Here is a 72,089-nt window from a genome sequence, read left to right on the forward strand (position 1 = left end):
CTTTGATAGGCATTTGGGTTGGTTCCAAGTCTTTGCTATGGTGAAGAGTGCTGCAGTAAACAAACGTGTGCATGTGTCTTTATAACAGAATGATTTATAGTCCTTTGAGTGTATACCCAGTAATGGGGTTGCTGGGTCAAATGGTATTTCTATTTCTAGATCCTTGAGGAATTGCCACACTGTCTTCCACAATGGTTGAACTAATTCACACTTCTACCAACAGTGTAAAAGTGTTTCTCCACTTCCTCTCCAGCATACGTTGTCTCCTGATTTTTTAATGATCGCCATTCTAACTGGAGTGAGATGGTATCCAAATGTTGTTTTAATTTGCATTTCTCTAATGACCAGTGATGAGGAGCTTTTTTCATATGTTTGTTGGCTGCATAAATGTCAGCTTATGAAAAGTGTCTGTTCATATTCTTTGCCCACTTTTTGATGTGGTTGTTTTGTTTTGTAAATTTGTTTAAGTTCTTTGTAGATTCTGGATGTTAGCCCTTTGTCAGATGGGTAGATTGCAAAAATTTTTACCCATTCTGTTGGTTGCCAGTTGACTCTAATGATTGTTTCTTTTGCTGTGCAGAAGCTCTTTAGTTTAATTAGATCCCATTTATCTATTTTGGCTTTCATTGCCATTGCTTTTTGTGTTTTAGTCATGAAGTCTTTGCCTATGCGTATGTCCTGAATGATACTGCCTAGGTTTTCTTCTAGGGTTTTTATGGTGTTAGGTCTTATGTTTAAATCTTTAATCCATCTGGAGTTACTTTTTGTATAAGGTTTAAGGAAGGGGTCCAGTTTCAGCTTTCTGCATATAGCTAGTCAGTTTTCCCAACACCATTTATTAAATAAGAATTCTTTCCCCATTGCTTGTTTTTGTCCGGTTTGTCAAAGATCAGATGGTTATAGATGTTTGGTGTTATTTCTGAGGCCTCTATTCTGTTCCATTGGTCCAGATCTCTTTTTTGGTACCAGTGTCATGCTGTTTTGATTACTATAGGCTTGTGGTATATTTTGAAGTCAGGTAATATGATGTCTCCAGCTTTTTTTTTTTTTTTTTGGCTTATGATTGTCTTGGCTGTGGGCTTTTTTTTTGGTTCCATATGAAATTCAAGGTGTTTTATTTAGAATTCTGTGAAGGAAGTCAATGATATTTTGATGGGAATAGCATTGAATCTATAAATTACCTTAAAAACCTTGATTTCTAAATGATTTTAGTCTTGAAAACTCCCAATTGACTCCAACTCTAATGTTCTGGGGGATCAATATGTGTATAATTAATTGTACACTAGGATTTTTGCCTGGATTAGCAACAGAGAGGGAAGGCCAGAAATCCAACTGGTTCTGGATCTAAAAGCTTCTATTTAAGAACTAAGAGAAAAACTATTTATTTTCTTTCAAAGTTTGCACTGTCTCTCTCTAGTGAATAGATTTCAGATTCAGAAGTAATTTAATATCACTTTTAATTTCTTAAATTTGCAGACAGAATACAAGTCACCTCTCAGAAGTCACAAAGAACAATGTGGTGACATATGACATTTAAACTTTAAAACAGGAGCAACAGAAAGAGTTCGAAGGGAATATAGGAAGCTAATTTTCTTTAAGATTAATGCATGACCTTAGTCTTAAGTCTGGATAAAAATTGGAATAGAAGCAGTATATGCAGATTATGTGGACAGGACTATTTAATAGCTATCTTTGTAAAATTTTAAAATAAAAGCATAATTTTTAGGCAAAAATCATGCATAGGAATAGATAAGAAAACCAAGAAGCAAATTTCTTTTCAACAAAGACCTCTCAGGAGAAGCTGATAGGAACAGATAGAGGATTTCTAAGCAAAAAAATTTTTAGGATACTTAGGATGGGTCTTTCTTTTCTTTCTTTTTTCTTTCTTTTCCTTCTGGACTAAATGAGGAAAAGAAAGGGAGTATTTTGTGAAAAATATTCAGGGGAAAGAAGAAAGATGGAAACTCACATACGAACATCTGCTCTGCAAAGCATCTTGAAAAATAACTGAGTATTAATGTGGAAGAAAATGTGCTCAGCATGAAACTAACCACAAGTAATGTAGTAGCAGGGAGGCAGGAAGAGTGACATATGGAACTGGCGCCCTACAGAGCGTAACTTCTGACTGTCCGAGTCCAAGTCACCCCCTCAGCTAATCGGAGGGGAAGTAGGGGCAGGCATTATCCAGGCAAATTGCCCGTGAAGTGGCACAGTTGCAATTGAATCAAGATCTAGAGATTCAAAAGCCATATCAGAACAAATGAGATTACAAATTAAAGCTTGGGTTTCTTTTTTTTTTCCCTTTACACAACAGATACGTTTATAACATTGAGATAGATTTTAAAAAAAAATAATTTCTCCTTTTAAATTAGAGGGATATTTTATGAATATGCAATTTTGAAAGTACAATGTAAAACTATGTCTTATTCTTGAACTTCTCTTTATATGAAATTCACATATTTCTGAGTCACTTTTAACTATTGAAAAGTACAATCAAATGTTTTAAATTTCCTACAATTCTAAAAATAATTGATTTTTGTATTAGGAATAAGAATATGCCTAAAGTTTGCTATTATTCCCAAAAGAGACATAATTGGAAAGCACTGATTTTCAAAGAAATTTCACAATCTCTTTTAATTCGAGACAGTTTTAAAACATCTTTTCTATATTTAGTTTCATCTTTTAAGGAAATAGGAAAGAATTTATAGCCTAGTTACTTTCACAAACGTAGTACCTTTTAAACAAAAATGGCTGGATACAGCAGCTCACGCCTGTAATCCCAGCACTTTGGGAAGCCGAAGTGAGCAGATCATGAGATCAGGAGATTGAGACCATCCTGGCAAACATGGTGAAACCTCATCTCTACTAAAAATACAAAAAAAAAAAAAAAAAAAATAGCTGGGCATGAGCATGCACCTATAGTCCCAGATACTTGGGAGGCTGAGGCAGGAGAATTGCTTGAACCCGGGAGGTGGAGGTTACAGTGAGCCAAGATCAAGCCAGTGCACTCCAGCCTGGTCACAGAGTGAGACTGTGTCTCAAAAACAAAATGAAATAAAACAAAACAAAACCAACCTCTTTCAAGTTGACACGTTGTGCACTCTAATCTGTGACAAATTTCTCTACAAAATAAAAAGGTCTCAAAGGAAAGAAGTGCTTCTACTTAAGGTCACCTGTAGTAGTATTATACTAGTATTTTTCATATTCAGGCTACCAGATTTCAGTGTTTATTTTCCTTGCCTTAAATGTGTTGTCTGCACTAGTATATTCTCAGGAATTACTGGTACTTGTTTTGTTTTTGAAGCTAAGTGGTGAGTTAATAAGTATTTACATTTTTATCAAGCTTTGAATTATGCATATACGTTGTATGAAGAGTATTATATATGATTTAGCTAAGAGTAAGCATTTTTTAAAAGTGATGCCTCTTCTCATCTCTAACGTTGTCTTGTAGCTACTGATCTCTCTTCCTCTTTCCTTCTCTGTATCCCCTGTCCCCTACATTTAAAGACCTTTAAAACAACATAATTTAAAATGTGAGAACTAGGCCAGTGTAGGCCTCATTCACACTCTTATATTCCCAATAATCTTTTCTTAACGTGCTTGCATTGATAGCACCTAAAGACAACAACAGTAAAATCTATATTATAATTTTACTTCGTAAGTAAACTGTCAAAACCCAATGCAGCTGATTTCTTCTAAGTTAGATGAATCCCATACATGACAAAGTAAGTTTATGGATTTCATTGCACTGAAAGAAAAAGAAAATTTACAAAGCAGCGAGTCTGTGTTAATGGAGGATATAAAAGCAGAAACACTGCTATTATTACAGATTCCTTATTGGCTATTGGGATTCTGGTTATATTCAACTGCTATTTTAATAGATTTTACTGAGCAAGCCACTGCTGTGCTTGTGTTCTTTAGGAAAGCAGACTTGAGGCAAAGTCATATGTGTGAGGCCTTTCCTGAAGAGGGAGGGCCAGTGGGAGCAATCTAGGGAGTGTCAAAGCCGAATCAATAATGAGGGAACCGGCCCGGCAACACTGAAGGCAACTGGCTTCTCTACAATGCGGAACTTTCCAAGCCATCTTGTGAACTATGTTTCAGGACCATCTCTCTGTTCAAGGAAGGGGAATGCATTTGCTCTGCAAGTCATATGCAGAGTAAGTCATAAGTCATTTTGACAAACAGGTTTCTTCTGAATCTTATATTCATTCCTCAACAATGAAGTCCACAGACAGGAGTTGAAAGGCACAAATGCAATCTGGATGCCACCAGGCTGCCCAACCTGAGGCTGACTGGAACTCTTACAGAAATGATCACTACTTTGCAAAATAGTTGCTTTATGAAAGACAGAAGAAGGTTGGGGGATCTAAAGTGGTGCATGAGAGATGTTCAAAGCAGTAAGCTTTAATGTAAACTTAGAAGCAGTCTACATAATGTCCCTAAAAGAGAGACAAAAAGACAAACAAATGAAAAACAAAGAAGGTTGCACATAAGCAGAGATAACAGACAGGAAATAGAATACTTTTAGAAGATAAATTCGGAATACTTCATAACTGTTATAGAAAATCAAAAGTTAAAAATTACTAAATCAATTTGATAACAGGGAAAATATTTAGATTCTAACGATAAATTATCTGTCCTTCAACAAATTTTTATTTAATTCCTAGTAGGCACCAGATAATATGTTACATATTGGAATACAGTGGTGGTCCACAAGGCAAAATTTGTCTGACATCTCTTATGAATATTGAATCCACTGGGAAGATATACACTAAACAGACCATGCATCTACAACTATTTATTAAAGTATACAAGAAATGTTACTAGGAAAAATGAAAGGCACAATGTTAATATTTTTAGGGGGGACATAATTGGTCCTGTAGCCCAGTTATGTTTATGCAGAGACCTAAGAGGAGGAGGCGAAGGCAGTGTTGCTGTATTCCACACAGCTGGGATGGCTGCATCATTCTTTCATTTCTGTGTACTTTAAACCTTTTGTTTTAATTATATATATATATATATATATATATATATATATATATATATATATACACACACATTCTTTCATTTCTGTGTACTTTAAACCTTTTGTTTTAATTATATATATATATATGTATATATACACACACACACACACACACACGCACACACACATTTTAGGTTCTGGGGTACATGTGCAGAACATGCAGGATTGTTTCCTAAGTACATATGTGGCAATGTGGTTTGCTGCCTCTATCCTCCCGTCACCTATATCTGGCATTTCTCCCCATGTTATTCCTTCCCAACCTCCCTACCCTACGCCATCCCTCCCCTAACCTCCCCAACAGACCCCAGTGTGTGATGCGTCCCTCCCTGTGTCCATGTGTTCTCATTGTTCAACGCCTGCCTGTGAGTGAAAACATGCAGTGTTTGATGTTCTGTTCTTGTGTCAGTGTACTGAGAATGATGGTTTCCAGATTGATCCATGTCCCTACAAAGGACATGAACTCATCGTTTTTTATGGCTGCATAGTATTCCATGGTGTATATGTGCTACATTTTCCTTGTCCAGTCTATCATCGATGGGCATTTGTGTTGGTTCCAGGTCTTTGCTATTGTAAACAGAGCTGCAATGAACATACATGTGCATGTGTCTTTATAATAGAACAGTGTATAATCCTTTGGGAATATACCTAGTAATGGTATTGCTGGGTCAAATGGTATTTATTTCTAGATCCTTGAGGAAGCACCACACTGTGTTCCACAGTGGTTGAACTAATTTACATTCTCACCAACAGTGTAAAAGTGTTCCTATTTCTCCACATCCTCTCCGGTATCTGTTATCTCCAGATTTTTTTAATGATTGCCCTTCTAACTGGTGTGAGATGGTATCTCAATGTGGTTTTGATTTGCATTTCTCTAGTGACCAGTGATGAGCATTTTTTTATGTTTGTTGGCCTCATATATGTCTTCTTTTGAAAAGTGTCTGTTCATGTCCTTTGCCCACTTTTGAATGGATTGTTTGTTTTTTTCTTGTAAATCTGTTTTAGTGCTTTGTAGATTCTGGATATTAGCCTTTTGTCAGATGGGTAGATTGCAAATTATTTTTCCCATTCTGTTGGTTGCTGCTTCACTCTAATGATTGTTTCTTTTGCTGTACAGAAGCTCTGGAGTTAAATTAGATCCTGTTTGTCTATTTTGGCTTTTGCCAATGCTTTTGGTGTTTTAGTCATGAAGCCCTTGCCTATGCCTATGTCCCGAATGGTTTTGCCTAGGTTTTCTTCTAGGATTTATATAGTGTTAGGTCTTATGTTTAAGTCTTTACTCCATCTGGAGTTAATTTTAGTGTAAGGTGTCAGGAAGGGGTCCAGTTTCTGCTTTCTGCACATGGCTAGCCAGTTATCCCAACACCATTTATTAAACAAGGAATCCTTTCCACATTGCTTGTTTTTGTCAGGTTTGTCAAAGATCAGATGGCTGTAGATGTGTGGCCTTGCCTCCGAGGCCTCTGTTCTGTTCCATTGGTGTATATCTCTGTTTTGATATCAGTACCATGCTGTTTTGATTAGTGTAGCCTTGTAGAATAGTTTGAAGTCACGTAGCATGATGTCTCCACCTTTGTTCATTTTGCTTAGGATTGTCTTGCCAATGTGGGCTCTCTTTTGGTTCCATGTGAAGTTTAAGGTGCTTTATGCCAGTTCTGTGAAGAGTGTCATAGGTAGCTTGATGGGGATAGTGTTGAATCTATAAATTACTTTGGGCAGTGTGGCCATTTTCACAATTTTGATTCTTCCTAACCATGAGCATGGAATGTTTTTCCATCTGTTTGTGTCCTCTCTTATTTCCTTGAGCAGTGGTTTGTAGTTCTTGAAGAAGATCCTTTACATCCTTTGTTAGTTGTATTCCTAGGTATTTTATTCTCTTTGTAGCAATTGTGAATGGCAATTCGTTCTTGATTTGGCTCTCTTTTAGTCTATTATTGGTGTATAGGAATGCTTGTCATTTCTGCAGATTGATTTTGTATGCTGAGACTTTGCTGAAGTTGCTTATGAGTTTAAGGAGATTTTGGGCTGATATAATGGGGTCTTCTAAATATACAATCATATTGTCTGCTAATAGAGACAATTTTGACTTCCTCCTTTCCTAATTGAATACTCTTTATTTCTTTTTCTTGCCTGATTGCTTTGGCTAGAACTTCCAACACTATATTGAATAGGAGTGGTGAGAGAGGGCACCCTTGTCTAGTGCCAGATTTCAAAGGGAATGCTTCCAGTTTTTGCCGATTCAGTATGATATTGGCTGTGGGTTTGTCAAAAATAGCTTTTATTATTTTGAGATACATTCCATTGAAACCTAGTTTATTGAGAGTTTTTAGCATAAAGGGCTGTTGAATTTTTTTGAAGACCTTTTCTGCATCTATTGAGATAATCATGTGGTTTTTTTCTTTGGTTCTATTTATGTGGTGGATTATGTTTGTACACTCGTGTATGTTGAACCAGCCTTGCATCCTCGGGATGAAGCCTACTTGATCGTGATGGATAAGCTTTTTGATGTTCTGTTGAAATTGGTTTGCCAGTATTTTATTGGAGATTTTTGCATCTATATTCATCATGGATATTGGCCTGAAGTTTTTGTTGTTGTTGTTGAGTCTCTACCGGGTTTTGGTATTGGAATGATATCGGTCTCATAAAATGATTTGAGAAGGATTCACTCTGTTTGTATTGTTTGGAATAGTTTCAGAAGGAGTTGTACCAGCTCTTCTTTGTATATTTGGTAGAATTCAGCTGTGAACTTATCTGGACCTGGGCTGTTTTTGGTTGGTAGGCTATTAATTGCTGCCTCAACTTCAGCCTTTGTTATTGGTCTGTTCAGGGTTTCAACTTCTTCCTGGTTTAGGGTTGGGAGGGTGCAAGTGTCCAGGAATTTATCCATTTCTTCTAGGTTTACTGGTTTGTGTGCATAGAGTTGTTTGTAGTAATCTCTGATGGTAGTTTGTATTTCTGTGGAATCAGTGGTGATATCCCATTTATCAGTTTTTATTGCATCTATTTGATTCATCTCTCTTTTCTTTTTTGTTAATCTGACTAGTGGTCTATTTTGTTGATCTTTTCAAAAGACCAGCTCCTGGATTTATTGATTTTTTTGAAGAGTTTTTTGTGCCTCTGTCTCCTTCAGTTCTTCTCTAATCTTAGTTATTTCTTGTCTTCTGCTAGCTTTTGAGGTTTTTTTTTTGATCTTGCTCCTCTAGCTCTTTCATTTTTGATGATAGGTTGTGCATTTTAGATCTTTCCTTGCTTCTCATGTGGACATTTATTGCTATAAATTTTTCTCTAGACACTGCTTTAAATGTGTCCCAGAGATTCTGGTACATTGTGTCTTCATTCTCCCTGGTTTCAAAGAACATCTTTGTTTCTGCCTTCATTTCCTTGTTTATCCAGTCAGCATTCAAAAGCCAGTTGTTCGGTTTCCATGAATTTGTATGATTCTGAGTTACTTTCCTAATCCTGAGCTCTAATTTGATGGCACAGTGGTCTGAGAGACTGTTCGTTATGATTTCCATTCTTTTGCGTTTGCTGAGGAGTGATTTACTTCCAATTATGTGGACAATTTTAGAGTAGGTGGGATGTTGTGCTGAGAAGAATGTATATCCTGTGGATTTGGGTGGAGAGTTCTGTAGATGTCTATTAGGTTTGCTTGGTAGATCTGAGTTCACGTCCTGGATATCCTTGTTAATGTTCTGTCTTGTTGATCTGTCTAATATTGATGGTGGAGTGTTAAAGTCTCCCACTATTATTGTGTGGGAGTCTAAGTCTCTTTGTAGGTCATTGAGAACTTGCTTTATGGATCTGAGTGCTCCTGTATTGGGTGCGTGTATATTTAGGATCATTAGCTCTTCTTGTTGCATTGATCATTTTACCATTATGTAAATGTCCTTTGTTGTCTCTTTTGATCTTTGTTGTTTTAAAGTCTGTTTTATCAGAGACTAGGATTGCAACTCCTACTTTTTTGCTCTCCATTTGCTTGGTAACTCTTCCTCCATCCCTTTATTTTGAGCCTATGTGTGTCCTTGCATGTGAGATGGGTTTCCTGGATACAGCACACCGATGGGTTTTGACTTTTTATCCAATTTGCCAGTCTGTGTCTTTTGACTAGGTCATGTAGCCTATTTACATTTAAGGTTAATATTGTTATGTGTGAATTTGATCCTGCCATTTTGATGCTAGCTGGTTGTTTTGCCCATTTGTTGATGCTATTTCTTCATTGTGTCAGTGTTCTTTACCATTTGGCATATTTTTGGTGTGGCTAGTACTGGTTGTTCCTTTCTGTGCTGAGTGCTTCTTTCAGGAGCTCTTGTAAGGCAGACCTGGTGGTGACAAAATCTCTCAGCAATTGATTGTTCATAAAGAATTTTATTTCTCCTTCACTTATGAAGCTTAGGTTGGCTGGATATGAAATTCTACGTTGAAATTTCTTTTCTTTAAGGATGTTGAATATTGGCCCCCACTCTCTTCTGGCTTGTAGGGTTTCTGCTGAGAGGTCCCCTGTGCGTCTGATGGGCTTCCCTTTGTGGGTAAACCAACCTTTCTCTCTGGCTGCCCTTAGCATTTTTTCCTTCATTTCAACCCTAGTGAATCTGACGATTATTTGCCTTGGGGTTGCTCTTGTTGAGGAATAGCTTTGTGCTGTTCTCTGTATTTTCTGGACTTGAATATTGGCCTGCCCTGCTAGGTTGAGGAAGTTCTCCTGGATAATATCCTGAAGAGTGTTTTCCAAGTTGAATTCATTCTGTTCGTCACATTTAGGTACACCTATCAAACATAGGTTAGGTCTTTTCATATAATCCCATATATCTTGGAGGCTTTGTTCATTTATTTTCACTCTTTCTTTCTCTAATCTTGCCTTCTCATTTTATTTCATTGAGTTGATCTTCAGTCTCTGATATCCTTTCTTCTGCTTGGTTGATTTGGCTTTTGAAACTTTTGTGTGCTTTGCAAGTTTCTTGTGTTGTGTTTTTCAGCTCCATCAGGTCATTTATATTCTTCTCTAAGCTGTTTTTTCTGAAGGAATGAAAGTCTAACATATGCAGTATTCTGTAAAAGGTATAAAGTGAACTTTGTTATCTATATTAAATTAAGAATATCTGAGTAATATTGTCTTTTATCTGAAATCTCATCATCAATAAAAATTTAAATTTCTGATGATAAAATTACTATTTTAAACAATAACAATAATTACAGGCACAGTGCTTCCACACTACAGTGCTCATAGAATAAAATATTTTATGACTGTAAAGGAGGTAATTTTAATTGAAGCATCATATAAAAGAAAAGGTGATTGAACAAAATTAGTAAAGTTAGAAGTTATTGTTTTTATGTTAATCTTTAGATTTTCTGAGGTACAAGAACATGTTGTAATACCTTATTCTTCAAGTTCACTGCAGAATCTTTTCCATGAAGATATTGTTTATAAAGTTAAGCTAAGTGTCTTTATTTAAATTAAGCCAAGTGTCTTAAATTAATCCACAGTCTATGTTTTTAAAATTTTGGTATTTTTACTTCTTGAGCTGAGCCTTATATGTGTTGCATTATCTGACTGATTTTATACATGTCAGTCCACTTTTTTTCCAGAAACACAAACTCTGTCCTTAAGAATTTCCAAGTTTCTAAGTACAGAGAAGTTAGTTGATAGTTTCCATATTTTTTTTAAGAAAAATATTTTATTTTCATTTTTTCCATCTCTCAAGCTCCTTCTTTTATATGCACATCACGATTTCTGACCTATATTATTATTCTTCTTTCCAAAGAATTTTTACCTTTCTTGCAAATGATGTTTATGGGTGACAAATTCTCCAATTTTTTGTGTGAGGAAATTTTTTTCGCTATACTTTTGAAGGATAATTTTGCTGCATATAGAATTTTAGGTTGATAAGTTTTTTTTTTGTTGTTGTTTTTTGTACTTTATATTCTGGGTTATATGTGCAGATCATGCAATATGGTTGCATAGGTACATTAATGGCAAGATGGTTTGCTGCCTCCATCCCCCCATCACCTATACCTGACATTTCTCCCCATGTTATTCCTCCCGACCCTCCATCCCACTATCCCTCCTCTAGCTGCCCACAACAGACCCCAGTGTATGATGCTCCCCTCTCTGTGTCCACATGTTCTCATTGTTCAACACCCGCCTATGAGTGAGAACATGTGGTGTTTGATTTTCTGTTCTTGTGTCAGTTTGCTGAGAATGATGATTTCCAGGTTCATCCATGTCCCTACAAAGGACACTAACCCACTGTTTTTTTATGGCTGCATAGTATTCCATGGTGTATATGTGCCACAATTTCTTTGTCTAGTCTATCATCGATGGGCATTTGGGTTGGTTCCAGGTCTTTACTATTGTAAAGAGTACCGCGATGAACCTGGGTGTGCCTGTATCTTTATAATAGAACGATTTATAGTCCTTTGGATATATACCCAGTAATGGGATTGCTGGGTCAAATGGAGTTTCTGTTTCTAGATCCTTGAGGAATCACCACATTGTCTTCCACAATGGTTGAACTAATTTATGCTCCTACCAATGGTGTAAAAGTGTTCCTATTTCTCCATATCCTCTCCAGCATCTGTTGTCTCCAGATTTTTTAATCATCACCATTCTAATTGGCATGAGATGAAACATTTACCCCGCCTCTTTTTCGTTCTAATTTTTTGTTTCTCTCTTCAGCTGCCATTCTTCTTTGCTGGAAAGTACCTGTGCAGGTTTCTTTTTTTTTTTTTTTCCCGGTTGTTTTGTCTCAGTACCTTTGGTCATTTTGTATTCAGTCTCTTAGGTGAGTTTTCTCTTCTTCCTCCTCCACTTCTCTTCCTCCTCTTTCTCATCCTCTCCTTCCTTCTCCCTCCTTCCTCCTCCCTCCTCTTTCTTCTTCCCTCCTCCTTCTTTTTCTGTGATACCATGTATTATCTAAGCAATATATTAAGATAACCCAGAGGAATTTTCCTGCTGTCATATTTTAGAAACTATAAAAAATTTTAACGATCATTATGGATGCAGAATAGTTGCACATATTTATGGGATACATGTGATATTTATAGATACAAACATATAGAATGTAATAACCAAATCAGTGTAATTGTGGGTATACATGACCTAAATAATTTACTTTTTCTTTGTATTAGGAACATCCTAATTCCACTCTGTTTTTTGAAAGGAAATGAATTATTATTAATTATAGTCATCCTGTTGTGTTTTTGAACACCAGATCTTATTCCTCTTATAACTGTACTTTTGTATACCTCAACACTCCCCTCTTTTTCTTCCTTCCTCACTACCCTTTCCAGCCTCAGGTAGCCATCTTCCGCTCTCTCCTTTCACATAAGAATGAGAATATGCAATATTTCTCCTTCTGTGTCTGGTTTATTTCAGTTAACATAATGTCCTCCGTTTCCATCCATGTTGTTGCAAATTACAAGCTTTCATTTTATTTTGTGACCAAATAATATTCTATTTTATATACACCATGTTTTCTTTATCAGTTCTTTTGCTAATAAACACTTAGGTTAACTCCATATCTTGGCTATTGTGAATAATGTTGTAATGAACATGAAAGTGCAGACGTCCCTGCTATATACGAATTTTCTTTCTTTTGAATATGTACCCTATCAGTGGGTTTACTGGATCAAATATGGTAGTTCTGTTTTTAGTCTTTTGAGAAACCTCTATACTGTTCTGCATGGTAGCTGTAGTAATATATATTCCTACCAACAATGTGTGAGGATTCCTTTTTCTCCACATCCTTGCCAGCATTTGTTATTGCCTGTCTTTGCATGAAAGCCATCATTGCTGAAATGATATTTGTATATAGGCATACCACAAATAATAATTACATCAGGGTAAATGGGATATCCATTACCTCAAGCATTTATCATTTATTCATTTTAAAAACATTCCTGTTTTTTAGTTATTTTCAAACATGCAATAAACTATTGTTGACTGTGTTCACTCTGTTCTGCTATGAAATACTAGATCTTCTTCATTGTATCTAAGTATACTTGTGTACCCATTAACCATTTCCACTGACTCCATCCCCTACTACCGTCTGGTAACCATTAGTCTACTTTCTGTCTCCCTGAGTTCAATTGTTATGTTTTTTAGATCCCACAAATGAATGAGAATATGTAAAGTTGTTCTTTCTGTGTCTGCCTGGTTTCAGTTATCATAATGTCCTCCAATTCCACTCATGTTGTTGCAAATGACAGGATCTCATTATTTTTATGACTGAATTTATGATGCCATTGTGTATATGTACCACATTTTTTTTATCCAGTCATCTGCTGATGGATACTTAGGTTGCTTTCAAATCTTGGCTATTGGGAATCATGTAGGCAGAAAGTTAATAAAGAAACAACAGACCTAATCTGTACATAGAGGAAATGGACCTAATAGATGTTTATAGAACATTTCATCCAACAACTACAACAGAGTACGTGTTCTTCTCTTTAGGTCATGCATGGAATAGTCTCAAAGACAGGTCACATGTTAGGATAAAAAACAAGTCTCCAATTTTTAAAAAATATTTAAATCGTATCAATTATTTTCCCCAACAACAAAGCAACAAAACTGGAATTCAGTAAGAGGGACTTTAAAAACTATACAAACACATGGATTTTAAACAATATTTTTCTGAATGACCACTGGGTCAATGAATAAATTACAATAGAGGATGGGTAACACAGGCACTGCTGTGGTCACTACAGTTGGCACTGCACAAGGTTGCACTTGAGGCCTTGCAGGCCAACACAGTACTGGAGTTTGCACAAGTCCTGTGTCCACTACTGCCTGACTACCACTGATACTAATTTAAAGCCCAAGAGCACTTTAATCAGTAGTGATGAATTCTTCCAGAACTATGTTCATCCCAGCAGGGCAGTGGATTCCCTTCTGATCCAAGGTGGACCTAGAAACACCATCAAGGAGCAAAGAAATCTGGGGCTTTCAGAATCTGCTTGGTGCTTTATTTTACTGTGGCTGAGCTGGTACCCAAGGTACAAAACACAGTTTTCTTTACTCTTCCTTCATCTTGCCCCCAGCAGAAGGAGTCTCTCCCGGAGTTACACTACCTCAAGTTGGGGGATAGGCAACACAGGTACTCCACTGGCTGCCACAACTAGTGTTGCATTGGGTAACAACCAAAGTCCACTGTCTCTGAGGTGAGTGCAGCACCAGGGCTTGCCTTAGGATTGCATTCTTTGTGACATGACTGTCATTCAAATTTACTCCATTTCCCAAGTCATTTTCATCAGCTGGTGGTAAAACCAACTCACACTTGAGTTCATCCATTTCAGGTGGGGAATGTCCCTCTGGCACAGGACTGGTGTAAATACTCCTTCCATGAGCATTGGCAGAATCCTACCCTCTGTGGTATTCCACTTTGACAGAGCAGCCCTGAATCCCAATGGAAAGTTTCACACTCGCTTCTATCCCCCTCTCCCAAAGCACATAGATTTTCTTTCTGCTGAGCTGCCTAAGGTTGAGAGAGGGGTAGTATAGGCAATATAAGACTGTCCATTGTACCTTCTGCAATTCTTCTTTCCCTGATAGCATGTTGAAGCCACGTACTGTAATATCTCACTTGATTTTTGGGGATCTGCAAAGGTACTTGCTTTCATGGATAGTTGTTTAAGACAATTGCTAAAGAGCTTTATTCTACCATTTTGTTCTACTTCCTTCTCCTGCAGAAATTTTGTCACCAGCGAATTCACTTGCCTTAAGTTTTCTTTAAAAAGTAGCTAAATAAAATAATAATAATAAATAAATAAAGTAGCATTTATGGCTGGGCACATGGCTCACACCTGTAATTCCAGCACTTTGGGAGGCCGAGGTGGGTGGATCACCTTAGATCAGAAGTTTTAGACTAGCCTGACCAACATGATGAAACCCCGTCTCTACTAAAAATACAAAAAATTACCCAGGCATGGGGGTGGGCACCTGTAATCTCAGCAACTCAGGAGGCTGAGGTGGGAGAGTCACTTGAACCCAGGAGATGAAGGTTGCAGTGATTAGAGATCCTGTCGTTGCACTCCAGCCAGATGACAAGAACGAAACACCACCTCAAAAAGTAAAGTTTAAAATAACATGTGAAAAGTAGCATTTATGTAATTTAATAAGAGATTTTTCATAAAAATTCAGTATCCCAGCCTAATAACATTACAGTTAACCTGTTGTTCAGAAAAGAAGTACCTTGGATTGTCTCAATACTTAGATGAAGAAAAATTTTATCTAGATACTTTCTCCATAGAAGACCAAAGTTATTAATGGCTGAATGTTTTCCTTTCCATCCACATATTTTGAAGTGTACACCAATAGTCAAAATCTTTCTTTTACTAGTTGAATTGTTATGTCAATAGCAGCAGGAGTACGCTTTGGTAGACTGTTCTCTTAAAATTGCTAAAATAGTTGATGGGCTATAAGCAGCTCATCATTAAGTCATGGATGAGTCACAAATGTCCTTTGTCCTATCTGAGTCACCAGTCAATTATCATATTTACTTCTGCCCAATTGGGTGGGAGTCTAGGTTTTAGTTGGAATTAAGAATTCAGTGCCTACATCATAAGGCTCATTATTTGAGTCTGAAACACCTGCTGCAAGAGAATAGAAGGCCGTCTTGTAACGGACCATTTAATAATTGAGTTAGGATAAAGCAAATGGTCTTTTGTTGGTTCTTGATGTCATCACTCATCTTTTGAAAGTGGCAGTGGGCACAGTAAGAATATAATTCTTATTAGATGGAGAAGTATCAAATTCAGTTTGATGTGGTTTTTTAGTAATTTGGTATTTTACCCTTAATACTTAAAACACAGGTTGCCCAGGTCCTGTTCAGACTTTCATGTTTTAATTTATTGTATGGTTTATGAGTAGCAGTGCTGATTTGTAGAGATCTTCAATACTCAATGCAAGTGTTAGACTGAAGTAAAACAGAGTGAATCCTGGTAGTTACCCATCAATAGCATTCGAAAGCATACAACCCAAATTCACATGTCCCTGGGGAACCCTGAAGCTTCACTAAACACAATTAATAGGTTTCTTTGAAATTCTCAGATGCAAAGGTAATTAGTTACCTCTGTGGTCCAAGTATAATATAGTGGTTACAAAGCTCTCCTTTTCTTTGAGCTATAATCTCTATCTAAAATCCTAGCTGACAACAAGCTCTGACAGTAAGCAAAAGAGGTACTATTGGCAAGTCAAAATTATGAATCAGGTTTCCGGATGATTGGGCCTCAAATGGCTTCCACAGTTAAGTCGTTTTGAGCTTAGTACAATTACACTACTGCCCAAATGTGGCTCAGTCCTGAGCTAAAAATCCTGTTATGTTGACACAGAACTCATGTTTACTAAGGAAAACTAGAAATAACAAGAGGATTTGAGTGTTGTGGAAGATTAATCTAAATTTTTTCAATGTGCAGAGTGGAAGAATAGGGTGATTTTATTAAGGAAAATGAGTGCAACAAAAACAAAATAAAACTTGATCTGTATTGGGAGAAGCATCATATTTACACCTAGGAGTGAATAAACCTACGTGCTGAATTGTCAAGAACTTACAGAAAATAGTTTATTCAGGTTCAGAAACTATATTTGATTAATATTAGTCTTTAAGCTAGATTTCCTTTGTAAATATTTTCTTTCTAAAAATACAGTTTTCGTCTGGCTATAAACGTAGTTAATATATTATTCTTGACAAAAATTCATGTAATATGGTATACAGATTAAGCATCCCTAATTAAAAAAATAACTGAAATCTGAAATGCACCCCAATCTAAAAATTTTTGATTGCAAACATGATGCCACAAGTAGAAAATCTCATACTTGATACATTCATTTTCTGATAGTTCAATGTACAGAAACTTTCATTCACAAAATTATTTCACGCACAAAATTATTTATTTAAAATATTATATAAAATTACCTTCAGGCTATGTATATAAGGTGAATATGGAATTATAAATGAATTATGTTTAGAGTTGGGCTCATCTTCAGGACATCTCATATATACATGTAAATATTCTAAAATCTGAAAAAGTCAGAAATATGAAACACTTCTTGTCCCAAGTATTTTGGATAAAATATGCTCAACTTGTATTAGTATAACTTAAGGACAGAGCCAGAACTTGTCCATCGGGATTGAGTTAAAAAATGGGCCCAAAAATATAGTTGGAGAGCAGGAATAAGATCTAGTATTCAATAGCACGGTAGGGCAACTATAGTTAACAATGGTTCATTTTGTATTTCAAAAAACTCAAAGAGTGGAATTGAAATGTTCCCAACCCAAAGAAATGATAAATGCTTGAGGTAATGTATATCCCAGTTATCCTGATTTGATCATTACACATTTCGCGCCTGTATCAAAGCATCACATGTACCACATAAATATGTACAACTATTATGCATTACAATAATTGTACAAACTCAGCCCTTAATGCTTCTAAATTGACATATGTGAAAAATTGACTGATGATATTAGCATAGCTCAGGAAAGATTTCAAAGAAATTCATCTGTGAGTGTGTTTGTTGACAGATGACTGATTAGTAAAAGAAAAATAGGGACAAAGGAAGCCAGAGAAACCATTGTGATGATTCCCCTGGAAGAACATGTTCATTCACAGCCTTGTTTCTTAAGGTCTTCCTCTCAGTTGCATTCCTCTTAGTGAGTGGGAAACAGTATGCTCCCAAAGTTAGCTGAGCTTGAGTAATTACATATTGAATCACAGAGCTACTCATTTTATTCTGACAGTAACTTTAGTCTCACCAAGCCACCTCATAATAAACAGGTTTCCTGCTTGTCTTAGAAGGAGAATCCACTAATTACACTAACACAAATGTTCAGTCCATTGACATTTTTATTTCTCTTGTAATATATAAATTAACATTGGCTTTAAGCATTTGTTTCTTAGAAATTTTGTGAATGTGAATCAACATCTGCCCTGAAACAACAGCAAAATCAAGTGTCAGGCTTGCTATGCTGAAAGCAAGACTTTTGATAACGCTTAAATTTTTGCTGCTCATTGGCCTCTTCCTGGATGGCAGTGGTCTGTAGCAATATACAGTTCTTCCCCTGCCCCATTAGAAATTGTGCAACAGCAACAAAAATATTTCAAGAAAAGAAAACTTTCCTGTAGATTTCGAGGGGCTTTTGAGAGATGTTTTTCATATATTTCATAGTTAAGACATTTCTAAATGTAAGTTGTTGCCATATTCATACAATAATTAACAAACTTGAAAGTCCATTACTTGTAAAAAACTGTTTATAATTTACCTGATGTGTACATTTAAATGGTGTCCACTTGAAAGCTGGTGTGCAGGATTTGTGAATTACATAAACAAACTGACTAAATGTCCAAAATTCGCATCTGTTTGTTTCTCTCTTCATTTTCCAGGGACTTTTATACATTTTTTATGTGAGAAAGATAACTGGCAACCATAGCAGCAAGACTGACAGCTAGTGTAGAAAGAGAAATTCAAAATATATATTTTATTTAAACTTTTTATGTAATAATCATTTTCCTATGTCATTAAAATTATTTTAGACAGATTTATATAAACTGATTTCTTTTTTTTAGTACATAGATGTACCATATCTATTTCAATACTTCCCTTAGTGGGGGATGTTTTGCTCATTTTTCACTCTTACTACTTTAATGAAGTCTCAGTGGATGTATTTACATGTAAAAAAAAATCTCTTAAGGTGCAAAAGACAATTTTCTTAAAATATCTGAAATGTTTTTGTTTGGGGAAGAAAGCTGTTATCAAGTTTCTGGAAATGTTCACCAGATTAGAGGCTGTGTTCTATAGTGTAGTCCGTGATGTTAAATTTGACTTGGCTTACAACCCTTTCAGAAGTAAATGCTGAGACTTCACTGTCCATCATAGTGAGCGACAGAAAATTCAGCACTATCAAAAGTCTTGCTTACAGCTTACCAAGCCTGGTGCTTGATTTTACTGGTGTTTCAGGGCAGATGTTGATTCACATTCACAAAATGTCTAAGAAACAAATGCTTAAAGCCAATGTCAGTTTATGTATTACAAGAAAAATAAAGATGCCAATGGATTAAATGTATTTGTTAGTGTAGCTAGTGGATTCTCCTTCTAAGACAAGCAGGAATCCTATTTACTATGAGGTGGCTTGGTGAGACAAGTTACTGAAGACTTGCAGATACTCTCAGCACTTTGAGACTCACCTAGAAATCTGTTATATCCAGGAGTAATAAACATATTATGAAAATATATGTGGCTTTCTTTTCATGATTTTAGACAAGACTACCATTCATTTCTCACTACTTGATAAAGAGAGTAGGTGAATTTTTACAAACATTCTTCGATGTTGAGTATGAACAATATTAATGTATTCTATCATTGGAGCCAGTCATGTGTGTAGTTCCAATTCTAATTCCTGAGATGTTTGTTTACCTTTCTTTTAAGATATGAAACTTTCCTAGTTAAAGCTTATTTTGCTTTATTTAGTAATCACAGTGCTTTTAATCTTGAATATGTATCTTAGGCTCTTTGCCAAGATGAATTTTCTCTCATTTAAAAAATTAGCATCTGGTGATAGTGATTGTGTATCTCTTTCAGCGACTATAGTGGACCAATATGTTGTATGATAGTGGAGGGATTTTAAAAATTACAAAGTACTTAATATACACTTTTTATTTTATTTGGAGTATGCAGTATCTTAACATCAGGGAAAGCATGTACACTTACACTTTCACTTATAGTCCTCTTCTTGAAATTAGCATCTTAATAAAATATCTTTCACATTTTATATGTTGCTTTTTGACAATGAATGAAAAGCACTTTTTATTGAACTGTTTTGTTATCTTCCATAAGTCATTTCTCTCTCTCTCTCTCTCTATATATAAATATACACACACACACATATATATACACACACATATATATATGTTGACATAGTTTTTGAAACCTAGAGAATATATAAAATATAGAAATATGCAATACTGAATATAGAAAACATATAAAAATATTTACTGTTTGACTTGTAATACACAAGATTGAATATTTTCCATTAAGTGGAGATTTCTTCTGGTCATAATTTTCCTCACTTTAGCATTGCATTTAAAAGCACAGATTCTGATACTAGCCAGCCTCAGTTTTATGAAGTATAAATTGTATGACCCTACAAGAATTATTGTTGTACTACAGTTTTCTCATCTACAAAATAGGGGAGAGTTGTAATAACCTCTTATGCAGCTATTGAGATGATCACAAGGATATGTAAATTAGTTAGCATGGTCTTAGTCAAACAGATTGATGAAAGAGCAAATATTTCTTTAATTATTGTTATATTTTCCAGGATTAGGCTTTATAAATAATGGAAAAGGAAATATGTCATTTCCTTTTTAACTTTCAGTATGTATAAATAGTTGTGATTAGGTGATTGAAAGTAGCATATTATAATTATTATTACTGTTATTATTTTAAGCATATACAAATGTTCTATGGTTTTGTGTTATGATGCCTTAATGAAATGTAAACGTGTTTTGAATTACAATATATTGTAGGTTTTCTTATTTCAAACTGGAATTTAAAAAATTTCTTAAAAGCCTAGCCCCAATTCTCTTCTCTAAATAGAGTTGCCACGTGACAGATTCACTTAAAGCTTTGGTTACCACTTAGAAACATGATTTGAATTGAGATTCTCTGTGTCATTTACTAGCCTAACTCATGCTTCTCATAGAATTATATCAATCAATACTAATTGAGGACTCAGAATGTTCATGGCTCTGGTTAAGCTATTTTAATTTAAAAGGTAGAAATGCATTAAATACCTGTGGCATTTAGCTTGAAGTAGTTTTTGATAATTAGACCTAATCAGAACAATTTCATTTTTCTTTTTATGTATTTGGTCAAATTTGCTTAATGATTTAGTCTTTCATTTTTTCCAAAAACTATTGTTAGTGCTATGATGAGTCAAGTACTGTGCGAATCCAGAGAGTGGAAAGATGATCTAATCACAGCCTTTCTCTTTGGATGCTCAAAATCACCTGGTGAATCTGTCAAGGAAACATATATGATACCCATGTGATAAGTGAACAAAGTACCTTTGGAACATGGAATAAAGATCTTTAACTGCCTGAAAGAGCCACTAAAAGCTTGCTAGATGAAGTACTTGAAGAAAAGTTAAATGACTTTATATTTCTAGCAATAATTAATACCATCAGAGAAATTTTCGTAAATGTAACTAAGCTAAGTGATTAAATTCAACTTTCAAGACCCCACTACTCAAAGGTAATTATTGCCAGCATATTGGTGATTGCACTTCTTGTCAGTGAAAATAATATATCTGTATGTGTATATACACACCCACGCAGACATGCCCATGCGCGCGCACGTGCGCACACACACACGTGTATATATATCTGTGGTTATATATACACATACATATATGTATACACACAAACACAATCACAGAAACATATACAATTATGTTCCAGTTAGTATTTAATACTTTGTATTTTTGCTTTGTAATTTTTCTTGATCATATTTGCGTGTAAAAATATCTACTTGATATGATTTTCTAATGAATGACTAGAATTCTATGACACAGAGGTACCATAAATTATTAACTAATCTTATTTTGTGGGACATTTAGATATGTAGATTTTTTCACTGTAACCTACTGTAATGATCAAACTTGCCGAATACATTTATTACACTGATTATTATTTTCATAAGTACTTAAAAATTGCGAAATAAAATAGTATCTGTATTTTAACCACAGTTAAGTATGGCCAACTAGCTTATTAAAAATGTAAGCCAGTTTTCAATTTCACTACTAGCTTACAAGTTTCCAAACACATTCATTTTTGTTTTTAAAACTTTTATTGTAGAAAAGAACTAAGGTTGTTTTAATTTTTATTTCTTAATTACTGTTGGAAAAAGCAATTTCCTTTCTTTAAACCTTGCTTTTACACATCTTAGTTTCTTTTTCTAAGGAAGTCTATTTCCCTATTGGTTTGTAAGGTCCGTCTGTGTATTAAAAGCCTAAGACTTTGCATATACTAGAGAAGCACTGTGTATCAAATAAATTAAGGAAATATGGATTTTTTTCAATGGATATTTATTCTGAAACTTTATGCTCTAAAAATGGATATAATGTTTTATACGACTGTAAGATAGGAATATTGTTAGGAGCATTTACCAAAACATATTTGATTATGGACACATTTATTTTCCTATTAACAATCTCAACACTGAAGATACTCTATCCAAAGTATTGAGTACTGTATATGTTTGTAACAAAGGTCAAAAATACCTCATTATAGTTTAATTAGCATGCTAAAAGACACACCCTAACATGCCATGGCACTGTCATGCCATGACAGTTTGCAAATGCTATGGCAACCTCCGGAAGTTACACTAGATGGTCTAAAAAGGGGAGGAATCCTCAGTTCTGGGAAATTCCTTTCCTGGAAAACTCATGAATAATACACTCCTTGTTTGGCATATGATCAAGATATAACTAAGTTGAGCAGTCCATGCCACTGCTCTGCCTATGGAGTAGCCATTCTTTAATCCTTTAGTTTCTTAACAAACTTGCTTTCACTAGAAAGTAAAAGAAACAGTATAAGCAAAGGAGTAGAGAAAGGAAAATGTGAGAAAATGAAGGAATTTTTGATCAAGATGCAAGATGCATGAATGGAGAGCTAATATAAATAGTATAGAGCTGGGTTTGGTCAAATGCGTATTTGAATCAAAATCAGTGTTCCCTGGGAAAGCAACAGGTTTCTGCATAAGGGATACACAATCAGAGAAAACAACAATAAAGTAAGAAAGAAAATGCATACTGATTTATGATGGCATCATAAGAGTCTTAAATTATGTGCATTTGAATGTGTTACACAGTAGTTTCTTCCCTTAGAGAGTTTACCTTTCATCAGAGAGAATCAAGGAAACCTTAAGAAACCATTTGAGAAATCTCACTTTTAAATGATCTGGCATTAAATTATATTAATGGTTTGTAAGTACAGTAAGATTACTGAAATAATTAGTTAGCATTATCACAGGAACTTTAGATTCCTTTCACTGAATTATAAAATTTCCTTAAGCTGAATAAGAACAAGGCAGAAACCATCTTCAGGATCGAGAAGCTTATAGGGTAGGAGAACTGCCGTTTAAAGTTGTTATGAGTATATTTCATATAAGCAAACGGTTTCAAAACTGTTCAAATATTTAGGATGAGATATTTGTTGTAATTGTCTCAAATATGAGGAAAATGTCTCTTTTTCCTAGTAGCTTTGGTTAAGTGGTAGTTAGAATCTCTGCATCTTCATTGAAATTTCTCGCTGACAAGGGAAGAATGTTGGCATCTTGACTTTCACTTTCCAAAAGCATGCTCAATGTTGTCTACAGATAGAAAGCCAGGCCTGAATTCTGGAATATCTAATCCTTATATGCTTTTATATATAATTCAAGTAACTCTGTGCAAGGATAATCTTGACTCCTGGATTTACTGCAGGTGGGTTTGGAAGGGAACTAATTTGGATCCAGGATTAGCTGGATATGTTAGAAACAACAATTTGCTAGATTGCTGATTCTGATGTTAATAACCCAGATGTTAGTAAAAGCTGCCAGCTGGGAACACAATGACCAAATTCCCTGTGTATGTACTCTAATGATAATGAGTGAGTCATTTGACCACAACTAGCATTCTTAGCTTAACTATTAAGGTTGTAATATCGTTGCCTCAGTTGAAGACTCAGTGTAGATATTTAACAATATGAATGCTATTAAAAATCCAGTCTGTTTGTATTTTTTGTATTATATTTTATATTCAAAATATAACCTGCTTTTATGTTTTGATTTTTTCATCCTTATGATGAATTATGCCTAAATCATGCATACAAAGTATAATTTTATTTCACTTCCACTCACTATTGGAAAGTACATAAATGTAGGGGAATTTACAGACATCAGTCCTCAACCATATCCCTACCCAGCTCTTAACAGCAATGCTTCAGGAAATCATTTGAATTAGATATAAAAGAGCCAGTATTTGAAATTATAGTAAATATTCTCTCTCGCCTTCATTACACGCTTACAAGGAATTAGAAAAGTTATGGATATGGTGAAAGAAAGCTTCATCAACAAGTAAAAATGAAGATAAAACAAAAGTGACATTAACTCTTACATTAGCATTGTTTCCATTAGTGGATGAATGAACCACGTCAATGGGAATTTAGCTCAGCATGTTGGTCATTACTGTACAGCTGATTCAATTGTATAGTATAGAGTCTAAAAGTATGTCTCTGTCGGATGTGGGTCTTTTTATTTTTCATGGTTCAAGACAATGCGATCTATAGCTGTGGTGCCCCATATTTTACTGCTAATACATTTTTTTCATATAGAAAAAATCATCTGGGAAGATATCTGAAATTAAACTACAAATATCTGTGTAGAATTCAAAATGAGACATGTAATAATGCATTTTTATTTTTCTTTTTGTTATGAAAGACAAAGGGAATCAATGTAATTAGAGTATTTTTTCAAGCTTAATTAAAATTATGTGAATACTTTTTTCAATTGCCCACCTATATCCTTCTGAGTAAAATGTGAGCTAAACACTAAGGAGATCGTCAACTTCCCAAGTCTATTGATTTACATATGGATGAAAATGGAGGACGTTTATAGTCAACTAGATTCTATAAACTCTCATCTTTGTGCACAGCATGAAAATGTTTCAGAGCTCCTCAGACTGATTAAGAGAAACGCCTCATTAAATAACATAGAACTTCATGCAGTATTATAAAAACAGCATGGAATGTGTTATAAAAAGTTATTTCTTACATCAAGCCAAGAGAAATATCTGTATAGAAACCAGAGAATTTTTGGAACCCAAAGAAAGAATAGCAAAACTATTAAGTTGAAGTGAATAAAATGATTTCTTTGTGCACACACAGTATTTCAATACATAAGCAAGTAATGAGTCAACAGGTGGTATGGAGTACAATATGGGAAATATATTCTTCCTCTTGAATGTAAAGAAAATACTTCAAGCATATTATGTTAAAATATGATGTTTACTCTGGGTTTTTATCATCAAACTACAGTTCCTTTCTGGTCTGTTTTTTCCTGAGATATTTTATTATTAATAATTAGAGATTTCTTGAATTCCTTAAAATAATTAAATTGGTTTTCCCCTTTAATCTATTACAACAGTAATTACATTATTAAATTTTCTAAGTCTAAATAATATTTTCACTTTAAGAATTAAATATTATTTGGTCTTAATATCTTTATGTATATATCCTGGATTTTATTTATTTGAGATTTCTGCAGGTATGGCACAAGTGAATTTGAGCTACATTACATTTTGCACCCTAGCAATTTTTTGTATGTGTATATTAAAATTAGGTGAACCTAACAGAGCTTAGAAGTCTTCCAATTCTGCTTTGATTCTGGACCATTTGTTGAACTTTTGGTATTGCTTACCTATAGATTTTCAAATTCTTGTGCTTTTTAAATGACTTTAAAATAAAACACTGATTAAAATTTTAAAGGAGTTATAGGTAATTGTGTTTTATATTTATTCTTCAACCAATTTGGGCAGCTTATTTTTCAAAAAATTTTCCTGGAAGAAATTTATTTACTTATTGTTATTTGTGATTCCATTAGGATATCTCAGTCAGTATAGTTTCTATGTTTAGATGCCATTTAAAATTCTACTGACCTGTTTTTTTTTTTTTTTTTTTTTACAATAAATTTATGTATTGCTTTTCAGAAACCAAGGAGGATAAAAGAAAGCAATATATATTTAAAGTGTTATAGAAAAAACTGTCACCTGAGTTGCTTATCGTGTTATAATATTCTTTAGGAATGAAAGATAAATAAAAATGTTCTCAGTCAAATTAAATACAAGACAATTACTAGCCTTAATACCTGCTGTAAATTAATAGTTAAAAAGTAGCTCTTAAAGAAAATATTAGAAGGAAACTTAGAACATCAGAAAAAAGACATTAAAAAAGGTTAAATATCTGGCTCAGTTTAAAAAGTATTCTCTTCTACTTGAGCTATTTCAAGTGTTTGTTAATTGAAAGCAAAATTTATGATTGGTTAAAAGAGAATCAATGTATATAGATGTAGTTTAGAAGAAAATAATAGCCTAAAGGAAGAGAGGATAGAGGAAAATATAAGGTAGTGACATTTCACCATTGAAACTGCAATAGTAAACTATTGATTATTAGTAAACTACAAAAAGTTGAGAACTTTCTGTGTAATCCCTAAAGCAATTACTAAAATAATATATTAAATGACATAGTCAAAATCACAATACATATTTTAAAATAAAATACATAAAAAGTCATAATAATCCAAATTTTTGAAAAAAAAGAATAAATGGAAGAAAAAATACTAGAAGGAACAAAGAGAAAACAAGAAAACTGGTCGACTTAAATGTATACATATCAAAAAATGCATTAAACGTACATGGTCTAAGTGTAGCAATAAAAAGACAGAAAAGGGAGTGGGGCATGGAGGAACTATGTGCTCTATACAAGAAATTCACTTTAACTATAATGGTGTTGATAACAAAGATAAACTGATGGGAAAAGTTATATATGACAAACATTTGTAAATAACTGAAATGACTGTATCGGTATCAAAGTAGGGAGTAGAAGAAAGAAATCAGAAATAAAGACAGACACTACGTATGACAGAAGTATTGATTAATCAAGATGACACAGCTATCCTAAATGTGTATGTACCTAACAACACAGCTTCAGAATACATAGAGCTAAAACAGATAATACAGAAAGGATAAATAGATAAGGCCAGAATTATAGTTGGAGACATAAATATTTATTTCTAAGTAATAGAAAGAACCAGTAGAGAAAAAAATCAGCAAGGATGTAGAGGAATTTAAAATACCACCAAACAACATAATATAATTGGCATTTATAGGGCATTCTATACAGCCAAGGCAATAGCATATGAAAAATTAACCTAGGTATACATTTTAGGTCATAAGGAAACCTAAACTACTTAAAAATTAATATAATTTAAAATATTCTTCTGAACACAAAGAATAAATTTTAAAAAGAATATATAGAAAATACCCAAATATTGGTGAATTAAAAAACATATATCTACCTACTGGAGAAAAGAAGTAACCTTAAGAAAATTAGAAATATTTTTAACAAAAATACAAAACAAAAATGCATTATATCAAAATTTGAGAGAGAGCTGAAGCAAAAATGTAAAGTGAAGTTTGGAACATAAAATGTGTATATTGAAAACAATAAACATCTCTAATCAGTCATCTATACCTCTAAAAAATGTAGGAGTGAAAAGAGAAAATTAGACCCAGTTGTGCTGTAGGAAAAAATAATGAAGACTAGATGAGCAATTAATGAAATGGAAAATAAAGAAAAAATAGAACACAATAAAGGCAAGTTTTACAGATACCCAAATCAGACAAAAGTATAACAAGAAAGAAAGTATGGGCATCAAAAAAATATGAACACAAACATTTTCAACAAAATATTAAGTTCAGCAATGCTTAAAAAAAAGATAATGCATCATGTCTCACCTGAGAATGCAAAGCTACTAAACTGTTGAAAACATCGTGATACACTTCACCATATATAACAGACTAAAGCAGAAAAAAATTACATGATTATTATAACAGAAATAGAAAAGGGAAATACAAGATCTCTTTATGCAAAAAGTTCTCAAACATTAGAAATAAAATGGAACTTTCTTAAAACGATATTGAATCCTTACAAAAATGTCTAAAGATAATATCACATTTAATGGTGAAAAACTGAATGACTTCTAATATTAGTAAGAAAAAATGTCCACTTTTGCCACTCCTATTCAATATTATACTACAACTGTATTCAGTGCAATAGGGTAACAAATGTGTGCATGATATATAGATAGATAATAATTGCTATATAGATAAATGATGACTATATAATCTAATTCTGATAGAAATTGATAACCATATTCCATATTTGTTAAAATTAAATTTATTAAAGACAAACTTCCAACAAAGAAAATTACAGGTTTATAAATCACATTGATGATTTGTAAATACTTATATAGATACATAGATGGATAGAAAAACATTTAGAAAGATAAATAAAATAATCTCAATTGCTATATTGATTAAATAAAAGCAAAAAACACATGGTTATCTCAAAAAGTGCAGAAAAGATATTTGAAAAAAATTAGTACCCTTCCCTGATGAAAACACTAAAAAAACTGGAACTATAATTCAAGTTATTCAATTGATAAAGAACACAACCCCCGACAAGCTAACATCATGCTTAGTGTTGGAAGACTAGGTACTTTCTCCCTGGGTTCAGGAACAAGTTAGAAACATCCACTGTCATTATTTCTAGCCAGAAAAATTAGGCAATAAAATAGAATAAAATTGATATATACATTACAATGGAAATAATAAAATAATCCCTGTCTGCCAATGGCAGCATCTTGTAAATAGAAAATCCTAAGAACTTAGAATTTTCTAAAATATATTAGAACTAATAAACTGGTTCAGTAAGGTGGCAGGATACAAGATCAATGTACAAAAATTAATTGCAATACATCTATGAACACAAGCGGGTGGGGGAAGAGAGAGAGAAAAAGAGAAAGGTATTAGTTTATATAATTTTGAGGGTTGACAAATCAAAAATCTGCAGAGCAGGCTGGCACACTTTAGATTCAGGGAAATAGTAATGGTGAAGTTCCATTCTGATGGTATCTGGGTGCAGAATTCTTTCTTCAGGAAACTTCAGATTTTCCCTTAAGCCTTCAACAATTTGGATGAGGACCACACAAGTTATGTAAGATAATCCCCCTTTTCTCAAAGATCATTAATTAAATCTTAATATCATCTAAGAAATAGCTTCATGGAAATATTTAGTGTCTGGCCCAAAACTGGATTCCATGACCTAGCCAATGTACCACAAAAGTAATCGTTACAGGCCAGGCACAGTGGTTCGTGCCTGTAATCACAGCACTTTGGGAGGCCAAGGTGGGTGGGTCATGAGGTCAGGAGTTTGAGACCAGCCTGGCCAATATGGTGAAACCCTGTCTCTACTAAAAAATAAAGTTATTTGGGTGTGGCGGTGCATGCCTGTAGTTCCAGCTACTCAGGACTCTGAGGCAGGAGAATCACTGGAACCTAGGAGGTGGAGGTTGCAGTGAGCCAAGATTGCACCGCTGCACTGCAGCCTGGGCGACAGACCGAGTCTCTGTCTCAAAAATAATAATAATAATAATAAATATTACAATTAGCAATAAAAGTCCAAAATGAAATTAAGAAACTTACTCATTTTACAATAGCCCCCAAAATAAAATTTTTAGAAATAAATGTTTAGAAATAAATTTAATAAAAATTTACAACACTTATACTCTGAAAATGATAAAACTTTACAGAAAAAATTAAATAAGATCTCAATAAATGGAAAGATATTTCATGGATCAAAAGACTTAATGTTATTAAGATGATTATATTCTCTAAATTGATCTATGAATTCAACCCAGTTCTTTCAGAAATGCAGGAAGCTTCTTGCAGAAATTGACCAGCTGATCCTAAGATTAATTTTGAAATTCAAGGAAACTAGCCAAAATAATCTTGAAAAAGAAGTTGGAGGACTGACACTTTATAATTTTGAAACGTACTATAAAGCAACAGTAATTGAGGCATATCGGTAGAATGTAACTGAAAATAAGAAATAGACCTAAACATCTATTGTCAGCTGATTTTCAGCAAAGGTACCAAGACCACTTCATGAATAAAAAAATGTCTTTTAAATACACCATTCTAGAACACTGAATAAACATATGGAAAACACTGAAATCCAACCTATACTTAACACTATATAAAGTTAATTCAAAATGTATCAAATACCTAAATGTAAAAGCAGAACTATAGAAATCTTAGAAAATAGCAATAATCTTTATTATTTTGAAGTTGAAAATGGAGTCATATATGATACCACCACCACAAGCAACAAAACAAAAAATTATACAATTGGACTTCACATAAAATAAAAACATTTGTGTTTCAAAGGACACTATTAAGAAAGTGAATAAACAATTCACAAAATAGAAGACAATAATAAAAAATTATATACCTAACAAGGGACTTGCATCCCTAGAACATATAAGGAACTGTCCCAGCTCTAAAATTCCAGATAAAGGAGCCAATTAAAAATAAGCAAAGAACCTGAATAAAAACATTTTAAAAGAAGTTGTACAGATAACCAAGAAGCCCATGAAAAGATTCTCAACATTGTTAAGTCATCAGGGAAATACAAATGGAAATCATATTGCAGTGCTTTGTATCCACTTGAATTAATGGAATAAAAAAGATTATACTTAGTCTTGCTGAGAATGTGGATAAATAAGAACTCCTCATACATAGCTTTCATGAATATAAAATGATGTAGCTATTTTGGAAATATCTGGAAGTTTCTCAGAAAGTTAAATATAGAACTAATAATATACCTAGCAATTCCACTCCTAGGTGCAATTATATAATACTTCAAAAAAAAAAGACATATTCACACAAAAACTTGTACACAAATGTTTAGTGCTGTAATAATCATATTAAAAGATGAAATCAGCCTATGTATTAGTTAATGTATAGATAGTAAAATGTGAGATATCCACACAATGGAATATCGTTTGACCTTAAAAAGGAATGGTGTACTGATGCGTGCTACAATATGAATAAACTTTACAAACATTATGCTAAGTGAAAGAAGTCTATCACAAAAAACTAGATCTTCTCTGACTCCATTTATATAAAATGTCCAGAATAGGCAAATCTATAAAGCTATAACATAGATTATTGATTGCTTAAGGATGAGAGAATAGGGGATTGGGAGTGATAACTAAAGGTTAAGGAGATTATTTGGAGGTCATGAAAATGTGTTAACATTGACAATGACTGCGTAACTTTGACAATTAACTAAAATGTATTTTAAACTATACATTTTAAATGGGTGGGTTGAATGTTATGCAAATTATATCTCAATAAAATTGTCACAAAAAAAACTAGAGAAAACACGATCGTCTTGATAGAAAAATCTGAGTTGTCTGCATAAGCTAAATTCTCACTTAAAACTAATAAGTGAGTTAACTGTGTCTTAGTACTCAAGGTTAATTTTATGGTTTTAGTTGTATCCCTCCTGAAAATATAAATGTTGAAGTCCAAAACCCTAGTACCTTAATGTGTGACCTTGTTTGGTAGGGCATAGAAGATAGGAATTAACATTAGATCAGACTGGAATAGGATGGGCTTCTCACTGATGTCCTTTTTTAAAAAAATTTTTGAAACACACACACACAGAATATTACGTGGAGAGATTATGGTGATGCTTTTACAAGACAAGAAACAGCAAGAATATGATAAAATCACCAGAAGCTAGAGAAGAGACATGGAACATATTTTGGTATTGGGAAGTGAGGTGCTGATAGATAAAAATACCCAATAATGATGAAGTAATTTTGGAGTTGTGTAAAGGTAGAGACTGAAAAAGTTTTGAGGTCATGATAGAAAAACCTTAGATTGGCTTAAAGAGACTGTTGGTAAAATATTGACATTCGACATTAAAGGAGATTCTAGTGAAGGCTCAGAAACAAGAGTAGAACTACATGGATAACTTCTCTCTTAGAGAACACATATTATTATAAGCAGAATGGTGCTAGAAATATAAATGGTGCTTCTGATGAAGTTTCATATAGAAATTATGAACATGTTGTACACTAATAAAAAGGTCATCATTGTTACTACGTGGCACAGAACTTGAAAAAGTTGTATTCTGATTGATGGAAAGTAGAACTTTAACTGATCAACTTTAATATATAACTGAAGAAATTTCTAAACAGAGTATCAAAACTGCAGCCTGGTCCTTCCTTTGGCTTGTGGTAAGATGGGAGAAAACAATAAAACTGAAGAGGTAATGGATAAGCAAAAAGAAAACAGAACTTGAAAATGTGGAAAACTTTTAGCCTATCCGTACTGCAAAATGTTAGAAAGCTTGCTCTAGAGAGAACATCATGGGTGTGGCTGAACCAGTTGAGAAAGACATCAGTTATGAGATTTGTGGATCCAATCAACCATCTTGGCAGAAATAGTGCAATTTTCAACTGAAAAGGACAGAGATGAGATGAAATAAAGGAAGACTTATGGGATTGTATAGGCAGGATGGGTCAATGAAGATATCTGGCTGTGGACATATGTTATCCTTCAATAAAGGGAAAAATTGATGCTAAGGGTCGGGCTACTTCTTGGGTTCACAAGAGTGGGCTACATCTCAGGGAAAAGGAAGCAGAGCCACTTCCCAATGCTGAGAGGGTAGGGTGGCCCCTGAGTGGGCCAGAAAAAGAGAGCATCAAGGTAAGAGGATTATTTCTTAAGCCTTTAAATCTAGTGGAATTTCCTTGCTAGGTTTTAAACTTTTCTGGGATACATGATCTTTTTTTTCTCTGAATTCTTCCCTTTGAAATGGAAACATCTATCCTATGCCTATCCCATCATTGTATTTTGGAAGCAGGAAATGCTCAGTTTCACTGATAAGGAGAAATTTTCTGCCAGAATAAATATTCCCAGTTTCACCCATACCTAATTTAAATAATATTTGGATGAAATTAGGGATTTAGGGTTAATGCTGACAAGACTTCAAAGGATGTTGGAATGGGGTGAATGCATTTAGCATTTGAAAAAAGGTGAATTTTTTGGGGGAAATTGTAAACTATTATGAGTTGAGTTGCATACTCTCAAATTTTTTATGCTAAAGTCCTAACTTCCAGTATACCAGTTTATGACCTTATTTGGAAAAAGGGTTCCTGCATATACAATTAGTTAAGATGAAGTTGTACCACAGTATTGTAGTCCCCTAATCCAACATGAGTGAGGTCCTTACTAGAAGTGGAAATTTGGACACAGACACAGAATTGCATAGAAGAAAGGCAACGTGAAGAGACACAGGGAGAACATGGCCATCTATAAACCAGAGAGAGAAGCCTGGAACAGATTATTCCTGTACAGCCCTAGGAAGAAATGAACTCTGTTGAGAATTTAATTGGGGACTTCTAGTTTGCAAAACTAAAAGATAATAATTTTTTGCCATTTTATCAAACCAATTTGTGCTAATTTGTTACGGCAGTCCTAGTAAACTAATAAAATATACTGAAATTGATGTCATTTCTATCTGCTAGCAAAAAACTATTTGAAATTTAAATTAAACAATCATTTAAAATAGCACTAGTAAAATACTTATAAATCTAATTATACATTTACGTATATACAAGATGTGCATAGTGAAAATGACACAAGACTGATAAAAGAAATGAAAGAGGTCCTGACTCAGTGGATATATTGTCTTCATGCATTTAAAGACTTAAGTTGCCAAATTCTCCCAAACTGATTCTAATTTCAACACTATTCCAATGAAAATCATAGCAATTTTTTTTGTAGATACTGACAAACTCATTTTCAGATCTGTTTGAAATGGCAAAAAGTCAAAATAATTATATAAGAAAGACCTTTTTAAAAAATGATCAAATATGGAGGAGTCATACCACCTGATTTCAAAACTAAGAAACTGAAGTAATGTTTTAAAGTCTGGTTTCGGTAAAAGGGTACCATATTTAAATTAAAAATTGACAGAATAATATTTGTCTTACATGTAAGTATTACCCTAGTCCAACAATAGATTTTCTGTAAAATTTAATGTATGCATTAGACAGAAAGAAATCTTAAATTGCAAATACTGGTATTCTTTAGGTCTAATTCATTGACTAAAAATTTAACAATATTTTAAACTAAGAAATGGAAGTTGAAAAAAGTCTCTAACCTAAATGTTCTAAAACATAGTTTAAATTATTATTCGAGAAGAAGAAGAAGGAATTGTTTCTAAAAAGTGCCACTGCCAGTTTTTAAGCAGAGGAGGAGCATGCTGAATCTGCATTTTGGCTAACAGTGCCATGCATAGAGTTTGGACTGGAGAGGGACGATGAAAGCAGCTTGAAGAAGAAGTCAAAAGGAAAGTCAAAGTGCTTTGAATGAAATGACAGTGGTAGTTCTAAATATTAAACCTGTGGGAAGAAGTCAAAGTAGTTTTCTGACAAATAGATTGCATTTACTGTAATGATTGCAAATATTTGAACAAAAGCTTCTATCCAGAATTAGCCAAATTCAAACTCATGGTTAAGGGCACAATCCTCTAGAATGCCAAGTTTCCCCAAGATTTTCAACTCCAGCTGTAAGAAGTTAGAGTCATATACACAGTAAGAGGCAAGAGTCCATATAGGATTACCCTCACTTCAGACACCAAATGCAAATTCAAGGGTTTCTCCAGATCACTTTTTGTTTTGATGATTCACTAAAAAGACTCACAGAACTTAGGGAAAGCTAAGGTCATCCCTACTCTTGAGAAGTGAAAGCACTGATTGTTTCTAATAAGAGATGAGTGCCTATCTCAGTTTTTAAGTGGAGAAGGAGCATGCTGAATCTGTATTTTGAACAGGTAACTGTCGTACGTAGAGTTTGAAGTGGAGGGGGAAGATGAAAGCAGGAAGAGAAGTTGATTAGAGTCTGAACTCTTAGAGATAAAACAGGAATATTTGCTTGCTTACTTTTAAACGTGATGGTATTTAAATGTAGTTTATCTGAGTTAATTTCTCTGCTTTTAAAATTAGTTTTATCCTGCATTTTCTTATTAGCATAATTTGATCTAATTGCATGTTTAATGTAAATAGTTTTAATCACATAATTTGTATGTGTTAATTACACAATTAGATGATGCACAATTATAATTTTACTAATGTCATAAAATCTTTAAAAGGCATGGCTAAACATAAGCCTATCACACAGCAGGGATGTGCTCTTTGAGGTCAGAAACTGTGGGAAATGGAAGGAAGCATATATTGTCCAGTTCAACCCACACATTTAACAAGTGACACTTTACCATTTATTACAGAATGTTCATTTATGTACCATCTGTCTAAGTCCATTTAAAAAAATACAGTAAGTAGGATTAGTTTGTTAAAAGCAAACAAGGCTTTTAAGGAATGTACTAGGTAGGGAAGATGTGGGTATAAAGAATAGTTTGATGCATAGGATGATTCTCAGTTCATTTAATTCATTCAATTATTCATTCATCTGAGATTTACCAGAAATCTAGCTTATTCTAGGATTTTGTGTCCAGGTCTTGTTGACCACAGAATATTAGATGAATGACTGTATTGCACTGCTTCTCATGAATAAGACCTTCCTATGCAGTAATAAATGTAGGCAGAGATGTGAATCACACAATATAAAGTAGAATGTTCCAACATAATATAGCAAAGAACTAAGTGTTATAATAAAGAAATTAATAATTAATGTTGCTTTTAGGAATTTAGGAAGACTGAAGAAGGGATGATAAATGAGTTACATCTTAAATGAGAAGCAAGAATTTAACAGATAAAATAGAGTACAAAGCCAATTCTGTCAGAAGTAGTGACTTTTTATTATTTATTGTACTTTAGGTTCTGGGGTACATGTGCAGATTATGCAGGATTGTTGCATAGGTACATACGTGGCAAGGTGGTTTGCTGCCTTCACTCATCACCTATATCAGGTATTTCTCCCCCCGTTATACCTCCCCTAGTCTCCCCGAACTGACCGCAGTGTGTGGTGCTCCCCTTCCTGTGTCCACGTGTTCTAATTGTTCAACACCCAAGTATGAGTGATACCATGCAGTGTTTGATTTTCTGTTCTTGTGTCAGTTTCCTGAGAATGATGGTTTCCAGATTCATCCATGTCCCTATGAAGGACAGGAACTCATTGTTTTTTATGGCTGCGTAATATTCCGTGGTGTATATGTGCCACATTTTCTTTATCCAGTCTATCATTGATGGACATTTGGGTTGGTTCCAGTTCTTTACTATTGTAAACAGTGCTGCAATGAACCTACGTATGCATGTGTCTTATTAATAGAATAATTTATAATTCTTTGGGTATGTACCCAGTAATGGGATTACTGAGACAAATGGAATTTCTATTTCTAGGTCCTTGAGGAATTGCCACAGTCTTCCACAATGGTTGCACTAATTTGCACTCCCACCAACAGTGTAAAAGTGTTCCTATTTCTCCACATCCTCTCCACCATCTGTTGTCTCCAAATTATTTAATGATTGCTATTCTAATTGACGTGAGATGGTATCTCAATGTGGTTTTCATTTGCATTTCTCTAATGACCAGCAATGATGAGTATTTTTTCATGTTTGTTGGCCTCATGGATGTCTTCTTTTGTAAAGTGTCTATTCATATCCTTCACCCACTTTTGAATGGGTTTGTTTTTTTCCTGTAAATCTGTTTTAGTTCTTTATAGATTCTGGATATTAGCCCTTTTTCAGATGAGTAGATTGCAAAAATTTTTTCCCATTCTGTTGGTTGCCAGTTTGCTCTAATGATTTTCCTTTGCTGTACAGAAACTCTGGAGTTTAATTAGATCCCATTTGTCTATTTTGGCTTTTGTTGCCATTGCTTTTGGTGTTTTAGCCATGAAGACCTTGCTATGCCTATGTCCTGAATGGTTTTGCCTCGGTTTTCTTCTAGGGTTTTTATGGTGTTAGGTGTTATGTTTAGATCTTTAATCTATCTAGAGTTAATTTTAGTGTAAGGTGTAAGGAATGGGTCCAGTTCTGCTTTCTGCACATTGCTAGCCAATTTTCCCAACACCATTTATTAAACAGGGAATCATTTCCCCATTGCTTGTTTTTGTCTGGTTTGTCAAATCAGATGATTGTAGATGTGTGGTGTTGCTTCTGAGGCCTCTGATCTGTTCCGTTGGTCTATGTCTCTGTTTTGGTACCAGTACCATGCTGTTTTGATTACTATGGCCTTGTAGTATAGTTTGAAGTCAGGCAGCGTGATGCCTCCAGCTTTGTTCTTTTTGCTTAGGATTGTTTTGGCTATGTGGGCTCTCTTTTGCTTCCATATGAAATTTGAAGTGGTTTTTTTCCCAGTTCTATGAAGAAAGTCATTGGAAGTTTGATGGGATAGCATTGAATTTATAAATTACTTTGGGCAGTATGGCCATTTTCATGATGTTGATTCTTCCCAACCATGAGCATGGAATGTTTTTCCATCTGTTTGTGTCTTCTTTTATTTCCTTGAGCAGTGGTTTGTAGTTCTCCTTGAAGAGGTCCTTTACATCCTTTGTTAGTTGTATTCCTAGGTATTTTATTCTCTTTGTAGCAATTGTGAATTGGAGTTCACTTTTGATTTGGCTTTGTTTGTCTGTTATTGGTGTATAGAAATAAGCTTGTGAATTCTGCACATTGATTTTGTATCCTGAGACTTTGCTGAATTTGTTTATCAGTTTCAAGAGATTTTGGGCTGAGACAATGGGGTCTTCTAAATATACAATCATGTCATCTGCAAATAGAGACAATTTGGCTTCCTCGTCTCCTAATTGAATACCCTTTATTTCTTTTTCTTGCCTGGTTGCTCTGGCTAGAACTTCCAATACTATATTGAATAGGAGTGGTGAGAGAGGACATCCTTGTCCTGTGCCAGATTTCAAAGGGAATGCTTCCAGTTTTTGCCCATTCCATATGATATTGGCTGTGGATCTGTCATTATTTTGTGAAACATTCCATCAATACCTAGTTTATTGAGGGTTTTTAGCATAAAGGACTGTTGAATTTTGTCGAAGGCTTTCTCTGCATCTGTTGAGATAATGTGGTTTTTGTCTTTGGTTCTGTTTATATGATGGATTACATTTATAGACTTAGGTATGTTGAACCAGCTTTGCATCCCAAGGATGAAGCCTACTTGATCATGATAAACAAGCTTTTTGATTTGCTGTTGCATTCTGTTTGCCAGTATTTTATTGAAGATTTTTGCATCTATGTTCATCATGGATATTGACCTGAAGTTTCCTCTTTTAGTTGTGTCTCTGCCCAGTTTTGGTATTAGGATGATGTTGGTCTCCTAAAATGAGTTGGGGAGGATTCCCTCTTTTTGTATTGTTTGGAGTAGTTTCACAAGGAATGATATCAGCTCCTCCTTGTACATCTGGTAGAATTCTGCTGTAAACCCGTCTGGACATGGGCTTTGTTTAGTTGGTAGGCTATTAATTGCTGCCTCAACTTCAGCCCTTGTTATTGGTCTATTCAGGATTTCAACTTCTTCCTGGTTTAGTCTTATGAGAGTGCAAGTGTCCAGGAATTTATCCATTTCTTCCGGATTTACTGGTTTGTGTGTATATAGTTGTTTGTAGTAATCTCTGATGGCAGCTTGTATTTCTGTGGAATCAGTGGTGATGTCCCCTTTATCATTTTTTATTGCATCTATTTGATTCTTCTCTCTTTTCTTTTTTATTAATCTAGTTAATGGTCTGTCTTTTCTGTTGATCTTTTCAAAAAACCAGCTCCTAGATTTGTTGATTTTTTTGAAGAGTTTTTGTGTCTCTATCTCCTTTAGTTCTGCTCTGATCTTAGTTATTTCTTGTCTTCTGCTAACTTTTGAGTTTTTTTTATCTTGCTCTGTAGTAGTCACTTTTTTTAAAGATAAATTATTATTGCAAAGCCTGGCATGCCTGGATGCTACCCTAGGATTTGTGTGGAGAGAGTGATGATATTGAACATCTAGTCTGGGGCTAGAATATAAAGGACACAACTTGCTATACTGAGGTTGAGTTCTGCTTTGTAGACAATAAAAAATTGGCAAAGGCTTTTAAATCTATAAATTTACGTGATCAGAATTATATTTTAGAATGACAGTTCTGGGGATAACATGAGGGTGGCTTAGAGTTACAACATGAGTTGCAAAGCATTAACACTGATGGTTTTAAAATATTCATTTAAACAAAAGATGAGTTAAACTATGGAGTTTGAAAAAGAAATCAATATGTAAAATATGCATATTCCAGTGATATAATACATATCATAAATACAGATGGAGATCAAATATAATACTAAAGATACATATAGAGATAACATTATGACTTACAACAAATGGGAAACAATAATGGAAAGAGGAAAGAGAATCACTGGTAGACTGATAGATGATAATGTCAACAGCTAAGAAATAGGACAAGCAGCTTAGGGTCAAAGACGGGGATTTCATTATACATCTGTTGAAAATCTGGGATAACTAAGATTACATATTCATTCAGCAAATATTTTTATAGTTTAGGCATTTGAGTAGCATTTTCACAATTTTTGTTAAATTTCACCATCTGTACTATAATTTGCTTAATATTTATCTTTAAATTGATTCAGTTTTACTTACATTTATTTTAAAAAGAAAACCTACCTGTGTCTTTAATGAAAATAAGTATCATCAATTGTCACATATGGATATAAATATTAAAATAATGCAATTAAACTGTAAAGTATAACTAATTAGTTATAAGCACAATTTTAAATGATTTTATTAATTTATCAAAAATGTTTTATGCCTAAATTTTTTTCTCAGTGGGAATAAAATGCTTTAAGGAGTGAACTGTCTTTCTTGGTTTAAAATGAAGATGAGGCTCTATGCTCACATAATAATTCTACCATTTAGTTCAGAAAGTCATTGACACTGAGAAAATATATTCGCGGTGAGAAAGGGTGACATTATTAGCCAGATTGTAATTTCAGTTCTTACTAAGTAATGGGAACGCTTTGAACAGTCATAAAGAGGCTAGAGGCAATCTGGTGCCTGTCTTCATTTTCTCCTGAGGAAAAGACATTTCAAGCAATGTAATAAATTAAAAGATTTCCTTTTTTTCTCCTCCACCATCTAAAGCTTTCAGGTTCTAGCAGACTCAAAAAGTAGCTCTGAGGGTAAGTCAGGGGCTTAAAGCATGAGTTGCCTTTGTGTTTCTTAAGCTTAGTGCAACCTGAAGTGAGGGAAGTACATTGTGGTCAGAGCTGTCTAAACCTTGATAACAAAGGGCACTCATTATTACGTCATAGCCCTGTCATGCAAAATCGAACAGAATCAAGGCCACAGCTGGAGTTCTAGAGGAAAAGAATAAGTCTGCAGATGCCTCAAGAGGCTCAGCTTAATCCTAAAATAATCTCCTGAATTACCAGTGATTTGGATTCTGCATCTTAGGAAATAATGTAGTTAATAAAAGTGCAACCAGAACTAGAACTGTGAAGAACTGGGAAATGTAGGCATCAGGTAGTAATTGGAATCATGGCAGTGGATTGATAAGTATTTTGTATACCTCTCAACATTTGACCTCTCTTGTGTCCGTGACTGAGGCCCATGCATGTATGATCATGGTTAATCAGGCCATATTTTTATTATATAGCTGATTTTATTTCATTATCTAACGTATCTAAATTTACTTACTATGAAAGAATTTCAGGTTGCATATGTGTGTGTGTTTATTTGTCCATAGATGGCAATTGCCATTGTTCAGCTAGAAATTGAGATCTTTGAAGTTAAATGAAGGATTTGAATCTAAGGATGAGTAGCAAGTACGAATTTCTTTTTCGAATTACAGTATTCAAATTTATCATATTTATATTTATATAAAATCACTTATACAAACATTTAGCTGGACACTTTGGGTTTTCTTAATAATAAAGAATTTATAATGATCTCATGTAATCAAATATATTAAGATTTTTTTTGAAATGTAAAGAAGTGATTCTATAATTTTTTCCTTAAATTTGTCAATATGATAAATGTCAATGGGTTTCCTCATTTTAATTACTGCCTTGTTCCTGAGATGAACTTCACTTGGGTTATCTTAATGGATTATTTTTATAATATCCTTTGGCTCTGATTTGCAAATATTTTATTTTTGCATAAATATTTATTATTTGGTTTTTCTGTTTCACATTTATCAGGGTTTGACATCAGTTTATAATTGGCCTGTAAATTTTTTTATGTTGCAAGTGATTGAAATAGTTTAAATAGCAATGGCATCTCTAGTTTTGGATATTTGATAAAATTCCTAGCAATTACCAGGAATTAGTCATTTTGGCGGTGGGCAGGGGGATCCTTTACCACTTTTTCTTTTGTCTTTTAGACATTTGATCTCTATTGTAGTTTCCAATGATGATGGAATTCTGAAAAGTTATCCAGTTTATCAGGGCTTTCAACTTTATTTTCATAGTTTTGCACAAAGTAATTTCCTGTTTAAATTATTTTTGTTTTAATAGTTATTTTCCACTTTTAATTTCTTTACATATTTGTGCTTTCTGTTTTTCAAAATGAGGTTACTTGATGGTTTGTTACTTTTTAAAAGATTAATTTATTTAATTATTATTTGGTCTATATTTCTCTTTTGTCATTAGTTTCTTCTTTTTCCCTTGTCTTTTGCTTTTTATGCCTCTTTTCCTTTAAATTTGTGCTTAATTTAATTATTTTATTTGTATTTAAGTTTTATTTATATGTGTATTTAAGGTTTAAAAAATAAAATATGTATTTTATTCTTCCACACATGCACCTTTTATTTTGCTTTTATTTTTAACTCTGGATTTAAATATTAAATAGAAATTTTAAAAAAGAAAATTAATTTAAAAATTTGGAAAGAATTAGAGAAAAAGTGATAGATATAGAAGATAGGCCAGGATGACCCAAAATGCTTATAATTGCCTAAAAGTGAAAATAAAAGATTAATCTGAACCAAAATTTACAATCAGGATTCAAGACCACTTTCCTGATATTAAAGTGGAACTAATTCCTGAAAGACTTCACTGTTTACCTGGGAAAACTGACAGAAAATAATACTAGCTATTAAAGACAAAGTGGGAAAAATTAACAAAGGAAAAGAAAATCAAGTTGTTATCAAGCATGTTGACAGTAGCATATATTCAAGACAACGTTGGAACATCCAACTTTAAAATAACGTGGATATTCTATTTAGAAAGGAAAACCAAGACTTTTCAGCAGTGAAACTCACAAAGAGAAGAAAGCAATGAAACAGAAAAAATTTGAACAGGGTAAAATTTGATACAATATAATTAAAACTTCAGATTAGAAATTAAGTGACTTAGAGTATACAACTCAAATGGGGTAGAGGATAGTATACCTGTTAATATAATGTTGACTTTGGAAATGTACATTTCTATATTTTTAAAATTACATCACATACCATTAAGTTAAAAATGAAGAAGAAAAGCCTTAAAATTAATAAAATATGGAAGCATGTATTTATTTGATATCAAATAAAGACACAAAAATGATTTCACATGACTTTTGGATAAAGCATTTTGATGCATGGTGTTAAAAAAACATTGTTCCTCAGGACTTTTATTATGTTTTATAATTGTGAGATTTTAATTATTTTATGTAAATTCCAGTAAGATCTGGTTGACAGATAAGTTAAATGTTACCAGAATAATTCTCATTCACTTTAAAAGAGACACAATTATAAAATGGAGAGGCTGGGCCTGGTGAGGCTGGGCCTGGTGGTTCAAGCCTGTTATCTCAGTACTTCCAGAGGCTGAAACAGTAGAATCACTTACTTCAGGCCAGTAATTAACACCAGCCTGTGCAACGTAACAGGAACCTGTCTCTACACACACACACACACACACACACACACACCCTAAAAAAAATTAGCAGGGTGTGGTGGCATGTGCCTGTAGTCCTAGGTACTTGAGATAGGAGAATTGCTGCAGCCCAGGAGTTTGAGGCTGCAGTGAGTTATGATGATGTCATTGCACTCCAGTCTGAATGACAGCCAGACCCTGTCTCTAAAACAAACAAAATTTAAAAACACAAATGGAAAAGAAATGAGAAATTCTTCTTATTAAATTAGGAACCTGAAAATACCCATATGAACTGTAACATAAAATTGGAAATACCAATACGAGTTAACATTTGTTGCTTTAGTATAGTTAATAACTAAGATTAGAAACAATATTCTTTCAGTATCAATGAGCAAAGCTACTGCCCAGATCTTCATTTTCCAGTAGACTCTGTATGGCGAATTCATTTCCTGGTCCAGGTTGTAGTCTTACCACTAACTTTCAGATAATAAGAAATTATTCTGTCACTTTAAACAAGTCAGTCTTTTAATACCGTAATGTCCAGTTCAATATGATAATCAGCAGTAACCTTCTAATTTTAATGCCCTTCCCCATTTGAGCTGGCCACAGGCAAAGGGAAAACTGATTAGATTATCCCATCTCTTCAAATAGAGCTTACTTCTTAGCTTGCTAATTGTAGTCTCTGACATTAGACTACAATTGATCATCTAACATTTTGGGTAAAAATAAGAGGCAATGAGCCATGGAATTCTCATTTGGCCTTCCAATTGTAAACTGAGTGTCACATTTTATTGTTGGATATGTGAATGTGGAACTTTGTGATTTCCTCATGTACCACCCCCTTCTCAGTAGTCCATTTTCCCATAACCTCTAAACAACCAGAAGTAGATCTCCTCAGCATTTAACTGCTGAGTTATCCTTTCTCTTCCAGATATCCTTCTTTGGAAGGACACAAAGCAACACAGTCCTATTTCTTTGCCATGTGTGATCATCATCTGACCCTCTAGTGTGCTGGCACGTGTTGTTTTAGATATAATCTTGTCATTTGAATAAATGCCAAATAATTATCACAGTTGTTTCAATAGAATTATTATATCTCTACCCATTTTTTGGCCTTTCCAGTCTAATTAACAAGCGGAAACGGAATAGTTACCTAAGGGCTAAAACATCAGTTTTCAGTCAACATCTGTGTGAGTCAATCCTAGAGGGTCCAGCATATCATTTTGAAATATGGGAGTAGGTAATACTTAATATCATGGGCTCTCAGATAAAACTAAGCCAAAAAAAAAATCACATAAATCATGTGTACATTTTAATGTGTATTACCATGAAATACATTATTGCAGTTAAGCTAAATAATATTTGCTATTTCAAGGTCTGATTTTTTACTCCACCTCATGGGAACTGATCTCTTGTACATCCATATCGTCATTTAATATAACAAGAATTAAGTTGGTGCAAAGCAGAAAACAAATTTTCACCCTTTTTACTGATGCCTGTTTTTAGTTAATATCTCAGTAAATTAGTCATGAAGTCTTGGTTAGTATTATGCCAAATAGAAATCACTTCTTAAATTGAGGATTTGTCTTTATTATTAGAGGAGGAAGAGTGGGACTCTACTATTATTTCTTGATTTTGAGTTTAATCTTTGCTCTTATATATTTTATAGTTACCCAAGGCACTAGATTTGGAACAGCACCTTAGATTTCTAAGTAGTCATATAATTTCTTCTCTATAAACTTTCTATAGTTGCAAGATGCTTTTCGGTCCAGTGTAAGAAAATTTTATGTTATTTGTTTTAGTGCTACCTTGTCCTTTCTTGTATCTGCTATTGATAGTACTTGCCACTTGAATAAGTTACTAGGAAGAATAAGAGATGAGAATAGCACAAAATTTTGCAAGATGGCTATCAAAAATGCCATATTACAACTCCCTACCTTGGTTCAGGGTTCAGTAGAAAATATTTTACAGTGCCCATTGTCATAGGAACGTATGAATTACAAGTTGCTGTTTACAATCAAATTTCTAACTCTGCCCTTCCTAATTGAGTCTGACAGAAGAAAATACTACAGTAGATTAGATTTATGTTTACCAGAAAATCTTGTCAAATGAAGCTTAGAAAAGCCTTTTACCTTTGGATATCTACTTGAGCTACAAAGATATAAATATTACCAACAAAAAAGACTTAAACAGTAACCAAACTTCTATTCAATGACCTATCTGTACAAGTATTCATAAAAGATATACTATAATAGTAGTTCCCTTACACCAGGCCATCAGTTATTTCTGACATCAATATCAAATATACCTAGATTTTCTACCTAGACATTTAGATGTACCTAAGGAAATACAATTTATATTTCATGAAATAATCACACATAAAACTACACATTAATATACAAAAGTTCTAAGGAATATTCTAAATAAAGAGTTGTTCTTTGTGAATGAATTAATTCAGCATTTATAGATGGTGGGAAAAACAAAATGAATAAGAGCAAAGTTTTGTCAAGTAGAAGAAAGCCTACATGTGTCTAATTATAATCCACTTCAAGCTTTGGAAATAACAGTAATCATGGTATAAAGAAGAAAATAGATGTCCAGAAAAAGACATATTAATATGACAATAGTATTCATGAAGATTTTACAAGGAAGATAAATTTTAAGCAAAAATTGAACTTCTTCCCAGGTAAATAAGGTGCAATTTTTATTATAAGTATAGGAGACAGAATGAAAATATGTTAAATAATTCAGAGAATAAGAATAAAAGTGAGTTAAGGGTGAAAGCTGACATATGAAATATCATCAACATACTAATCATTAGGAAAAGCAAATCAAAACCATAATGAGATATCACTTTACACACATTATGATGGTTATTATAAAAGACCAAGCAACAAAGTAAAACAGCATGAACTATTAACCAGGATGTGGAGAAATTGAAATCCTTGTTCACTGCTTGTGAAAATGCAAAATAGTACAGCTGCTATGAATGACAGCCTGGCCCTTCCTCAAAAATTTAAAAGTATAATATGACCTAGAAATTCCACTTTTGGGTATCTACTAAAAACATTAAAAACAATAATTTGAACAGAATTTTTTATGTTAGTCTTCTTCAACTGTCATAATAAAATACCATAGACTAGGTGGGGTAACCAACAGCAGTTTATTTCTCATAGTTCTAGAGGCTGGTAAGTCCAAGTTTAAAGTGTTAGCCACTTTCATTCCTGGTGATGTCTCTCTTCCTTGCTTGCACACTGCTGCATTCTCCCTATGTGATCAGATGTCCTTTCCTCTGTGCATTGAAAGAGAGAAATTATTTAATCTCTTTATCTTCTAAGGCCAAAAGTCCTATCAGATAAAGACCCCATCCTTTTGATCGTATTGAATCATAATTTTATCCTAAAAACACTGTCTCCAAATACTATCACATTGAAGGTTAAAGTTTCCAAATACACGTTTTATGGGTAAACAATTCAGTCCATAGCCTTGTGTACCCAAATTCATAGCAGTACTATTTGCAATAGGTAAAATGTGGAAGCAATCTAAGCATCTACCTTCAGATGATTAGATAAACAAAATACATACAAAGAAACATTACTAGCCTTAAAAAAGGAAGAAAATTCTGAAACATACTATGATGTGGACAAATCTTGAGACAATATGCTAAGTGAATAAGCCAGGCATAAGATTCATATACAGCATGATTGCACTTATATGAGATACCTAACATAGTCAAATTCATAGAGTAAGTCTACGGAATTTAGAAGAGTTTCTTACAGGATCTGAGGGAGTGAGAATGGGGAGTTATTGTTTAATGAGAAAATAGTTTAAGTTCTTCTTGATGAAAAGAATTATAGAGATGGATGGTGACAATTTGTAAAATTATATGCATGTACTTAATGCCATTGAAAGTACAGTAAAAATGGTTAAAACAGGGAGAGGATGTAGAGCAGGAAGGCTGAATAGAAGTTTCCACCAAGTGTCCTCCTTGCAGGAACACCAAACAGAACAACTATCCACACAAAAAATCAAGAAGTATTTAGACTCATAAGGACCAAAAAATCAGCTGAGTGGTCAAAGCACCTGGTTTTAACTTCATTTAAGTGAGAAAGACACTGAAAGGGGCAAAAAAGATAGTCTTGAATTGCTGACGCCACTCCTTCCTCAACCCTCAGCAGTGGCCACATGGCACAAAGAATCTGCATGTTTGAGGAAGGGAGAGTATAATGATTGTGGGACTTTGCATTGGAACTCAGTGCTGCCCTGTAACAGCAGAAGGGAATACTGAGAATAACTCAGCTGGTACCCATAGTGGGAAGATTTAGAACAGCCCTAGTCAGAGAGAAATTTCCCATCCTAGCAGTCAGAACCTGAGTTTTGGCAAGCCTCTCCACTGTAGGCTAAGGTGTTCTGGGGTTCTAAATAAACTTTAAAGGCAATCTAGACCTCAAAAACTGCCATTCCTGGGAAAGCACTGGTACCATACTGTGTTCAGGGCCAGTGGACTTGGGAGGCAGAGAGGCATGCAACCCAATGAAACATCAGCTGAGGCAGCCAAGGGAGTGCTTGCACCAGCCATCCCTCAACCCGAGGCATCACGCCTTGAAGCTCCAGGAGAGACTCCTTCCTTCTGCTTAAGGAGAAGGGAGGGAAGAGCAACTTGAAACTTGGATAGCAACTCAGCTACAGTGGTATAGAGCACCAGACAGAGTCCTAAGGTCTCCATTCCAGACTCTAGCCTCCAGATAACAATTCTAGACATACCCTGAACTAGAAAGGACTCTGCTGCATCGAAGGGAAGATCCAAGTCCAGATATAATTGGGTCTAAATCTTGCTGACTAAAGAGCTCTTGGCCCTGAATAATCAGAAGTGGGGTCCAGGCAGCATTCATAATGGGTCTTGGGTGAGACTTGGGTACATGCTGGATTCATGTGTGACCCAATGCATTCTGGGATGTGATGGCTATGGGGAGTCACTCATTTTGCTTGAGTAAAGGATAGAAGAGTATAAAGAAGTTGTTGTTTTGCTGCTAAAGTATCAGGTTGGCCACAGTGGGGTAGAGCATCAAGCAGATTTTTGTGGTCTCCAGTTCAAGGTCTTGGCTTTGGGATAACTTTTCTGGACCTTCTCTGGATAATAGGGGAGCTCACTTCCCTGAAGGGAGAGTCCTAGGCCTCGTAGCATTCAGGACACGCTGACTGGAGAGCCCTTGGCCTCAAATAAACATTGACAGTAGCCAGGAATTACTTGTTATGGGCCTAGATTGATGGTGGCCATGGGGAGAGAAACCTCTGGTTGTGGAAAAGGAAGGGAAGAGTGGGAAGAACTTTGCCTTGTGGTTTGGGTGCCAGTTTAGTTGCAGAAGAATAGAGCAACAGGTAAATAGATAAAGTTTGACTATAGGCCTTTGTTTCAAGATGGCATCTCTGGACTCACCTGGGATTGGGAGGATCTCACTACCCTGAAGGGAAGGACACAAGCCTGGCTGGCTTCACCACCTGCTAATTGTAGAGCCTTAGGGCTTTGAATGAACATGGGTGGTAGACAAGTAGTAGTTACCATGGGCCTTGGATGAGACACAAAAATGTGCAAGCATCAGGTCTGACCCAATCCAGATAGGGTGGTCATGGCCAAAAGGTACTTATGTCGCATATCCCAAAGTTCCAGGAAGTTCATCATAGAAAGAAACACTCCATTTGTTTGGGAGGAAAACGAAAAAAGAAAAAGAATATATGCCTGGTAATCCAGAGAATTCTTCTGGATCTTATTCAAGACCACTAAGATAGTACTTCTATGAGTCTTTAAGAGCCACAGCATTATTGGGCTTGAGGCACCTTTATTTTATTATTTATTTATTTATTTTATTGTTATTCTTTATGTTCTGAGATACATGTGCAAAACGTGGAGATTCGTTAAATAGGTATACATGTGTCATGGTGGTTTGCTGCACCCATCAACCCATACTCTACATTAGGTATTTCTCCTAATGCTATCCCTTCCCTAGCACTCCATCCCTCGACAATCCCTAGTGTGTGATGTTTCCCTCCCTGTGACCATGTGTTCTCATTGTTCAGCTCCCACTTATGAGTGAGAACATGAGGTGTTTGGTTTTCTGTTCTTGGGTCAGTTTGCTGAGGATGACGGTTTCCAGCTTCATCCATGTCCCTGCAAAGGACATGAACTCATCCTTTTTTATGACTGTATAGTACTCCATGATGTATATGTGCCACATTTTCTTTATCCAGTTTATCACTAATGGATGTTGGAGTTGGTTCCCAGTTTTTGCTATTGTAAACAGTGCTGCAGTAAGCATACACATGCAAGTGTCTTTACAATAGAATGATTTATAATCCTTTGGGTATATACCCAGTAATATTGCTGAGTATTGCAATATTACATTGTTGGGTCAAATGAGATTGTTGAGTCAAATGGTATTTCTGGTTTTAGATCCTTAAGGAATCACCACACTGTCTTCCACAGTGGTTGAATTAATTGACACTCTCACCAACAGTGTAAAAGCATTTCTATTTCTCCACATCCTCTCCAGCATCTGTTGTTTCCTGACTTTTTAATGGTCATCATTCTAACTGGGATGAGATGGTATCTCATTGTGGTTTTGATTTGCATTTCTCTAATGACCAGTGATGATAAGCTTTTTTTCATATGTTTGTTGACAACATGAAAGACTTCTTTTGCGAAGTGTCCATTCATATCCTTCACTCACTTTTGGATGGGGTTGTTTTTTTCTTGTAAATTGTTTAAGTTCTTTGTAGATTCTGGATATTAACCCTTTATCCATCTGATATCCAGATGGATAAATTTTCTCCCATTCTGTAGTTTGCCTGTTAACTCTGATGATAGTTTCTTTTGCTGTACAGAAGCTCTTTAGTTTAATTAGGTCCTGTTTGTTAATTTTGGCTTTTGTTGCCATTGCTTTTGGTGTTTTAGACATGAAGTCTTTTCCCATGCCTGTATCCTAAATAGTATTGCCTTGGTTTTATTCTAGGGTTTTTATGATTTTAAGTCTTACTTATGTTAAAGTCTTTATTCCATCTTGAGTTAATTTTTATATAAGGTGTAAAGAAGGTGTCCGGTTTTAGTTTTCTGCTTATGGCTAGCCCATTTTCCCAACACCATTTATTTAGGAGAGGATCCTTTCCCCATTGCTTGTTTTTGTCAGGTTTGTCAAAGATTGATGGTGGTATCTGGGTGATGCTTTTTCTTCTGCCTCTTTTCTGTTCCATTGGTCTATATATCTGTTTTGGTACTTGTACCATGCTGTTTTGGTTACTGTAGCCTTGTAGTATAGTTTAAAATAAGGTCACATGATGCCTCCAGCTCCATTCTTTTTCCTTACAATTGTCTTGGCTATATGAGATCTTTTTTGGTTCTATATGAAATTTAAAGTAGTTTTTTCTATTTATGTGAAGAAAGTCAATGGTAGCTTGACAGGGATAGCATTGAATCTATAAATTACTTTGGGTTGTGGTACCTGTTAATGCAGATATGGCACAATGACCAAAGACTTAGATCACAACATCCAAGTCCCTTCAAATACATTGAAATCATTCCCAAGGATGGATACAAACAAGACTAGACTGTAAAGACTTCAATAAAGTCCTAATTATTCAATATCTAGACAGCAAGGAATATCTACAACATCAAGGGACTGGTGACCAATCATGAAGTGTCAGAGATATGTGACCTTTCAAACAGAAAATTTAAAGCAGCTTCTTTTTTGAGAAAACTCAATGAAATTTGGAAAAATGTACATAGAAGGGATTCAGAATTCTATTAGATAAATTTAACAAATAGCTTAAAAGAATTAAAAAAAAGCATCAAGCAGAAATTCTGGAGTAGAAAAATGGAATGACATACTGAAGAATTACATCAGATTCTCTTAACAGAAAAGTTAGCCAAGCAGAAGAAAGAATTACTCAGCTTGAAGACAGGCTATTTAGAAATACACACCAAAAAAACCAAAAGAGTTTATAAAAAGAAGCATGCCTACACCATCTAGAAAACAAGCCAGCCTCACACTAGCAAATCTAAGAGTTATTGGTCTTAAAAAGTTGGGAGAGAACAAGATAGAGGTAGACAGTTTATTCAAAGGTATAGTAACAAAGAACTTCCCAAATGTAGAAAACGATATTAATATTCAATTATAAGAAGGTTTTGAAAAGTCAGGATTAACAAATGATTCTAAAAGCAGCAACAAAAAGGAAACAAGATACAGTGAAGTTTCAATATGTTTGGCAGCAAATTTCTCAGTGAAATACTTGAAGGCTAGGAGAGAGTGGCATAAGTGTAGAAGAAAAAAACACACAAGCAAACAAACAGTATATCTAGCAAAAATATCCTTCAAACTGGAAAGATAAACAATTCCCCCCCCCAAAAGAAAAACCTGAGGGATTTTACCAACACCAGACCTGTCCTGCAAGAAATACTAAAGAATGTCCTTCCGTCTGAAAGAAAAAATTATTATAAGAAATCACCTGAAGATACAAAACTTACTGACAATAGTAAATATACAGAAAAACACGGAACATTATAATATCATAATTTTAGTGTGCAAATTACTCATATATTGAAAAGAAAGACTAAAAAATGAACTAATCAAAATAATAATTACAACAGCTTTTCAAGATATGGGCAGTACAATAAGGTGTGAATAGAAAAAAAGTTAAAAAACAGAATTACCACATTAAAATGTAGAGCTTCTGTTAGTTTACTATTTGCTTGTATGTTTATGAAATTAGTGATAAATTGTCATCAGCTTAAAATAATGGGTTATAAGATATTATCTGCAAGCCTCATGGTAAGTTGAATGAAAAATCATAGAACAGACACACAAAAATATAAAAAGCAAAAAATTAAAACATACTGCCACAGAAAATCACCTTTAATTAAAGGAAGACGAAGAGAAGACTACAAAACAATCAGAAAACAAATAAGAAAATGGTGGAGGTAAGACCTTACTTATCAATAATATTACTGAATGTAAACAGACTAACCTCTCCACTCCAAAGAGGCATAGAGTGGCTGAATGAAAAATAAAAAGAAAGAAAAAAAGACCCAGTAATATGTTCCCTACTAAAAACATTTCATTTGTAAAGACAAACATATACTGAAAATAAAGGGATAGAAAAAGATATTTAGCAGAAGTAGCTATACTTCTATCAGGAAAAAAAATTGATTTCAAGACAAAAATTATAAAAAGAGAAATGTCATTAATAATAAAAGGGACAATTCAACAAGAGAATATAGCAATATGGAATACATATGCACCCAACACTAGAGCACCCAATTATAAAAAACAAATATTATTAGAGCTAAAGAGAGAGATAGATCACAGTACAATAATGGTTGGACACTTCAATACCACATGGACAGACCTACGAGACAGAAAATCAACAAAGAAACATTAAATTTAATTTGCATTATAGACCAAGTGGACTTAATAGAGCTCTACAGAACATTTCATCCAATGGCTGTAGAATACAAATTCTTTGGAGCCCATGACTTATTCTCAAGGATAAAATACAGGGTAGGTCATGAAACAAGCCTTAAAAATGTAAAGAAATTGAAATTATATCAAGTATCTTCTCTAGCCACAATGGAATGAAACTAGAAATTAATAATAATAATGATTTTGGAAACTCTACAAACAAATGGAAATTAAACAATATGCTCCTGGATGACCAGTGGATCAGTAAAGAAATTAAAAAGGAACTTAAAAAATTTTGAAACAAATGATAATGAAAACACAACATACCAAAACCTGTGGGATATGATAAAACCAGTACTAAGAAGAAAGTTATAGCTATAAGTGCTTACATTAAAAAAGTAAAAATATTTCAAATAAACAACCTAATGATGCATTTTTGAGTACTAGGAAAGCAAGACCAAACCAAACCCCAAATGAGTAGAAGAAATAAATAATAAAGAACAGAGCAGAAATAAATAAAATTGAACTGAAAAAACAGTATGAAAGACTGATGAAACAACAAGTTGGTTTTTTAAAAACATACACAAAATTGACAAAACTTTAGCCTGAGAGACAAAGAAAGAAAACCCAGATAAAATCTCATGCGTGTGTATGTTCATCACAGCACTATTTAAAATTTCCTCCTTCCTTGTGCTTGCAGGCTATTCTATTTGGGATAACCTTTGATATAAAGGTCATTTAAGTTAAAAAATCTTCCAAGAATGATTTCAGCATTATCATAGTACGTACTTGGAAAATTTCCATTCATTCACCTCCCACACCATCTCCAATAACTTTTCATCCATGCATTTTTAGCTTTCCCAAACATACTTGGCAGTGAGAATTTAATTACTGAGAAGGCTTTTCCTAAAAATGAAAAGTTTTAACCATTGAACAATTAAATACTAACTTAGAATGACTTTATGGCTGCTCATGTGATAGCTGTTTTTACATAGTGTATATATTAGATTTTTTAATGAGGATTAATAAGAGTTATGGGAACTACTTAACTCTGGTGGCAGAAGTTGTTTGTGTCTTATCCAACAGCCATTATTTCTTGAAATGTGTTCAGATTTTAGGTTAGCAGCAACATACACACCAAAGGCATGCCCCTCTCCCATCTTTAAGCGTAAGCCTTAACTGGGCTATGACATTATGGTTGGCTCATTCATCTTTGCCAGTGATTGATTTCAGGATGGATGTATGACCCAGTTTTCACCAATGAGAATAAAAGTCTGCTGGCAGATAACTGAGAAATAGTTTCCTTTGTGCTAAAAAGTGAAGTAGGAGCAACAATCTCTTTTCACTCTTTTCTTTCCTGCTTTTGTTGCTGATATGTGAGAATGTGATTTCCAGAGTGGAGACAGATATGCTGAACCATGGGAGGAAAAGTTGTTAATACACTGAGGATTGGAGAGCAGAGATGATGAAAGAGCTGGGTTCATGTTAACATCACTAAATTGCTACTCTGGAATTGCCTAATTCCTACTTTGGGCTTTTTGCAATGTGAGAAAATACATGTTCTTGTTGCCTAAGACACTTTTATTTGAACATATTTTAATTTGATTATATCATAACGGATAGGATATTTTTTCATGTATTCATTTACTTACTTATTTTGAAGGTGTAATCACTGTACTAATAGAAATTTCTCCAAGGAAGAGTAAAATAATGCATTTTTGTGGGCTCATGTGGGTGGTAAATTACACATAATAACTCTAGATATTTTCAGTTAATAAATAAATATTAACAGATTAGCCATCTGTAAAAGCAGGAAAAAAGGAGCAAGTCAGTATTTGCCTATCTTTTGCCATTCTATTACCATTGTCTTTTGTAGATTGCATTTACCTACTCCTTTCCAATGTTACGGGAAGTTGTCAATATTTTAATTGGTAGGCACTTGAAAAAAAAATACTGATTGTACTAATTCATAGAACAATTTATAGTTTGGTTTTGAAGAAATAATTAATCCTTAGTTTCAACTATAATAAGGGATTTCCGAAATACATATTTTTCAACCACTTACTATTTTCTCAGGTCTAAAGAGCAGACATAATTTTCACTTACAGTATTTTTTCCTCCTAAGAGAAAAGAATAAAGATGTATTATGGAGGCTGAAATTCTGTTAGTTTTCACCAGTGATTGCTATATAGCTGCAAATAAGTGATTACTCTTTAATAAACCGAGATGAGAATCTTAATCATTAATAAAATTTGTCAGGCGTGGCTGAATCCCAGAAGCTTGCATGCTTTTTCTCATCCTCCTGCTTAAGCAAAATCATCTGGGAAATATGGTTTATGGGTTGTAGCATGAAAATATGTCTATGCAGAGTTGTGAAAAAATAATATGACAAAGATCTAATTTGCAGACTTGCATTCAATAACTGCCAAACAAATAAGACTTGGGGGGAAAAGCCGGCACACAAAAAGATCAGATCTAGGATTGGTTAGGATATTAAATAATACTCCTGTTTGAAAATGACAGGAAAGGAAAATCAGTCAGGTGGTCTCCAACAGTTGAAATAATGACCTGCTTCTGAAAGTGGAATACAATAGTTTGGAAAAGTACTTGAGTGGACCAGCCTAGCCAACATGGTGAAACTCCATCTCTATGCAAAATACAAAACTCAGCTGGGCACGAGGGTGGGTGTCTGTAATCCCAGCTACTTAGGAGGCTGAGGCAGGAGAGTAACTTGAACCCAGGAGGCAGAAGTTGCAGTGAGCCAAGATAGTGCCACTGCACTACAGCCTGTGTGACAGAGCAAGATTCTATCTCAAATAATGATAATAATAATAAATAAAAAGAACTTGAGCAGAAACGTTGTTTCATGATCTAAAGGAGTAGGTATATTGAACCAAACTGAGCATATGTCGACACAATAATTTGGATTGCCATCTCCTCCAACAGGTGATAAAAATGTGTCAGTGGATCTCAAAAAAGATAAAATTAAACTCACCTGAAAGTACTCTATTATTATTTTCCTTTTTATTTGTACAACTTTATAAGGTGCACGCACAATTTTATTACATGCATAGATTGTGTACGAGTCAGGAATTTTAGAGTATCCATCACCAAAATAACTTACATTGGACCCATTAATAAATTTCTCATTTTTCTTGCCTTTCCGTTCTCTTGCCCATCCAAGTCTTCATTGTGTATCATTTCACTCTTTATGTTCATGGGAGCACAGTTTAGCACCCACTTATGAAACAGAACATACGATGTTTGTGTTTTGTGTTTCTGTGTCTTGTTTATTTGGATTAAGTTATGAACCTCCAGTTCTATCCTTGTTGCTTCAAAATACATGCCTTTATTCTTTTTTCTGGTTGTATAGTATTCCATTTTGTATATATACCACCTTTTCTTTATCTGTTCATCTGTTAATGGACACTTAGGTTGATTACATATTGTAAATAGTATTGTGATAAGCATATGAGTACAAGTTTTCTTTTGATATATTAATTTCTTTTCCTTGGGGTAGGTAGCCAGCAGTGGGATTGCTGGAGTGAAGAGTAGTCCTATTTTCAGTTCTTTGGGAAATCACTGTAATGTTTTCCATAAAGATAATACTAATTTATATTACCACCAACAGTGTAAATGAGGTTCCTTCTCTCGGAATCCTAGTCAACACCTGTTATTTTTAATCTTTATTTTAGCCATTCTGACTGAGCTTAGATAATATTTTATTTTGGTTTTGATTTGCATGTCTTCTGATGATTAAAAATGTTAAGCACTTTTGTATACTTGTTGACCATTTGTATGTCTTATTTGAAAAAAACTCTACTGATGTTTTTTCCTACTTTTTAAATGGGATTATTAGTGATATTTTTGTTGTTGTTGAGGTGTTTGAGTTTCTTGTTATTATTCACCTGTTGGATGATAGTTTGCAAAAGTTTTCTCACATTCAAGAGATTGTATCTTCACTTTGTTGATTGTTTCTTTCACTGTATAGAAGTTTTTAATTAAGTCCCATTCATATATTTTTGTTTTTGTTATATGTGCTTTTGAAGTCTTACTCATAAATTATTTGCCTAGACCAATGTCCACAAGAGTTTTCCCTAGGTTTTCTGTAAGTACTTTTATAGTTTTGGGTTTTCTGTTTTAAGTCTTTAATCAATCCTGAATTAATCCATGCTGAGTTGAAAGACACAGGTTCAGTTTTATTCTTCTGCATATGGCAATTCAGTTTTCACAGCACCATTTATTGAAGAAGATATCTTTTCTCCAGTGTATGTTCTTGTTGGCTTCATCCAAGATCAATTTGCTGCATAATATGTAGCTTTCTTTCTCATTTCTCTATTCTGTTTGATTGGTTTATATGTCTGTTTTTATACCAGTATCATGCTGTTTTGGTTACTATAGTTTTGTAACATAATTTGAAGTCAGATAATGTGATCTCTCCAGCTCTGGTTTTTTTTTTTTTTTTTTAGCTCAGAATTGCTTTGGATATCCAGGTTCTTTTTTGGTTTCTTACTTATTTTAGGATGATTTTTCTAATTCTGTGAAAAAATGACTTTGGTATTTTTTCAGGGATTTCCCTGAATCTATGGATTTATTTGGGCAGGACAGCATTTTAATGGTACCAATTCTTCCCATCCAAGAGCATGGGATATTAATTTGTTTGTGTCCTCTTCAGTTTCTTTCATCAGTGTTTCGTAGCTTTCCTTGTAAAGAAACATTCACTTTCTTGGTTAAATAAATTCCTAGGTTTTTCTTTGCAGCTATTGTAAATGAAATTGCTTTCTTAATTTCTTTTTTACCTAAATTGTTATTGATGTGTGAAAATGTTACTAATTTTTTTATTTCATATCCTGCAACTTTAATTAATTCATTTATCAAATTTAAAAGTTTTTGGGTGGATTCTGTAGGTTTACCTACATATAAGATCACAACATCAGTAAATAGATAATTTGACTTCTTCTTTTCCAATTTAGATGCCTTTTATTTCTTTATCTTACCTAATTGCTCTTGCTAGAACTTCCAGTACTAGGCTCAATAGGAATGGTGAAAGTGGGCACCTTTACCTTCTTTCTGTTCTTAGAAAAATGCTTTTAAGTTTCCTCCATTCACTATGTTAATTATGGTTTTATCATGTATAGCCTCTATTATTTTGAGGTATGTTCCTTCTTTGTCTGTTGTCTTGAAAGTTTTATCATATAAGGATGCTGAATTTTGTCATATGCTTTTTCTGCATCTATAAAGATGATCATATGCTTTTTGTCCTTCATTCTGTGTATGTAATATATAACATTTATTGATTTGAACATTTTGAACCATCTTTGCATCCCAGATATAAAACTCACTTGACCGTGGTCTTATTATATTTTCATTTAATTTTTAATTTCTAATTTTTATAGGTACATAATAGGTATATATATTTATAGAATACATAAGATGTTTTGATATAGACATGCAATGTGTAATAACCACGTTATGGAACATACAGGATTCATCCACTCAAGTACTTATCCTTTGTGTTACAAAAAATTCAATCAGGTGGTTTCTCCACTTTGTTCCTATATCTGGGCTATAAAATCTCACTGCTCACATGGCTTGGAAGAGTTTTCTGAACCACTTCTGTTTCTGAGTTCTGCCCTATTTATGAATCATTTTTTGTTCAAGTAAACACTGTTAAATTTTAACAAAATCGCCTTACACTATTTTAGTTATTTTAACATGTATCATTAAATTATTATTGACTATTGTTACCCTGTTGTCCTATCAAAACTAGGCCTTATTCATTCTTTCTAGTTTTTGTATTCATTAACCATGCCTTTCATCCTATCCCCCACCATTACCATTCCCACCCTATAGTAACCATCTGTCTACTCTTTATCTCCATGAATTCAATGTTTTTAATTTTAGCACTGATAATTAAGAGAGAGTGAGGAAAGTTTGTCCTTCTGTGCCTGGCTTATTTTAATGACCTTCAGTTTCATCCATGTTGTTGCAGATGATAGGATCTCCTTCTTTTATGACTGAATACTACTAGTACTTCGTTGTGTATAGTACCACATTTCCTTTACCATTCATCTGTTGATGAACACTTAAGTTGCTTACAAATCTTGGCTATTGTGAACAGTGCTGCAACAAACATGGAAGTGCAGAAATAGATTTCCTTTCCTTTGTGTTATATAACCCAGCTCTAGGATTGCTGGATCATGTGGCAGCTCAATTTTCAGTGTTTCAAGGAACCTCTATACTATTCTTCCTAGTTCTTGTACTACTTTACATTGCCACCAACAATATGCAAGCATTACTTCTCCACATCTTATTGCCTGGTTTTTGGATATAAACCATTTTAACTGGGGTGAGATGATATCTCTTTGTAATTTTGATTTGTATTTATCTGATGATCAGTGATGTCAAGCACCTTGCATAGGCTTGTTTGCCATTTGCTTGTCTTCTTTTGGGAAATGTCTATTTAAATCTTTTGTCCATTTTCTAATCAAATTATTACATTTATTCCTGTAGAGTTGTTTGAGCACCTTATACATCTGGTTGTTAATCTCTTGTCACATGAGGAGTTTGAAAATATTTTTTCTCATTATTTTGGTTGTTTCTTCACATACTTTGTTGTTTCCTTTGCTATGCCCATTTTTTATGTGATCTCGTTTGTCCATTTTTGCCTTGGTTGTCTGTCCTTGTGAACTATTATTTAAGAAATCTTTGTCTAGTCCAATGTCCAGTAGAGCTCCCCCAATGTTTTATTCTATATAATAATAGTTTCATAGTTTGAGGTCTTAGATTTAAGTCTTTAAACCATTTTGATTTGATTGTTTTCTACGGTGAGTCTCTTAGTTCATTCTGTCACTTCTATAAAGAAATACCTGAGGCAAAGGAGAAGCAGGCACTTCTTACATGGACTAAGTGGGAGCAAGAGAGAGAGGGTAGGGGGACGTGCCACACAATTTTAAACAATCAGATACCCTAAATCATCACTCTCAACTTCAAAGTCCCACAGATTCCTAGGGCAGAGGCACAATGCTTCAAGGTTCTTCACTAAAGCAAAACAACTCGACCTTTGCTCTAGTTATCAATAAGTTCCTCTTCTCCATCTGAGCCCTCATCATCCTGGACTTCATTGTCCATATCTGTATCAGCATTTTGGTCACAAACATTCAACAAGTCTCTAGTAAGTTTCAATTTTTCCTTCATGTATGCCTGTCTTCTTCTGAGCTCTTCACACTCTCCCACCTCTGCCCATTACTCAATTCCAATGTCATTTCCACATTTTCAGGTATATTTATAGCAATGTCCCACTTTTTAGTACCAAGGGGGCGTGGTGCTAAACCATTCATGAGAACTCTACCCCCATGACTCAATCATCTTTCACTAGACCCCACCTCCAACAATGGGGATTACAATTTGACATTAAATTTGGGTGGGGATGTAGATCCAAACCATATCAGTGAGAGAGACAGTGGTCTAGTGTCATTCTTCTGTATATGTTTATCCAGTTTTCCCAGCACCATTATTGAAGAGACTATCTTTTCCCCAGTGTACGTTCTTCGCACTTTTGTTGAAAATGAGTTCACTCTAGGTGTGTTAATTTATTTCTGGGTTCTCTATTTTATTTCATTAATCTATGTGTTTGTTTTTATGCCAGTACCATACTGTTTTGGTAACTATAGCTTGGCAGTGTAATTTGAAGTCAGTTAATGTGGTTCCTCCAGTTTTGCTCTTTTTTCCTAAGATAGCTTTGTCTATTCTGATTCTTTTGTGGTTCCATATAAATTTTAGGATGTTTTTCCTATTTCTGTGAAGAATGTCATTGCTATTTTGATAGGGATTGCATTGAATCTGTAGATTCCTTTGGGTAATGTGTATATCTTAAAACTACTGATACTTGCAATCAATGAACATGGAATATTTTTTCATGTCTTTGTGTCATCTTCAAAATCCTTCATCAGTGTTTTTATTTTAGAGATATTTAATTTATTTTGTTAATTCCTAGGTACTGAATTTTATATGTGGCTATTGTAAAAGAGATTACATTTTCAAACATTTCTTTTTTAGGTAGTTCACTGACAGCATATATAAATGCTACTCATTTTTATATATTGATTTTGTATCTTGCAGTTTACTGAATTTATTTATTAGTTATAATAGTTTATTGGTAGAGTCTAGGTATTTTGAAAATACAAGATCATATTATCTGCAAACAAGAAAAATTTGACTTCTTCTTTTCCAGTTTGGATGTTTTTTATTTCTTTTTCTTTTCTGATTGCTCTGGCTAGGAGTTTCAGTACTATGTGGAGTAACAGTGGTGAAAGTGGGCATCCTTGTCATGTTCCAGATCTTAGAGGAAAGGCTTTCAGTTTTTTATATATCTGGATCCTACAGTGTTGGGTGCATGTATATTTTAAATTGTTTTATCCTTTTTGCCGAATTGACCCTTTTATCATTATATAAAGATTTGTCTCCTGTTATAGTTTATGTCTTAAACTTTATTTTGCCTGATATAAATATAGCTATTTCTGCTCTTTTTTAGTTTCCATTGGAATTAAATATTATTTTTATCATTTTATTTTCAATCTATATGTCTTTATAGTTGAGTATGTTTCTTGTAGGCAAGTGATTACTGGGGCTTTGTTTCTTAATCCATTCAGTAACTTTGCTTTTTCATTGGAGAGTTTAGGCCATTTACTTTTAATGTTATGCTGATAAGGAGGGAATTACTCTTGCTATTTGATTGTTTGTTTTCTTGTTGTTTTGTGGTCTTCTCTTTCTTTGTTTTTTCATGTCTTTTTTTTAGTGAAAAGTGTTTTTCTCTGGTAATATGATTTAGTTTCTTGCATTTTATTTTTTGTATGTCTGTTCTGTGTTTTTTGGTTTGAGTTTACCATGAGTCATACCACTTCTATAACGATTATTTTAAGCTTCTAAAAACTTAACATTGTTTTCATAAACAAACATTAAAAGTCAAAAAAACTAATAAAATCTCTAAACTTAAACATTGTTCACCTAATTTTTAACATTTGTTTATTCGATTTATATCTTATTATTCCATCTATGTTTTGAAAAGTTGTAGTTATTTTTGAATGGTTCATTGTTTAGTTTTTCTACTTAGGATAAGAGTAGGTTACACACCATAGTTACAATGTTATAATAGTCTGTATTTTTCTGTGTACTTACTATTACCAGTGAGTTTTGTACCTTTCACTGATTTCTTATTTCTCATTAATATCCTTTTTCTTTCTACATGAAGTATTCCCTTTAGCATTTCTTATAGACCAGGTCTGATATTCTTAAAAACCTTCAGCTTTTGTTTGTCTTGGAAAGTCTTTATTTCTCTTTCACTTTTGAAGGATAATGTTTCTTTCTTAGTGTAAAACTATTTTCTTCAGCATTTTAAATATGTCATGCCACTTTCTCCTGGCCTGGAAGGTTTCTACTGAAAAGTCTGCTGCCAGATGTATTGGAGCTCCATTATATGCTATTTGTTTCTTTTCTCTTGCTGCTTTTTGAATCCTTTCTTTATTCTTGACCTTTGAGAGTTTAATTATTAAATACTTTGAAGTAGTCTTCTTTGGGTAACATTTTCCTGGTGTTCTATTACCTTCTTGTACTTACATATTAATATCTTTCTCTATGGTTGGGAAATTCTTTCTTATTTTCTCTTTGAATAAACTTTCTGCCCCTATCCTTCTCTTTTTTCTACATCTTCTTTAAGACCAATAACTCTTAGATTTGCCCTTTTGAGACTGTTTTCTAAATTCTGTAGGCATGCCTTATTGTTTTTATTCTTTTCTATTTTGTCTCCTCTGACTGTGTATTTTCAAGTAACCTGCCTTCGAGTTCACTAATTCTTTCTCCTATTTGATCAAGTCTGCAGGGTAGATGCAAAAATAATTGCAGTTTTGTCATTAAAAGTAGGTATTAAAATAATGGCAAAAAAGCAATTACTTTTGCACCAAACTAATATTAAAGACTCTGATGCATTCTTCACTATGCCAGTTGCATTTTTTAGCTCCCAAATTTCTGCTTGATTATTTTTAATTATCTTAATCTCTTTGCTAAATTTAGCTTACTGGATTCTGAATTCCTGTCTTAGTTCATTTGGTGCAGTCATCTTTGCCTGATCATCTTGGTATTTGTAGATGTTCATCTGTGTCTGGCCATTGAAAATTTAGGTATCTTTTATAGTCTACACAGTTTGGGCTTACCTGCACTTGTCCTTCTTGGGAATTCTTTCTATATATTTGAAAGAACTTGGGTGTCATGCTCTAAGCTGTATCTGCTATAGGGGGCACTCTAAGCCCAATAATTCTGTCATTCTTACAGACTTGTAGACATACCAACTTGATGTTTTTAGACTAAACCTGTAAGAATTCTACAGATTAATCAAGTAGAGACTCTTGTTCTCTTCTCTTCCACAAATGGAATCTCTCTTTCTGTTCTGAGCCACCTGGAGCTGGGTGGCCGCAGGTGTGACACAAGTACCCCTGTGGCCACCACCACTATTACTGTGCTGGGTCAGATCTGATGCCAGCATAGTACTGGGTCTCTCCCAAGGACTTCTTTAACCACTCACTCTTTAGCACCTATGTTTGCTCAAGGCCACGAAGCTCTACAATCAGCAGGAGACAAAGCCAGCTGGTTTATTTCCTTTTTGAGGGGGGCAGTAAAATCCCCAAGACCCCATGCAGGTGCAGTGGTGCTGCCTGGGAGCCAGGGACTATATTCAAAAATCTTAGAAATCTACTGGGTGTCATACTATACTGTTGCTGAGCTGACACTCAAACCACAAGACACAATCCTTCCCATCTTCTGTCCCCCTTCTGTTGGCAGAGAAACTTCACTCAGTGGCCATCACCACCAGTTTATAAGAGTACTGCCAGATTATTGACGATGTTCCCTGAAGGCCCAAGGTCTTTTCAGTCAATTTGTGGTTAATGCTGCCTGGCCTGACACTCACCCTTCAAGGCAGTAACCTCCTCTCTGCCCCAGAGCAGATCCAGAAATGACATCTAGGAACCAAGGCCTAGAACTGGAGTCCCTAAGAGCCCACTTGGTACTCTAGCCCCCTTGTGGCCAAGCTGATACTTCATGTGCAAGAAAAAGTCCCTTTTAATTTTCCCTTTTTTTTTTTTTTTTTTTCCGGAAGGAGAAAAATAATCTCATTCCATGGCCCACACGGCTGGGAATGTGTGGAATCTACCTTGAAGCCAACAAGTCTCAGTCTCACCCAAGACCCTCAACATAGTAGCAGGGTGTTTTCACTGGTTACGCAGGGTCCAAGGACTCTTCAGTTAGCGGGAGATGAATTCTTCCAGGACTGGGTTTTTCCATTCAAGGCAGCAGGTCTTCAGTTCCAGAGTGTGTCTAGAAATGTTGTCTCTGAGGTAGGGCCTGGAAAGAAAGCCTCATGACTCTGACCAGTGCCCCATCCTTCTGTGACTGAGCTGGTTTTCAAGATGTACGATACAATCCTTCCCCTTCTTCCCTCACCTCTTCTCAAGAGGAACAAAGGGGTCTCTTTCGGAGCCATGAGCAGTGCAACCTGAATTTATAAAAGGGGTAATGCCAGCACTTTTTTAGCTGACCTAGCTGGTGTTTCAGTAGGTCATATGCCCTGCCAAACCTCTGGCTCTGGGCCCAGTTCAGCAATAGGACTTGCCTCCAAGTTGCAGTGCTTGTGACCCAGACTGCCTTTCAAGTTTATTTATAATCCCAGAGCACTTTTGCCCACAGTGGCAAGGCTTGCAGGAACTCAAGTTCTGACCTCTGGGATGAGTGATTCCCCTCTGGCTAGGGCTGGTTTAAATGCTGTCTCCGTGGGCAGGCATCAGCTGAGTTTGGTCCAGTTTTTCTATCTATTATAAGAGGCCAGCACTGAGTTTAATGCCTCACAGTTGCTTCACTCTCCCTCTCCCCACGGCACAGAAATGCTCTCCACACCACACTGCCACTGCTGGGAGTTGGGAAAGGGGTGACATTGGTGATTCGAAGACAGTTTTACCTACTTCTCAGTGCCTTTTTTAGTGATATAAAGTTAAAGCCAAGTATTGTAAGTGCTTGTCTAATTTTTGGTTCTTGTGAAGCTGCTGCTTTGTGTAGTTAGTTGTTAAATTCATGTCTTTGTCGGGGGGTAGGGGTAGGTCATCAGTGGAGCCTTCTATTCTGCCATCTTTCCCTGCCTACCTTTTGATGAAAAGCACTCTATTATCCAGCAGTTTTATTAAGTTTATTTCTCTGTTGGTCATATCTTTTCACAACATAGGACTTGTGTTTAAATAGCATTAAATTCCATTTGTTAGAATATTACTCTGATATGTTCTCTTTTAAATTTTTTAACATACATTTTTCACTTAACACACAAATTCTCAAATATTTCCTTAGATAAATATGTGCTTAAATGCTGTGGTAAGGAAATATAGTCTTTATTTTCTACAGATTTTTAAATCTTTTCTTCTCTCCTTACCACTCTGTCTGGCACAGTGTTTTGTACAGGTTGAAATTACAAAATTTAAATTTACCAATTGCATAGTTTTTTAAACTCATAAACATTTGGCAAAATTTAGCTTCATGCAAGTTGTTCATTTAACCAACCTATTGCTCAAGTTTTAAATATAAATAAAAATTAATACATTTAAAAAATTTTGAATTTACTAAGCACACAAATTTTATCTCCTACAGTTTCGACATAAATCCTTGAAGTCAAATTGTTGCTTGACAGCATAGTTGCTAAGTGTGAATGTCATTGACAGCTTTTAATACAGCATTTTTTAAAAGATATCATTTCCTATGAACTTGGGAGAGTCAAGTCAAGCATTCTGTACTGTTAATCTTAAGAAACAATTGCATTACAAGATTTCTAAGATGAATCAAAAGTGAATCTACATATATAGTTGATTGTAATGTTCTTATTTTTAAAAAGAGCAATTTCTTTGTACAGAGTGAGATTTATACCACATTAAACTTTCAGTATATCCATGAAGCAAGCCTCAATAGTGTTATTAGTCATGTTTTTATTTTAGCAGAATATTGATTTGTTTTATATAAATGTTCTGTGAGATAACAGATTATCAATGTTTAACCTATGAAATAATATTATTTATCTATTTAAACTGAAGTTTTATATTCATATTTATTGTGTAATGTTGATATCTTTCCAAACAATTTTTAAGGGGATTTGAGATGTATTCTTTATAGAAGAGCATATTTGAGAGGAATGTATTTTAATTTAATCAAGAGTATAAATAAGAGCATCAAATTGTAAAGGCATTAAAAAATTCAAAGTGTGTGTTTTAATAAAGCCATTTATCTGTGTTACATGTGTAGGACTAAGGTTAAAAAATATCTTATAGCTTATTGGTCCTTGGGTTTTCCTTGCTAACATAGTTATAAACATGGATGATTGGTTAAAATTGGAGAAAGGCAATATTAATCTTAGGAAGAGTTTTCTAACTTGCATTTGCAGTCGACCATTTCCTCATAGTGATCATAAGCTTTATGCACTATCCCTATAACATATAATCTCTGGTTTCATCAGCAATTATAAGACATCATCTTTCAGGATGTGATAAACTCAGCAAGTTAAAATGGATGCAGTTCACTAAAACCTTAACTATAGCTTTAAGTAAAACTTTTCCTATTTAATAGGTTAAAAAATACATTAAAAAGGAAAAAAAGCTTTTAGATTGTTAATTTGCAATATTGCACAGTCAATACTCAGGAAATTTGTGAAAGCATTAGGACATGTTCTTTTCCCTTGTTGATATTATCTGACAAATATAAAATATAAACAGAGTCTGAAAAGTATAGTATATCAGAACATAATATTAAAATGTATAGTATAAACATATGTGATCTTCTTTTAAACTGTAAAAAGAGTCATCAGAGTATAACTTCTAATACAATGACAACTAGAACAGTGCTAGCTACATAGTATATATCATATTACCTGGCAAAGTTATTATGAAGTTATAATAAGATGATAATTTTCAGACTTGTTCTCCAACTACTAGTTTACAAGTGCTTCCTTGTAAAACTCAGTATCCTAAGATGGTAGTTTTGTGTATTCATTTTAGAAGTGTCCCAGTCAGATTATATTACCCTGTATTTTCTTCATTCAATACTTAATCAGTTTGAGTTGTCATCAAGGCCACAGATACCAATGAACATTTTTGAGGTTGAGACTTTTTTTCAGATCGGTGTAGAAGAGAGAGATACACAAACCTTTTACACTTTTTGATTTGTAATGATGTTTTATAAATCTACCTTACCATTTTAGATTTGCCTGAAGAGTTACAATCATATGTAAATATTCTGTGTATATTGTTTCCCCTACCAGATACATTTCAGGCTTACCAAGCATAGAATAGATTTGAGAACGTCAGGAAGAAATCTGAAGATAAAATTTTAAAACCTTACATTTAATTTATTTAACATATAACAAGTATGTACTATGTTCAAAATTATAATTTTTAATGTTTTTATTTGTAATAACAAAAACCATCTAATTATAAAGGCAATTGCCTTTGCATTGTGGGAAAAATTCGTTCTGATTTCTTAGAATCCTTGCCCTCCTGCTGTTATGCAAATAGTTACTTAGCAGGAGTCATTGCCCAGTGAATATTATCATAAAGCATTAATGGTCTGATACAAAAATGTTCCATAGAATAGACCTGTAGTTTTCGAACCAGAAAAAGCTTTTGAAATAATTTAGTTAAATCTCTTTATCTAATAAACAGGAAATGTAGAGTCCAGAAATATTAAATAATGTCCCACAACCAAATAGATTCAGCCCAGGTTTAGAACTCATCTCTCCTAATTTAGAGGTCAATACCCTTTCCATTAACATACAAATCTTCATTGGATAAATTATAATCTTGTTTTACTTTTTCTCTTGGAAACTCCTGACTTTGTGTCAGCATTGATGTGAAGAAACTCAGTATGATTTTATACCATGAATTGGCTTTTCAAATCAGTTTCTCAGAAACAATTCAGGTTAGTTTGAGTACTATTATAACAAATAAAATAAAAACCTGAAACTTAGAGATTGAAATTATAAATTAAAAGTCATCAGATTAGCCTGTCAGTATTTATCATTATGCAACATGTGCTTGGTAAATTTTTGTCTTGCACAAAGTTTCCTTTAATATAGTTTAATATCTAATTTGATGTTTCAGAACAGGGATACAGTCACGATCGAAGGAAATACACAGCAATTGATAACACAGTAACATTTAAGGGTTTAAATCTGAAATTGGAATGAAAGTGAGGCTGCTAAAGATCTGGTGATAAGCTCAACAGAGGAGGAAATGTGATTATCTTACCAACCAAAGCCTCCTGCTTTGAGGTGAATAAGTTTGTCCAACCTGTAAGAGGAGCTTTGCTCAGTGATGCCGAGAGAAGCAAGCTGAGAATTACCAGCAGTCTCTTGAGTGGACATGGCTCAGCTGTGTCTAATCCAAGGAGAAATGATTAGGCCGACTGCCCTGGTCAAGGCTGAGATTCAGAGGATTGCAGCCAAAGATAAGCATGGGGAGAAGTGTTTAGGAGGAAGCAGCAGAGGTGGATTAGGCACAGGTGTATAGGCAGCAGTTCAGGGCAAGATGAATCATTTTTCAAATTGTGTATATAGGAAAGAACGAGTCTAAGTAACATTATTTAGGAAATACAGAATATTGTCACCATTTCTGAGAGTAGAGATTTTCATCCATCTGGAATTTGCTTAACTAACCAACTGAAATATGTTTCTCAGTGGAGTCTCAACCCAGTCTGATCAGAAAGAAAGGAGGTTCTCAAAGATTGTGGGCTGCCATTACAGAGGTCTCGTTTAGTTTATTCTACTCTAACAATCTCTGCTGAGAAATATCCATTGGCTGACATCTGAAAGAGGAAATATATTATCTTTGCAGCTTGACATTAAAATCAAATTTGAGTGAGAGAACTTACTCATGAATGCCTCCTGTTCATTCTGATTTAATTCAACAAACAGACACTGAGAAGCAACACTGCTAGAACAGATGCTGTGAAGACTACAACGTGGAGGAGAAGTTAAGGCAGGTGTGAGTCATTATTTGAAAAAAAAAGTGACTTGCACATGAATTTTATTTTTATTTTTATTTACTTTTTAGTTTTATTTTAGGTGCATACTACATCTGGCATTTCTCCCCATATTATCCCTCCCAACCCCCGTCTCTCCCATACCCCCTCAACCATCCCCAGTGTGTGCTGCTCCTTTCCCTGAGTCCACGTGTTCTCATTGTTCAACACCCACCTATGAGTGAGAACATGCGGTGTTTGATTTTCTGTTCTTGTTCAGTTTGCTGAGAATGATGGTTTCCAGATTCATCCAAGTCCCTACAAAGGACACGAACTCATGGTTTTTTATGGCTATGTAGTATTCCATCATGTATATGTGCCACATTTTCTTTGTCCAGTCTATCATTGATGGGCATTGGGGTTGGTTCCAAGTCTTTGCTATTGTACACAGGGCTGCAATGACCATACGTGCTGCACATGAATTTTTTATGTAACATTCCAGAAGAGTGGAACTTAATACACTTTCTCTCCACCTAATGGCATTTTCCTTTTTAGCACCAACTTCCTATTTTATGTGCAACCTTTTCTCTTGGCATGCCTGTATCATCTCTGAAATACAACCATTAAACATCCTAAATAGATGTGTCCTGTTCCTAAATATTATTTCATCTTGCATTTCCTACGATGGGTAACATTCGAATCTATAAAATTGAGTATCTTCATCTGTTCCTTTCTCCCTCACTCTCTCACTATTTTTGCTCTCCTTTTAACTTAAATTCTGCTCCTACGGGCCATGGAATATTCTTTCCTAAATGGATCTGGGCGAGAATGATCATAACTTTTTCCAGTTAGAAAGGTCGAGGTATGATGATATCTCACTGTAGATGAATAAAATTGGTCCAATTTTTAAATGGCACATTGGCTATATTTATTTTTTAAATCACTAAGCCCGATTAAATGTAGTGCCAATGATGAAGAATCATAGGGTCGAATGCCATTAAAATAGAGCCAATAAAATGGACTTAAAATGTTTTACCTTCTTAACACTTCACAGATTTTGAAATGCGACAAGATATACAGATTTATTTATCTCTATGAAAAATATTAATTACCTTTGTCTTTAAAGTTTGACTGAATTGGTTTCCAGAATACCTATTTCTTAGCTTTGCAGTTTTCTCATATTTAAGATTCTGAGCAATAACAATAAGTATATCTAATTTCATGGTCAAGTTTTTTTTTGGTGAGAAGCAAAAGCACTCTGAATAGTTACTGAATTGCAGATTTAGTTCTCAGTCAACTGAAGACCCATTATACAGAGAAAGAAGAATAGGAGTGATTCCACGATAAGAGAACCCACTGATTGTATCAGATCCTACTCCATCAGTAAGCTCTAGGCTCGATAGTGTATTGGTATGCTTGCTAATGGCACAACTAGAGTGCCACTTTTGAAGCAATGCATATAGAGATGGGCTACCATTCTTCAGGAAGTACTATATGCAGTGAGTCAAATATTTTTATATGGACTTGTATCTTAATAGGAAGAATATATGGGTACAGAACAAAAATCTTGAAGCAGGAGTGGCCCTACTTACTATTATTTCCAGTGATCCATTGTGGGGATTTGTATTGGTCTCCAAAGGAGACACACTTTCATCAGAGAACACGGCAAAACCCCATTGAATTATAAACTATGGCTACCACCTGGACAAGGAGTCTCCTTGTGTCCAGGGACCAGTAGACAAAGGAAGGAATCACTGTCTTTGCAGAAAGAATTGACTCTGGGCATTAGAAAGAGGTAGAGATACCATGCAATGAGGAAAGAGAAGAATATGTGTGGAATTCAAGTGACTTACCTGGCTGCCTCTTTGTACCCTCGTCCTACAGTGAGTTAAATGTTCAGGTGAAGTTAAAGTTGCCCAATGAGGGCCTGGTAACCAAGGGTTTAGTCTTCTCAGGGATGTGGATCTTTCATACCACTAGGGTAAGCCACTGAGTCCAGAAGAGGTGGTAGCTAAGAGTGAGGGAATTACATAATGAATTGTTGAAGAGCGAGATGCTGATTTTCTATTTTAGCTGATAACCACAGCAGCAATAGCTAGAGTTTGTTGCACTAGTTTTGTTTTTCTAAGTTTCTCCTGAGAAAAAGAAGCTTACCAGAATCCCTGATGACCTGTTTCAGGGTGGACTGTGGTAGACACGAAGATGTGTTGTCCTGGCTCCCCTTAAAAAGGACTTGCTGCCAAACAATGGGGAGGGTAAGCAGAAGGCAACTTCCACTTCTCAGCTCTTTTAGAGTCTGCCTTATCTTCAGGGAGCTGTCCAAAGCTCAGGGAGGGTCCCAAATCCTGGATCCAGTGACGTAGGAAAGCAGAGATACAAAGCTACAGCCGTTTGGCTTGATGGATAGCTCTTGCTTCAGAGCTTCCCACTAGGCTGCCAAGGATATGTTGCATCTCCTTCACTCATTTCTTCCTCTTCTCAATTCCAGGGCTTTGTCCTCCCAGGCATTGATACCAGATACACATCTTTTACCCCAATCTCCATCTCGGCATTTTCTTCATGAGAAGATAGCTTGTAATATTTGCCTTGTGCTAGCCATCCAAACTTTATAACAAGAAATAATAATTCGTAAATTGGTCCTAATAATACCAAATTTTTCCGCTAAGGAGAAAATAATAACTAGCTGAGACAAAGATAATTAAGACTCCACTTTGCTTAAAGGTATTTTAAATAAATAACCTGAGGAAAAGTAAGCCACCATTTCAGATATAACATTTGTGTTTGTTTGATTCATGTCTTACTTTTCAGTTCTATAAGAAATAGTGTCATGATAAATTTCAGACTCTGAGTACAATACAAATGCATCTTGACATATGATAAGGTTAATACATTATTAAATATCTCAGGTAACTTGATGTTTTACTGAATGTGTATCACTTTGCACCACTGTAAACTTGAAAATTCCTTAAAGTGGAACCATCACAAGTCAGCGACCATCTGTAATTAATTTTTACTCTGAGAAACACCTTTAGAAACATAAAAATCAGAAAATGTAAAATGTTTTATGAGTGGTTAGAATGTTTTATTGGTTTTAACTAGATTCGGAGATATAAAAAAATCAAAATACCTTAAAGACTCTTCAGTGGTCACTCATCCTTTATAATTAATCTTACACAAGAGAAAAATTTTATTAACCTTAACTGGCTAATTAGTCACTTACCTACCGTTGGGATTTGTTAAGTACATGCTGATTTAATTAGAATGCCTTTTAAATGTCTTGATTTCTGTTAGCTTCATTTTCTCATTTATATAAATATATTCCTTAATAAAGATGAATTTTTGATTAGATACAATGATAAAGTCTACATCATCTTATTAGATTTCTTTTTTAAATGCTCAGTAAAAAATTCACTATAATAGGGTTAGTGATTAAAAATTAACCCTACCTCCAAATTAATTTCAGGGGAAAATTAAGTTTTAAAGTTATAATATTTGTTTATATTATTCTTGTTTGTATCAGGGCCACTATAATCTGCGAATTCTAGAAAATACAAATGTTTAAAAATGTCTCTTAGTCTTCATTTTGTTGGAGAATATTATTTCATAGCCACTTGTTTTCTCAAAATGTTTCATCCAATTAAAGCCCAAGGATATTTGCATTATTATTTCTTTAATAGTCATAGTTCAAATAATCTGCTCTATATGGCTAAAAGTTAAACATTAGAATTTTAGTGCCAGATTTCAATTGGCACATTTCATTTAACACCATGCAAACATATACAAATTCAAGTTTGTGATATAGAACATTTTAGAAATTAGATAAATACTATGATTCAGAAGAAAATGAAAACATAAAGTTTATAAAATTAAGCAAAGATCATTTTTTTATTAAGAACAATAAAGAACATGTCAGTCTTTTGATATAAAAACCACAAAAATACTCTGGGTAAGAATTTTGTTGTTGCCTCTGACACTGTAATTTATTAAAAGACATTCTGTACTTTTCAAAGATGTTCACAGTTAATTGAAGTTATTATATTAGGAAATGTTTTCTGTTTTTCATATCAATCGGCATATGTTGCTACTCCAAATAATTTTTGTTTGTTACTTC

The sequence above is a fragment of the Aotus nancymaae genome, unplaced genomic scaffold, assembly GCF_030222135.1.
Source record: "Aotus nancymaae isolate 86718 unplaced genomic scaffold, 86718_ANA_hifiasm-v0.15.2.pri h1tg000025l, whole genome shotgun sequence".
NCBI classification, from domain to species: Eukaryota; Metazoa; Chordata; class Mammalia; order Primates; family Aotidae; genus Aotus; species Aotus nancymaae.